At 41.0% G+C, this 72,089-nt stretch overlaps 1 protein-coding gene across 1 annotated transcript; it reads right to left on the reverse strand.

Annotated features, from left to right (window-relative positions):
- Positions 1 to 26,988: 26,988 nt before the first annotated feature.
- MSTN (myostatin) lies at positions 26,989 to 36,724 on the reverse strand. The gene is made up of 3 exons (XM_075178587.1): positions 36,361 to 36,724; positions 30,415 to 30,782; positions 26,989 to 27,399 (listed from the first exon to the last, which is right to left on the reverse strand). Exons 1-3 carry the CDS (start codon positions 36,722 to 36,724, stop codon positions 27,019 to 27,021), a joined length of 1,113 nt encoding a protein of 370 aa, XP_075034688.1. The 3' UTR covers positions 26,989 to 27,018.
- Positions 36,725 to 72,089: the final 35,365 nt, after the last annotated feature.

The following is a 72,089-nucleotide window of genomic DNA, read 5'->3' on the forward strand; positions in this document are numbered from 1 at the left end:
CTTGAATGACATTTTGGAGTATATGCAAATTGCCATCAAAAAAACTGAGGCAGCAGACTTTTGGCCATGACTATACATGTGACTTAAACCTAGGATCAAGCATGGTTGCCAAAATGTAGTGATCCAATTTCAAGATGCTGCAAATCCTTGTGTCCTGGCAAGGCAAATAAAGAACTTGATCTACATACCAACATATTTAGCTAAACAACTTACTTTCATCTCTTCTTTAAGCATCTCTAGATGCTTTTCCTGTAGCTTGATTATTAGTATGACTTGACTCGTGCTGGCAGTGTGTGAACTCACTTTATTTGTTACAATTGTAAATGGTTTGAGTAGCTTGTATAAAACAGAAAGGATTCTCCAGTGTGCTGGAGTAAGGTAAAATGTCCCCCTTCTCCCTGTCTCATGGTTTGATGTGTAGGTCTTGATTGCTTGTTGCTGTTCCTCCAGACACAAATTTAAAATATGCTACATGAAAAAACAGCCAGTATTTAATTTATGTACAACATATTAAACTAATTTGCACCCCTTGCATTGTGACATGGTTTTGTCCATGAGAAAACTTACTCCTTTTTTGCCTTACTTTCCTTAATGAATCAGGCCCATAAAGTGTGAAACTCTACCTCATTACTGCCTCTTGCTTCAGTGGCATGGCAGATGAGGTTTTTTTTTTGTTCTTGTTTGATTTTTGCAGCCACTGCAATGTTCTACATGCAGTAGCTGTATGCTGAAAATGCCCAGAAATTATATGGGCCACAAACAACATCTCCTGGACTACAGGCTCATTTTCTAAGAAATTCTGAACTACCAAGTTTATTGTGTCTGCACAGCATGGTATGTGTTGAAATTTACCCAGTCTTAATGCACACAAAATGGTTCTTCCGTTATCATCAATGAGGAATCCTGAAGAGAGTCTTAGCGGGGTGAGCCATTTTGCTATAACATTCCAACAGATTGGCACCGGTATGTTTCTTAGTAAAGCCAGCGATACAGACAGTCAGGGCCGTCTCTTCCATTGGCACGATGGGCAGGGGCATAGCTGGATTAAGGGGGGGGGGCACAGGGGGCACGTGCCCCGGGCCCCTCTCTCTCTGAGGGCCGGCCGCATCGCCTAACTATCCAGCTGTAACTATCCATAACTATCCAGCTGTCAGTTGCTGTCTGACAGCAACTGACAGCTTCCGCACACACCAGGCATCACATCCCTGTCTCCGCTGGCAGGGGAGGGGCCCCCGCCGCCCGCATCGCCTCTGCTATAACTATCCAGCTGTCAGTTTCTGTCTGACAGCAACTCACAGCCTCCGCACACACCAGGCATCACATCCCTTTATCCGCTGGCGGGGCGGAGGGGGGCGGGGGGGGCGCCTGTATTGCCTCTGCTGTAGCTATCCATCAACTGACAGCAACTGCTGCCATCTGACAGCTGACGCATGCGCCCACTCTTTTCTTAGCAGCACCGCGGCTGCTGTAATACCTAAAATGTCTGAAATGGAGCTGCTGCGAATGTGCAGATGCAGCAGCTCCTCCTCTGCATGAAGACTTGAGAGAGACAGTAGGTGAGTGACTAAAAAATTATACTAAAACTAAATATATGTAGAAAAGAATTAATAACATGGGTATTTCTTGAGTAAATATGTAAAATGTAGCCACCTATAACAGTAAGAGTAGATTTAATATATATATATATATATATATATATATATATATATATATATATATATATATTCTGGCTACATTTTACATATTTAATCAAGCAATCAAGTAATAATCATGCTATGAGGGGTCTTCTTAAATATGATTAATTATTTTATCAGTAGTGTTTCAATAAATATACATTAAACATTAATATTAGGCAAATTGAGTGGAAGATTATATTTTATTAATCAGTAGTAAAGTAATTACTGAAGCCGTATAATTATATTAAATTTTCAATAAAATTATAGTACATTATGTATAATTTATATTTATTTATTTATATATATATACACAAACTTATGTCATCTAATTAAAGCTTTAATATAAGTGGTAGGCTTCGATAATAACTTTAATAATGATTAATAAAATAGAGGGTCCTGCATGATTATTACACTTATGTATCCATAAATTTATATATATATATATATATATATATATAAATATATATATATATATACACACACACATAGATATGCACATATATACATAGCTACACACACACACACATATATATATATATATATATATATATATATATATAGACATATATAGTCAAAATTGGTGTTACGTTAACATTTTTATGTTAGTTTAAATGTGCGGTAACATTGCTAGTTTTAATGTGCATTATAAATTGTATTTTTAAAGTGCGGTATCAGTGCTAGTTTTAGCTTGCGGTATAATTGTTAGGTTTAGTATACGTTATCAATGGTAATTTTAATGTGTGGTTTAATGTTAGTTTAAATGTGTGGTGTCAATACCCGTTTTAATGTGGCCTTTTGATGATTGTTTTAATGTACGGTATTTTAGTTTGTGTAAGTAATGATTTTTCTTATGCCGACCACTTAGGCGAGCCCCTCTGGGAGAGCTGTAAGTGTCCTACTGTGGGCTGTAGGTGATGTAGGTGTGTCAATGCTTATAGCCTTATACTCAATGGCGTTATTTTACTTGCGTTTTATACAGAGGTGCTTGTACATTTTACACGTACCTGTACTAATATTAATATATGTATATATACATATATATATATATATATATATATATATATATATATTAATACAAACAACAGATACCACATACAAGGGGGCGCGTAACCCTATTCTGTATATAAAGTCACTTGGCGGGATTAATACACCCAGAGTCCAATGTACAGGAGGCAGCTAGTTCCAAAACAGATGGTAAGTCTGAAAAATCTATAAGGGAATAAAGGAAACACGGCGCCACATAGTGTATTACCACGATATTAATACGTAATACTGTGAGAGAAGATAAGGTGTGATAAATCAGATGCACACTCAAGACTTGTTACAACTCTCCATTGTGAAAGATGGAACCGAAATGGTGATTAGAAATATACACACGTGACAACACACTGTATCCAATGCCACAAAAAAAAAAATCACCAATAACCATATATCTGCGTACCAGATAGTAGAACTAGAAGGTAAATGTATATATTGAAATGGTGTCTCCAAGGCTGTACAGATGTTGCCAGTAACGTCACTCATCCAAATGAATTATCTCGTTAGGACTGGAACCTCTAGCAGGTTCTCTCAGGATTTAACCAGCCTCCTCCACACAGACATATACATTTACCTTCTAGTTCTACTATACAGTGTGTTGTCACGTGTGTATATTTCTAATCACCATTTCGGTTCCATCTTTCACAATGGAGAGTTGTAACAAGTCTTGAGTGTGCATCTGATTTATCACACCTTATCTTCTCTCACAGTATTACGTATTAATATCGTGGTAACACACTATGTGGCGCCGTGTTTCCTTTATTCCCATATATATATATATATATATATATATATATATATTACATCCAGACATCATACCTTCAAATCTTTGTGGACCTAACCAGCTTTCCAGAAGGAGATTATTGGATCGGAGTAGAGGCAGGCAGCTGTAGGTAGTTTTAACATATATATATATATATATATATATATATATATATATATATATATATATATGTATACATATGTATTTGTGTTATAGTATATATATATGTATATGTGTGTGTGTATATATGTGTATACGTAAATATATATATATATATATATATATATATATATATACACACACACATATATAATATATATTCTACAGTGGTGGTAGTGCGGGTATATATGTTGATATGCCATACTGCCACCTCCCCAACTGCCTTCATTGTAAAGCTATCATATTTTAGAGAGTGAGTGGATGCAGAGGGGGCAGAGTGACTGGATGCAGAGGGGGCAGCGTTACTGGATGCAGAGGGGGCAGAGTGACTGGATGCAGAGGGGGCAGCGTGACTGGATGCAGAAGGGGCAGCGTGACTGGATGCAGAGGACAGCGTGAGTGGATGCAGAGAGGGCAGCGTGAGTGGGTGCTGAGGGCGCAGAGTGACTGGATGCAGAGGGGGCAGCGTTACTGGATGCAGAGGGGGCAGAGTGACGATGCAGAGGGCGCAGAGTGAGTGGATGCAGAGGGGCAGAGAGTGTGTGGCGATGACGCAGAGGGGCACAGAATGTGTGGCGATGACGCAGAGGGGCACAAAGTGTGTGGCGATGACGCAGAGGGGCACAGAGTGTGTGTGTGGAGATGACGCAGAGGGGCACAGAGTGTGTGGATGCAGAGGAGCACAGAGTGTGTGGATGCAGAGGGGCACATAGTGTGTGGATGCAGAGGGGCACAGAGTGTGGATGCAGATGATGCAGAGGGGCACAGAGTGAGTTAGCTGTATATTATTCTTTTACAGAAATATAATAGAAAAAAATATATAAAAATATTATTTTCCATTGGATTTATGTGTATTATTTTTGCAAACAACTTACTAAGTATGTCCATCCTGATCTAAATACTTATTACATTATTTTGACACAACTAATTATAAAACGGGACTGCTAGGTAATTATTTTGGAGGGGTGCCTTGAAAAAATTACACACATAGTGAAATAATATTTTTACAAGTGGTAATAGAAATCCATATAATGCTCGTACCAAATATATATATCAATAAAGCTTATCTGATGCAAGTGGTGATAAGATTCCAAGAAGGAACTCCAAATGATCTTAAACGTCAGGACCGAGAAACTTCAAATAGCTGGAACTCAATAGACAACCACAATAGTGCAACACCATTTATGGAAATTTCTGATATATTAAAATATTTAATAAAATCGCTGAGCGATCAAAGCAACAAATTGCCCGTACATAGAAATAAAATAAAAACAGCTTATCTGTCCTCCTTAAGATCAAAGGTGATCCACATAGCACGAGCGTAAGCAGCATTCCCGGCCGGCAAAGGCAACAGCACTCCTGGATGACGTTAATCACAGAGGGAGATCCAGACACCTTCCAACGCGTTTCGTCTTAATGAAGACTTTATCAAGGGATAATAACATATGATGCATACCTAGCCAACATATATACTCGAGAATATCAGTCCCAAAACCAATCAGGGGTGAAAGATCCTCCGCCCTCACATAGCCTGCGTCATATAAATTGTTATGTGCATATTGTCGCTAACCAGTAACGATTGTCGAACCTCGATTTGTGTTTCCAACGCACAAAGATTTATTCGCAATAAGTAGAATAATATGCTCAAGCGAATTAATAATAAATACAGCCGTTACTTATCGCATGCGCTCTGCATCCAGTGCAGTCATTCAATCCTGAAGTCTGGGGACAAGATGTCTGAACACTGGATGTGAAGCTGCTGCTTATATACACAATGAAATACAGTAATACAATGAAGATGGTATAGCTTGCATCTATTGGTCCAGGTCTCAGGAAGGTCCAAGGGGTTGTCAATCATTGGCTAGTTCATCCTAAGGAATCCAAAGGAGGGGGTCACCTCTCCAGGGGGTATGCTCGGCTCTTCCCGCCAAGATTCCTTAGTCTTAAGTAGTTCATAATTCCCTATCATTCATAACTTGTGTATGCACTCTGTGATTCCCTCGCAGAGTGAACCAAACAGTAGGATATGTAAAGAGGTTTATTATGATACCACTCATGATATGATTCCTTCAACCTGGTCCGTGTATTTCACTAATATGCATGTAACTCTAATATAACATATAAATATTATTATTATTATTAATATTTATTTATAAGTCACCACAAGGCATCTGCAGCGCCGTACAGAGACAAACAAAATTACAATACAATGGGAGACAGCACAGTACAGTAAACACAGCAACTCAGTAAGCTCAATGCACAGCTAGAGAGGGCGGGGAAGGGGGAGGGAGGATCCGCAAATGACGGGGCCCAAGAAGGAGGGCGCGGAAGACAGGGAGACCCCCAGGGGGGAGGAGGGAGCGAGAGTGGACGTGGGGTGGAGGACCCTTGAGGAGGAGGGCTAAGTAGCTGGAGAGCAGAGTTAGAAGTGGTGGAAACAGGAGGAGAGATGGCCCTGCTCAGAGGAGCGTACAATCTAAGGGGAGGGGTGGACAGACAGAGAGACGCAGGGGAAAGAGGGAGAGTAGGGGGACAGAGGCAGAAGATAAGGTAGGAAGTTAAGTGGGAGACAGAAAGGCTTTAAGAAAAAGGTGGGTTTTTAGGGCCCGTTTGAAACTGGACAGATTAGGGGAAGTTCTGATGGAGGGAGGGAGCTTGTTCCAGTGGAGGGGGGCAGCGCGGGCGAAGTCTTGAATACGCGCATGGGAGTAGGTTATAAGGGGGGAAGAGAGGCGACGGTCAGAGGCAGAAAGGAGAGGGCGGGATGGAGCATGAATAGAGAGGAGGGTGGAGATGTAGGGCGCAGTGGAGTTGGCGAGGGCCTTGTAGGTGAGTGTGAGGAGCTTAAAGAGGATTCTGAAGGGGAATGGGAGCCAGTGAAGGGCTAGGTAGAGGGGGGGAGACAAAAGAGGAGCGGCGAGAGAGGAAAATAAGCCTAGCTGCAGCGTTAAGGACGGATCGAAGGGGATCGAGATGAGAGTGGGGGAGGCCAGTGAGGAGGAGGTTGCAGTAGTCCAGGCGGGAGATGATCAGAGAGTGGATAAGGCATTTGGTGGCATCTTGGGAGAGGAAGGGCCGGATGCGAGCGATGTTGCGCAGCTGGAAGCGGCAGGATTTAGCAAGAGAGAGGATGTGGGGGCCAAAGGAGAGAGAGGAGTCGAGGATGACACCAAGGCAGTGAAGTTGGGGGACAGGGGAGATAGAGGTGTTGTCGACAGTGATAGAGAGGTCAGAAGGGGATGGGGTATGAGTGGGAGGAAAAACTATGAGCTCAGTTTTGGCAAGGTTAACTTTGAGGAATCGAGAGGACATCCAGGAGGAGATGGCAGAGAGGTAGGCGGACACCCTAGAGAGGAGGGAGGAGGAGAGATCAGGAGAGGAGAGGTATAGTTGAGTGTCGTCAGCGTAAAGGTGGTAGCTGAAGCCGAAGGAGCTGATGAGTTCACCCAGGGAGGAGGTGTATAGAGAGAAGAGTAAGGGTCCCAGAACAGAGCCCTGAGGGACCCCGACTGGAAGGGTGGATGGGGGGGAGAGAGACCCAGAGGTGGTGACAGAGAAGGAACGGTGAGTAAGGTAAGAGGTGAACCAGGACAGGACTGGGCCGGAGAGGCCGAAAGACTGGAGGGTGTGAAGGAGGAGATGGTGGTCAACGGTGTCAAAGGCTGCAGAGAGGTCAAGGAGGATGAGAAGGGAGAAGTGGCCCCTGGCTTTTGAAGAGAGGAGGTCATTGGTGACTTTAGCAAGGGCAGTTTCAGTGGAGTGGAGGTGGCGGAAACCAGACTGGAGAGGATCAAGGAGGGAGTATTCAGAATGGTAGGAGGTGAGACAGCTGCAGACGAGCCTCTCGAGAATTTTGGAGGCAAAAGGGAGAAGAGATATGGGGCGATAGTTCGAGAGAGAAGTGGGGTCGAGATTAGGTTTCTTAAGAATGGGGGATACGAGAGCATGTTTGAAGGAGGAGGGGAAGATGCCAGTGGAGAGGGAGAGATTAAAGAGGTGAGCGAGGTGGGAGCAGGTGGTGGGGGAAAGGAAGCGAAGAAGGTGGGAGGGGATGGGATCCAGGGGACAGGTAGTGGGGGGGAGGATGAAATGAGAGAGTGGACTTCCTCGCCGGTGGTGGGACGGAAGGAGTGGAGGGGAAGGTGGTTGGGGGGGAGGACAGAAGAGTGGGAGGGGTGGAAGAGAGAGTGGATGAGGAGATTTCAAGTCGGATGGCCTCGATTTTAGAGGAGAAGAAGGAGGCGAAATCGGAGGCAGTCAGGGAGGAGGGAGGGGGGGGAGGGGAGGGGGCCAGGAGAGTGTTGAAGGTGGCAAAGAGGCGGCGGGGGGTAGAGGACTGGGAAGAGATGAGGGATTTAAAGAAAGATTGTTTAGCGAGTGAGAGGGCAGAGCTGTAGAATGAAAGGATGAATTTAAAGTGGAGGAAGTCAGCCAGGGAGCGGGATTTTCTCCAGTGACGTTCGGCGGAACGGGAGCATTTTTGGAGGAAGCGGGTAAATTTGGAGTGCCAGGGTTGGGGTTTGGAGCAGCGATGGTGGACGGAATGGGCAGGGGCGACCGCGTCCAGAGCGGAGGTGAGGGTGTGATTGTAGAGGGAGACCGCCTGATTGGGGCAGGCCTGGGAGGAAAGGGGAGAAAGGAGGGTATCGAGAGAGGAGGACAGAGAGGCAGGGTCAAGAGCGTCGAGGTTGCGTATGGACAGAGTAGGTTTGGGCAGGGGGAGGGGAACAGGAGAAGAGGAGAGAGAGAAGGAGAGGAGATGGTGATCGGATAGAGGAAAGGGAGAGATGGAGAAGTCGGAGAGATTACATAGGTAGGAGAAGACAAGATCAAGGGAGTGACCAAGGCAGTGGGTAGAGGAGGAGGTCCATTGGGTGAGACCAAGGGAGGAAGAGAGGGTGAGCAGTTTGCTGGAAGCACGGTAGGTGGGGTTGTCGATGGGGATGTTAAAGTCACCGAGAATGAATGAGGGGAGATCGGAGGAGAGGTAGTGAGGAAGCCAGCTAGCAAAGTTGTCAAGGAAGAGGGAGGTGGGGCCAGGTGGGCGGTAGATGACAGTGACGCGGAGATGGATGGGGTAGAAGAGGCGGGTGGAGTGAGCTTCAAAAGAGGAGAAGGAGAGGGAGGGTACAGGGGGAATGACACAAAAAGTACAGGTGGAGGAGAGGAGGAGGCCAACTCCACCGCCTGGGCGGGCACCAGGCCTGGCGGAGTGGGTGAAGGAGAGGCCACCATAGGAGAGGGCAGCGGGGGAAGTAGTATCAGAATCGGAGAGCCAGGTTTCAGTAACGGCAAGAAGGTTAAAGGAGTTGGATAGAAAGAGGTCGTGGATAGCAGTCAGCTTGTTGCGGACGGATATGGCATTCCAGAGGGCACAGAAGAAAGGGGGAGAGGAGAGGGGGGAAATGGGGACGAGGTTAGCAAGATGAGCAGCGCGCGGGGGATGGCGGGGAGGAACGGGAGAGGTAGGGCGGGGGGAGAGTATGGGTATGGAGTGAGAGCGGGGAGGCATAGTAGGGAGAGAGAGTAACAGAACAGTGAGATAGTGGGGACAGTGAAAAACAGGTAAGAACAATGGCAGGAAGACAATGAAAAGGTGGAAGATAATAACGAATTAGGGCATGGAGGGCATGGAACAACAGTACAGTGAGATAATAAGGACAATGAAGACAGGTAAGAATGATTGCAGAACAGTAAGATAATAAGGACAGCGGAGAACAGGTAAGAATAAGCAGGGAGACAATAGCAAGATGGAGGACAATAACCAATTAGGGCGTGGAAGGCAAGGAATAATAGAAGGAGAGGTAATAAGGACAATGGAAATAGGCAAGAATAATAACAGGTAAAACTAGTTGCTGGTAAATATAAAATCAGGAAAAACAAGATAAAGGCATATAAATAGTATAATAATAACAGGTAAAAAGTAGTTGAATACTACTATATTTCGACATAACTGACTATGTGTTGCAACTACCATTAATGTGTACTATTTTATTAGTATGCGTGTTTGTGCGAATGTATGGTAAAAGACCAATTGCTGTTGCTGCCACGTGTAGTGGATGCGTACGCCCTTTCACGCCGTAGCGTGCCCTTGTACGTCGTAGCGTACCGTACGCATCTTTTCAGACAAAGACAACCAAGTTTGCTCGACTTTAATTGAAATGACTTTATCCAATTTGCTGACTTCGACAGCTCCACCCTTTGATAGTGTACTAAACTATCACCCAATCACCGTTTCAAGTTCAGGCTTATACAATACTTCTTCACAGACCATGATCTCAGTATCTGGTACCACCCTTTCAGTCTCTTTCTCAGTGTTACTCCTAGGAGACCGTTTTCCACACTTCAACACAGTACGAACACATTTGACAACTAAACCAATTGCTAAGATGACACCCAGTATAAGGAGAAGGAGCTTACCTACACTATCAACCATTTCCTGTACCCACTCCCCCAGACCGGAGAACCATTTCACAGGGTTCAACCACGAGAACCAACCCGCCACCTTTTCCCCGACCTCATATAACGAAGAATTATGGCTCTTTCGAAATTCCCATTTCAGCTGCAAAATTTCATCCATCTTCCGGTCTATAACCTCTTTAGGGTCATCCGTATTATTAGTAATGTACGTGCAACATTTGACACCGAACTGGGTGGCCAGTGTCACATAGTACCCACCAGTAATAGAGGTGAGATAATTTAGTACCAGTCTATGTTGCAACAACTCCTTCTTGTACGCTTGTAGCTCCCTTCCAGTATACCTGAAAGTGTCATCATACATCTCGATTATATTATCTATTAATTTAGCTAGGTCTTGGATATATTTAAAGTTTAATGTTCCCCCGAGCGGTCCTGGTGAGGTCTAGAGCAACCATAACTTGGAAACCAGCAGTTTCACTAATCAATTTTGTAGCTATGGGTTCCTCACCAGGAATCATATTTCTCTTGCCACGGTGTTCATACTGTGTGTGTATGTATGGTGGTGATGTAGTCTTGTGAATACCAACCATTTCTTCATGAGTAATAGTCATGATTTCAGGAACCAGTTTAGCTAAGAAACACAAGCCCTTGCAACTCGGAGTCACCCAGGAAAAAGCTTTCCTCCCACAAACAAAATACACATCATCAGGGAGAATATAAGGAACAGTATGCCCATGAATTATATCACACAGAATTTTGATAAAACTACCCATGCCTAGTGTCTCCATTTGCTCTAGACACGTGTCGGCATTAATGACATTTTTACATTTATCTGTAGAGACTTTTCCAATGGATACCTTCTTATGTTTGGTTATACGCCCTAATTTGTGACTTTCATCAACATTCCTGCCTAGTAGTGACCTTGTGTGTCTCCCTCTAAAATGAGTGTGGCGAGCCATTGTCTGATCTGATGGGTCAGCCTCCCAATTCTCCAGGCGCTTTGCATGAGATATGTTTAGGCACAGCAAAGATCTGCCTATGGAGTATTGTCGAAGCGTCAGACTAGGGGACCTAGTGTTATTGTACCTCCCTTCTATGGGCCTCCCACCCCTCAATTTGAGTACTTCAGATATGTTTAGAGGGAATGGCACTAGTCCTATATTATGCTACCCTTGCGGCACGTGAGAGCACACCCAACACTCGGTCTGGTTTAGCACCTTACCCACCAGGGAGTGATAATCCTCCAAAGGATGCCCGCCTATATTCAGAGTACTGAGGAACTGGCATCGTTGGATGCATCTCTCTTCAACTAGGGAGTCACAGAACTTGCATATACAATACTCATCAGACAATAGCCCCTCACACTGCCTCCGAGTTCCTGAGCTAGCAGACCTTTTCATAACCCCCGGTCCAAGTTTGATAATGGGCTGCTCTGAGTATCCTAATAACTTTTCTTCTGCCTCCATTTCATCCGTATCACTCCCAGAACTCTCCTCCGTCCTCCATCCTCCTTCACAAAAATAGAATGTCCTAAAAAAAATAAAAACAAGGAAAATCCTGGAACAAAAGAAAAACAAAAACCGCCACTCCATCGCTGGAAAGATAGTTCTGGGGCAACGTCTCTGGTTCAGGTGTCTCGACTGCAGGCTTTAGGTCTCCCGGAACAGACTCACGAGTGACAGATCTATGTCGTTGGTCTTAGCTTTATCTTGCCCTTTCTCCGGATTATGGACTCTCCTGCAATGGGTGGAATGGACCCGAATGTGTCTCTCTCTGCAACCTTCAGTGATGTAGTACTGGTCAGCAGCACTTGGTACGGGCCTTCCCAAGGGTCTGTTAAACAACCTGAACGTAAGAAATTGCGAATCATAACATAGTCTCCAGGTTCAACATCATGACAGTTCGTTTCTGGCATACCAAATGACAGCATTTTTAGTTTTTGTTGTTGTTGCTTTAGCTGTCTACTCATTCTTATAAGATATTGTACAATCACTTCATTATTACACTTCAAGTCGTCTTGTGGACTCACGATCAAATGAGGCTGTCGTCCGAACAGTATCTCAAAGGGGGACAGATTAAGAGGAGGTCTAGGAGTGGTTCGAATGCTATGGAGGACCAATGGCAGAGCCTCAGGCCATGCCAACCAAGTTTTAGCCATTATCTTACCAAGCTTGTTCTTTATAGTACCGTTTACTCTCTCCACCTTACCACTGGCTTGTGGTCGGTAAGGGGTGTCAAGTCTGCTACCGATTCCCATGAGTTTACACATATTTTGGAAGATATCACCAGTAAAATGGGTACCCCTATCACTTTCAATGATTCTAGGGATACCGAACCTACACACAAAGTCTTGTACAATTTTCTTTGCAGTGAACACAGCAGTATTAGTTGCTGCCGGATATGCTTCTACCCAACCGGAAAACACATCAATACACACTAACACATACTTTAAATTCCTGCACGGTGGTAATTGGATATAGTCAATTTCTATTACCTGAAAAGGTCTGTCTGTAGGAGGGATGTGAGATGGCTCAGTTGGAATAGTTTTCCCAACATTTTTCCTCAAACAAGTAAGACATGACATTGCTTTCTTACCAGCCTGAGAGGAAAATCCGGGAGCACACCAGTATGCTCTCACCAGTTTGCACATACCTTCTTTACCCAGGTGAGTCAGACCGTGTGCTGCTTCAGCCAGGCTTGGATAGTATGTTCGGGGAGCTACAGGCTTACCTTGTCCATCCCTACAGAGTCCTGAGGACTCTTAACCACAACCCTTCGCCTTCCAGACCGCTTTTTCCTGCAGGGAACACAAATCTTGCATTTCAATCAATTTCTGCATGTCTAATGTCTGAAAAACCATCATAGTCTCGGTCGATACAGTCATAGGTTGTCCTGCTGCCCATTTAGCAGCTTCGTCTGCCCTGTTGTTGCCCAATGACACTGGGTCTTCTTCAAAGGTATGGGCTTTGCACTTTATGACGGCTACTGTTCTGGGTAACTGTATCGCTGTCAGAAGTCCTTTTATGTGTTGTGAGTGTGCCACTGGCGTACCTGCTGCTGCTGTCGTAAAGTTTCTAAGACGCCAAAGGGCCCCAAAATCGTGCACTACCCCGAAGGCGTACCTAGAGTCAGTATATATATTGGCTGATTTACCCTCTGCCAATTCACACGCTCTCCTTAGTGCTACTAGTTCCGCCACCTGGGCTGAGTGAGGTGGGCCAAGGGGTTCAGCTTCTACCACATCCTGATCGTCTACAACAACATAACCAGTACATAGCTCTCCTGTCTCTGTCTGTCTATGGCAACTTCCATCTGTATAAAACGTAAAATCTACATTTTCTAAGGGGGTGTCACGTATGTCGGGCCTTGCAGTAAAGGTCTTATTCAGGTGTTCCATACAGTCATGCGTGTCAGTATTCTTGCCTAACTCATCATCAACCAGGGTCTCCTCACCTCCCACCCTTTGTGTCTCTAGAGACACATATGGAAGGTATGTAGCTGGATTTAAGGTGCTACATCGTTTGATGGTGATGTTCCCACTTGGTGGGGCTAGTTCCCACTTGGTGAATCTAGCTGAAGAAACATGTCTGGTTTGGGCTGAATTTAACAGAGCTGATACAGCAGGGGGATTATAGACAGTTGAATTATGTCCTAATACTACGTCCTCGCTCTTACTTACCAGAAGAGCCGTTGCTGCTACACTTCTGAGACATGTTGGGAGTGATCTTGCCACATTGTCTAATTGTGCACTGTAGTATGCTACCGGTCTGCTAGCGTCACCATGTTTCTGTGCGAGGACACCTGCTGCACAACCATCAGCTTCTGTACAAAATAGCTCAAAAGGCTTTTCATAATCAGGTATTCCCAATGCAGGTGCTCTAGTCAGACTATCTTTAAGATTAAAGAACGCTTGCTCTGACTCTTCTGTGTGTACAACACGTTCTGGTTTTGAGGAAGAGACTAGCTCCTGCAATGGTAATGCCAGAATAGAAAAATCTGGGATCCAGGATCTACAGTATCCACACATCCCCAGGAAAGTACGAATCTGCTTCTGGCTCTGCGGCAGAGTCATGTGTTGTATGGCCTCAATTCTGTCGGTTGTCAGGTGTCTTAGCCCCTTAGTGAGGCAGTGTCCTAAGTATTTGACCTTAGTCTGACATGGATGTAATTTATCCTTTGCCACCTTGTGCCCTGTTAGTGAAAGATGAAGCAACAACAATTTAGTATCATGTAAACATGACATAAAAGAATCAGAGAACAACAACAAATCGTCCACATATTGAATTAGAACAGACCCATTGTGGGGTTGAAAGGATTGCAAACAGTCATGTAAGGCTTGGGAGAAAATACTGGGGCTGTCAATGAACCCCTGGGGTAGTATGGTCCATGTGTATTGCACTCCCCTGTAGGAGAATGCAAAAAGGTATTGGCAGTCAGGGTGAAGAGGGACTGAGAAGAAAGCAGAACATAGATCAATGACAGTAAAATGACTGGCAGACGGTGGAATCTGCATGAGGATAACAGCTGGATTCGGCACTACGGGGAATTGGCTCTCAACAACTTTATTAATTCCTCTTAAGTCCTGGACTAATCTATAGCCCCTCCCCCCATTCTTTTTCACAGGGAAAATGGGACTATTTGCTGTACTGGCTGTACGAATTAAAATCCCTTGTTGTAACAGCCTCTCAATAACAGGATATACCCTTAGTTCCACCTCTGGTTTTAATGGATACTGTGGGATTTTTGGAGCTATCCTACCACTTTTTAGATTGACCATGACAGGGGCTACGTTTGCCATCAGTCCAGTGTCCTGTCCATCTCTGGTCCATAGTGAACCTGGTATTTCCTGCAACATCCCCTTTACTTGAGATGGACTTTGTTCTATAACAGGAGAGTGTAACATTAACTTTTGAGGGGTGTCCAATATATCCTGTACCTCATGTGCAACCTTCTCCGGTATATCTAAGAACACACCATCAGAAGTACAGTATATGACACATCCCATTTTACATAACAAGTCTCTCCCTAGCAAGTTAGTAGGAGCCGCCGCAGCCAAGAAAAACGAATGCTTAGTATGCAGAGGCCCGATAGTAACTTCAGCGGGTTTAGTTAGAGGATAATGTAACACTTTTTCCGTTACCCCCATAGCTGGAATAGTTTTACTGGTCACCTGTAGATTGAAAGGAGAGGTTATCACAGATCGGGCCACCCCTGTATCTACAAGAAAAGTTTGTTTCCTACCAGCTATGTCAACTATCATTTTTGGTTCTTCACTCTGACTCTAAGTTAACCTTACTGGCTGTAGACTACAGGTATGACCTGACCCCTAGCGCTGACTATTGATTTCCCGGGCAGCATTTGCTGCTGTAATAAGCGCGGGTAGATGTGAGTCTTCTAGTCTATGTGAATCCCTCCTTGGAGGATATCTATGTGACCCACCCCTCTGTGTATTGAGTCTTTCCTTTTTACAATCTCTCATGTAATGTCCTTCCTCTTTACAGTTGAAACACCTGATCACTTTAGGTTTCTTGTTATATGGGTTGTATGCTGGTGGTCGTGTATGCATCCCCTCTAGAGCCTGTATACTCACAGTCATTAACCTATCACTTTTCTCTTCCTTCTTCCTAAAAAGGTTTTTGTCATGCTCCACAGCAGACTCCCTGAGAGAATCTACTGTGATGCCTCTCCAATTAGGTAATGTGGTTTGTACTCTGGTTTTTAAATTTTCTCTAAGGCCATCCATTAATACTCCTACAGCTACTTCCCTATGATGTGGGTCCTCCCCTATGTTGGATATCCCAGTAAACCGTGTTATCGCTGCTATAGCTCTAATGAAGTAATCTGCTGCTGTTTCACTATCCTTTTGTTTAATGGTGAAAATCTTACTCCAATTTACTACTACTGGAAAATAGATGGCTAAGTGTTTGACAATTTGTTCTATATTCTTTTGGTTAATCTCATCAGTCAAGGTGTCACCTTCCTCCAACAAACAATCTTCAATAAATTTTTGTATGTTAGTATTGGGAGGAAGACATGCCCTCAAGACTACACGCCAATCCTTATTGGTTGGTTCGTGGGCATTTCCTAAGTCTTTAACAAATTTCTGACATTTAGCTAACTCCTTTCTAGGATCTGGGAATTCAGTCATAATGGAACGTAATTCTGATCTAGTCCAGGGACAATGCATTGTAACATTTCTTAAAGGAACTACACCATCCTTGTCCGGTTTCCCATTGGGAACTGATATTGTGCGGACTGGGTATGCACCCTCTGGTTCACTGACTTCAGGGGACACTACAGGATTTGCTGGTTCAAGATTTAGAACGCTTTCACTCCTAGTGATCACGCTACTCTCACCTATCTCAGCCATTTTCTCATACTTGCGCTGAGCCTCTAGTACACTAACAGCATGGGCAATGGCCGAAATCACAGTGGGTTCATCTTCATCTTCAGATACACTTGATTTAAACTGGCTTAAAACAGGATACAACTTAGCAAATTTTTATTTTTTCAGTTTTAATACCGGCTGTACTTACCGCTCCCGTCACATAAGGTGGCGGGGCGCGCTTGCGCTGAGTTCGCCGCGCTTCTCAACGTCTACTTTTGTTGTGCGCGTGCTTTAAGCCACGCCTACTTCCGCTTTGCATTCGCTGCTCTGCCACGCGTTACCTTCCATTTGCCACAATCTTAAACAATCATTATGTCTCTTTCTCTTTTTCGTTGACTTGATCAACCATACTTTATCCTTTACAGTATTTAGTACCTCTGCATTAAAACTTCCTATTGTTGGGAAAGGCCTATCACAATCTTTGGTCATCTTGACCCACGTGTCACAATACACAGTTGCGTATGCACCATATTTTTTACACAAGAGAAACCTCGCTGAACCAATAGGACCTTCCTTAGGCAGTACACTGACCATCTCTAGCGTATGCTTAGCACCCATGTTGAACAACACCACTCTACACGGAACACAGACACACCGCAATGCTCTGTTCCTTCCGGCCAACAATTTCAAACCTGTTGCTACAATCACCGCTAGAGATCTCTAATGCTCGGTGAACGTATTTCCTTTAGCCGCGTTTACTCGCTTTCTCTTGTTCCGAACAAGAATCCCTAACACAGAAATATCACTGTGGGACCCAAGGGCTATCAGCTCCTCGATACCCTGGCTAAACCACAAAATCTGTTGAGTTTATTATAACTGGGAGAACAAAGTCGATACAATCAACCAGCCTTTCCAATATAATTCCTTCTAGCTGCTTCACCAATTCGCACTAACGGTGCGGTTAGATCGCACTGCCTACCAATACTAATTATTAGCAAACCTTGCGATCTATTGGTAGCGCTTTTGCGAAAACCCGGTTTTCGCATTCGGTATACCTGCCCTGTATACCGTCCTTCAGTTGGGCAATCCGCCTCGTCAGACAGCAACTGAGCACAATGAATAATAAACAGTGTATCTACGTTACAAAATCACACACTATACACCTTTTCTGCGCAGTAAATCAAAAGTTCCCAACAACAGTAATAATATCTCAGAGGTTTTCACAAGTAATTATACTATGCACATATAATAACTATCAAAACGATTGTTTAACCACGTGTAAAATCTACCGAAAGTTCACATACGCACAGCAGGAAATACACATACGCTAAGCAATGCAATACAGTTAAAACGCACAATGACAGTAAAAAGAAACAGTTTTCTCTTTTGTCCCTAGGTTCTAGTTAGCGTGCCCTAGATAATGCAAAACGGACATTCGGTTTCACAACACAGAGTAAAATTCAGGTTTTGAACACAATGCGTTCTTACCCGTATATGACGCGTCTCCACCCTTTGTTGCGGAACCAAAATCCGTTGGTCTTGCGTATCATCGGCAACGAAACCTCCAAAGCTCACGAGCCCCCAAATTGTTATGTGCGTATTGTCGCTAACCAATAACGATTGTCGAACCTCGATTTGTGTTTCCAACGCACAAAGATTTATTCGCAATAAGTAGAATAATATGCTCAAGCGAATTAATAATAAATACAGCCGTTACTTATCGCAGGCGCTCTGGATCCAGTGCAGTCATTCAATCCTGAAGTCTGGGGACAAGATGTCTGAACACTGGATGTGAAGCTGCTGCTTATATACACAATGAAATACAGTAATACAATGAAGATGGTATAGCTTGCATCTATTGGTCCAGGTCTCAGGAAGGTCCAAGGGGTTGTCAATCATTGGCTAATTCATCCTAAGGAATTCAAAGGAGTGGGTCACCTCTCCAGGGGGTATGCTCGGCTCTTCCCGCCAAGATTCCTTAGTCTTAAGTAGTTCATAATTCCGTATCATTCATAACTTGTGTATGCACTCTGCGATTCCCTCGCAGAGTGAACCAAACAGTAGGATATGTAAAGAGGTTTATTATGATACCACTCATGATATGATTCCTTCAACCTGGTCCGTGTATTTCACTAATATACATGTAACTCTAATATAACATATAAATACTACTATATTTCGACATAACTGACTATGTGTTGCAACTACCATTAATGTGTACTATTTTATTAGTATGCGTGTTTGTGCGAATGTATGGTAAAAGACCAATTGCTGTTGCTGCCACGTGCAGTGGATGCGTACACCCTTTCACGCCGTAGCGTGCCCTTGTACGTCGTAGCGTACCGTACGCATCTTTTCAGACAAAGACAACCAAGTTTGCTCGACTTTAATTGAAATGACTTTATCCAATTTGCTGACTTCGACAATATATATATATATATATATATATATATATATATATGTAAAAAAAAAGTGATTATATATATAATCACGTTTTTTTACATACATATATATTTTTTTTACACACACACACACACACACTATATATATATATATATATATATATATATATATATATTATTTTTTAGGGGCCCGGTACACTGCATTGCCCGGGGGCCCATAAAGTAGTTAAGGTGGCCCTGCAGACAGTAGCTTGCCTGTTTATGATCTGGCATTGGTACTGACAGTACTATGCTGAAAAGATGAGGAGGATGATACTGCTACAGGCACTGCTGCTGTTTAAGGTGATACACCTACCCAGTAGGCTTTCACTGTCATGTAGTGTTTTGTTTGACCAGTACTGCTTGCCACATATCTGTAGTTAATTTGAATGTCATTTTCTAGGGCGTGATTGATTTTTTTTGCTTAACTTCCCAGTACAGCTGAGAAATAGCTGTTCTGGAGAAATTGAATCGAGCTGGAATTTGATAGCATAGACACATAACCTTAACTAATCTGCTAAAATCTGATACATTGATGGTGAAAATTGGACACACATCCAATTTCAACTATTAACAAAACATAGTTGTCATGGCCTTAGTGATCCGTTGTGCAATAGGCTGCCAACTGTCACTTGGTTCCTCTTACAAATGCTTGCTTCACTGACAATTGTTTTTTGTATGATTACACTTACTCTATGCTTGGTCCCCTTCTGTATAGAAGTTTCACCCCAAGCAGCAGCCACAGCGCACAAGAATACCTCTTTGGGAATCATTGATTTGCATTAGGGGAATCAGTTTGCATTTGAAATTTGGATGCTGTACAATGTTTTCTCTTAATCCTTCAAGAGCTAATGTTTTCTTTGAGATTGCCAAACAATGTTTGGAATTGGACTGTACTTTCTTACACTTTCCTCCCACATTTTTACTAGTAGACATTGAAAAAGTACTTGTCATGTATCAATGTAGAAATACAGCAAAGGAGGCATGGATAAGGTAAAAAAACAAACAATGTTTATTGCTGGAGAAATACCAGATATTCAGCAGTTGCATGTAAAGGGGAGGTGAGGAAAGATACCAGGCAGCATATACAGGGAAATGCACAGGTAAGTCCCAGGTTCACATATGAAACAGGTCAGCAGAATGTATCTTGAAATAGATCTCACCCAGCATAGATCCAGGAGCACCACAGGAGGAAGTGAACTCAGAGTATAACATCAGGATGACAACAATAACCAGCAATGTGTGCTGGGAGTGACAGGTATATATACGGGAAATGAGAACACACCCAGGTGCATGAGATAATTGGAGAACGGGTTATTATTATTATTATTATTATTATTTTTTATTTATAGGGCGCCACAAAGTATCCGTAGCGCCGTACAAGGACAAACAATGGCACAGTACAAGGTGAAACAGCACAGTACAAGTAACAGTAAGCACTATAACTCTGGGGGCTCAGGCACAGCATGAAAGAGAGGGAGGGAGGGGAAAAGTGAGTATAGGCAGGTAACTATGGCCCAAGAGGGTGGGCACGGATGACAGGTTGAGAGTCACTGAGGGGAGCGGAGAGAAGCGAGAGGAGACAGAGGGCAGAGGGACTGAGAGGAGGTGAGCTGAGTAGCTGGAGAGCGCAGTTAAAAGTGATGGAAACAGAAGGTAGGAGAGCCCTGCTCAAAGGAGCGAACAATCTAAAGGGAGGGGAAGACAGACAGACACATGGATGAGACGGAGAGATGGGAGAAACAGAGACGGAGTCGAGGAAGGGGGAGAAGGGAAGAAGGGATGAGAAAGAGAGGTAACCGACCGGTGGGAGTTTAAGTATGAGACTGGAAGGCTTTAAGGAAAAGGTGGGTTTTTAATGTTCGTTTGAAAGAGGACAGATTAGGGGAAGTTCTGATGGAGCGGGGAGCTTGTTCCAATGGAGGGGAGCGGCGCGGGAGAAGTCTTGGATACGTGCGTGAGAGGAGGTAATCAGAGGGGAAGAGAGGCGACGATCGTTGGACGATCGCAGTGAGTGGGAGGGAGTGTGAATAGAGATAAGGTTAGAGATGTAGGGAGCAGTGGAGTTGGCGAGGGCCTTGTAAGTCAGAGTGAGGAGCTTGAAAAGGATTCTGTAGGGGAAGGGGAGCCAGTGAAGGGCTTGGTAGAGTGAGGATACAGAGGTGGAACGGCGAGAGAGGAAAATAAGTCTAGCAGCGGCGTTAAGTACAGATCTAAGGGGAGTGAGATGAGAGAGGGGGAGGCCGATAAGGAGAAGGTTGCAGTAGTCCAAGCGGGAGATAATCAGAGAGTGGACGAGAGATTTGGTGGCATCCTGGGAAAGGAAGGGCCGAATGCGGGCAATGTTGCGAAGCTGGAAACGGCAGGATTTGGCGAGAGAGTGAATGTGAGGGGCAAAGGAGAGAGAGGAGTCGAGGATGACACCTAGGCAGCGGAGTTGGGGAACAGGGGAGATAGATGAGTTGTCAACAGTGATGGAGAGGTCAGAGGGGAAGGAGGTACGAGAGGGAGGAAAGACAATGAGTTCAGTTTTAGCAAGATTGAGTTTAAGAAATCTAGAGGACATCCAGGAGGAGATGGCAGAGAGGCATGCGGATACCCTGGAGAGAAGGGAGGGAGAGAGATCAGGAGAGGAAAGGTAGAGTTGAGTGTCATCAGCATAAAGGTGGTACTTGAGGCCGAAGGAGCTAATGAGTGCACCCAAAGAAGAGGTGTATAGTGAGAATAGTAAGGGTCCAAGGACAGAGCCCTGAGGGACCCCGACTGGAAGGGAGGAAGAAGGGGAGAGAGAATCAGAGGTGGAAACAGAGAAGGAACGGTCGGCAAGGTAAGAGGTGAACCAGGAGAGGACGGTACCAGAGAGGCCAATGGACTGAAGGGTGTGAAGCAGGAGGGGGTGGTCAACGGTGTCAAAGGCCGCTGAGAGGTCGAGGAGAATCAGGAGGGAGTAGTGGCCCATGGCTTTAGCCGAGAGGAGATCGTTCGTAACTTGAGCCAGGGCAGTTTCAGTGGAATGGAGGGGCGGAAGCCTGATTGGAGAGGGTCAAGGAGGGAGTGTTCAGAGAGGTAGGTGGAGAGACGGTTGCAGACAAGTCTCTCGAGTATTTTGGAGGCAAATGGGAGAAGGGAAATGGGGCGGTAATTAGAGAGTGAGGTGGGGTAAAGATTGGGTTTCTTGAGAATGGGTGAGACGAGAGCATGTTTAAAGGCGGAGGGGAAGATGCCGGTGGAGAGGGACAGATTAAAGAGGTGAGCGAGGTGGGAGCAGGTGGAGGCGGAAAGGGAGCGAAGAAGGTGAGAAGGGATGGGGTCCTGGGGCAGGTAGAAGGGGGGGAAGAAGAAATGAGTTAGTGGACTTCCTCACCCGAGGTGGGGCGGAAGGAGAGAAGGAGTTGGTGGCTGGGGGGAGAGGGGGGGAGAGTGGAGGGGGGAGGAAGGGCGAGAGGGGGGGTGGCGGAAGAGTGGGTGGCGGAGGAGATTTCAAGTCTGATGGCCGCGATTTTAGAGGAGAAAAAGGAGGTGAAGTCAGTGGCAGATAAGGAGGAAGGGAGGGGGGAGGTGGGGGAGACAGGAGAGTGTTAAACCCCTAATGCAACCATGAAAGGCACGATAGCAGCACCTTTGGTGATCAGAGGTACTGCTGCAAATACACACTAATATAGTCAAATAGTCCAGGAGGCAGGAGCTGCCAAGCAAAGCAGTATGCACTGCAAGGGGCTTGCAGGCAGATCCTGACAGTACTAGTACTGAAATGCTCCCTATCTGTAGAATGATCCACGATTGACAAGAATAAAGTAGGCAGGGTATACACTACAGTGTTTTCAGCCGATTATCAGGAAAATCAAATGATATACGACCGTTTGGCCCGATATCACATTAGTGTGTATGCTGCAATGATGAAATATTATCATTCCAAAGCACATTGTATCATTTTATTTTTAAACTGGACAAAAAATGTCATTCAACGATGGAAAAATGACGTTGCAATTCTGCAGTGTGTATGCGCTCATGACCGGCAGTATCCATAGATCTCTATGGAGTGTGCAGAGTCACAATCTTTTTAGCCAATGGTATGTGATTTTATTGTTTTTATGGGGTGTCCTGCTCAGACATTTGTGTTCAATCTGAACACAATTGTTTGAAACACTTGGATTTTAAAGGCAAGAAACATATTTACATTTTATGGGGGGTAGTGCTGTTCAGAGTTATCAGACCCTGGTGTTTTGCCCACTAAATAGTTGAGATGTCAGTAATACTGCCTCTCACACAATTGCCTTCAGATTAAAAACACTTGGATTGTAAAAGCAAGAAATATATTTTATTTTGGTGAGTGTGTTGAGTCAAACGGCAGCCTGTCTGTTGCCCAATAAATACCTCAGATGTCAGTGATACTATCCCTAAAACTATTGCTTAACACTTTGGGTTTTAAAAGCAAGAAAGATTTTTATTTTATTTCATTTTTTTGGGGGGGAGGGGGGTTACTTCTCAGTCAAACAACACCCTTTTTTTGTCCTCTAAATAGTTCAGATGTTAGTGATACTGCCCCTTGCACAATTGCCTTCAGATTTTAAAAGCAAGATGTTTACTACTATGCTATTGCTACCAGCAGTCACTGATTGTCTACTCTTCACTCTCTCACACCAATTTATCAGCATACATTTCTAGCAGACTGATTTGTAAATAAACTTATAATTTGTGCAGTAAAAGCACAGCTATTTTAATATACATTGCCTCTTTCCCTCTGTCCAACCCTCTACAAAGCAATTGAGCACACAATTGCCTCATTTTCGGATCCAAGTTTGGCACAAGAAATTAAATGATAATTCTGTTCAACTCGGTAGCTCAAAAGTTGGTTCTGTCGGATGTCCCTGAACCTGAACCACTCATCTCTAGTGTGAATCACCGTTGAGACAATTACTGAGTCTAATAATGCTTTTTTCCTTTTTTCAAGATGGCAACATCTTTACTCATTTTCCAAGCATATGGTGTCTTCCTGTTTTGCTAGTGAAACTCCTTACATAGAAACTTGAGGCAGATTATGGACATATTTAATTAAACATAAACCTATGAGCTCTTTCATTTTCACCTTTCAGCCTATTAATTTTGCCAATATTTGACATTTAATATAAATTAGTGTCAGATGCTGGCTCTTTAAATAATGAATCTTTTTAAGTATATGCATTTATTTGCTTGCTAAATTTTTGATTATACTAAAGCTTTCAAGATTGTAATACACACTTTACAATGTATTAGAATGAAACATGCTTCTAAGTCAATTCTGTTAACATGTTGTTAAAAGGAAATGCTTACTACTTGTATGAGTCATATTAGAGAAATATAGTAAATTTTAAAAAATGTTAATTGCTATTTTTTAGTGATTTACATGGTGGTTTCCAATTCACCACATCTAGTAGAGGCAAATCACATTATGTATTTTTTTTTAAAAAATCACCAGACATCAAAAGATCACAGAAGTCATTAATTTCTGCATTGAATATGTGGAATGTATTGAACAGTAACTTAGCAAGTTTGATTTGAAAAATCACAAAAAATGAACACAATGATTTTTCTACACATGATATTGACTGAAAACCACTGACACAAGTGAGAAAAAAATAGCTTTTATGCAGGTACTAAGCTTCCTCAATAATTTCAATAACCATTAATTTCAATAGGGTTTCTAGCACGTGCACTGAATGCAGAAAGCCACATTGAAATAAATAGCTATTAAAATAAATAGGAAAGCGAAGTACGTAAGTACGTAAATAGGCCCCCACCCCGTTAAAATCACAAGCAGGCAACAGTGCGTGCCACACCTGGTACCCACTAAAGTGGGAAAAAACAGAATGGGGTCCTCCTGTTATAGTGGAAATTAGCCCTATTCTCGATAGTGGATGTGGGTTCTCTCTGCTAATATGGAAACCAGTCCCAGGCTAGATAGCCTGGGTATAACCCCAGCACTCACAGACAAGTGATGCCAGGCCTTTCAGTGCAGGGCTGACAATCTTTGGGAGTGAGAGTCATGCTGTTTTTTGCAGCTCCCATTAGGCCCCAGCCCTGTGCTGAGCACCCTGATTCAACCGGGAGAACTCCATGCTGCTGTTTTCCCTGTTAACAGAGAGCATCAACCCAGGCTATCTAGCATTGGGTTGAGTTTGACTATAGCAATGAGAACTCATGGTCGTTGGCCCCCTTCTTTAGTGGGAACCAGTCTATTTCAATAGCCATTCATTTCAATGATGTTTCTGTAGTGGAAATGCAAGTGAATTGAACGGAAAAGTTTCCAGATTTTTAAAACATCACTATTGAAATTGATTTTTTAAATCAATCAAAATCACTTTGCAATTTGTTTGATTTGGGGTTAAAATTGCTAAATTACAGAGCTTGACAACATCAACATAATTAAATCAAGAATTCACTGATCAAATTGAACTGTTGTACAACATCAGTCTTTACTAGTTTGCCATCATAATCTAATTTGTGTTCGAAATTACAACAAGTCACAAAATAGAACAAAGTTAGCTTTTATTTTATTATAATACATTGCATATACAATAGTAATATAAAACAAGTAAAATAAAAAATAAATATACGCTTTGATGCTTTAAACATACTATAGCTTATTTTAGGAATAATCTTATATTGAAACAAATAATGCTTTCTCTAACCATTATCTTCCAGTAATGGTATAATATGTATGTCTGCTGCACATTACAATGCATGTAAATGGCCATAAGGCCATGCCCACAAGGCAGGGGATATAGGACAAATGCTTTTGTACAGATCACTGAACTTTTGAATTGTTAGTTAAAATTGGTGGTAATATGTCTCTTAGTGCTTGCAGTACTGAATTGGTTATGCCTACAATCACACTAATAATGGACAATATCACCAAAATACTATGCAAATCAATATAAGAATATAATGTACCTACAATTATGTGATGTGTTAAACCCAATCAACTACACTGGTGTTTAGAAGCTGCTTGGGTACATACAATTGGATCAATCAAATATATACATTTAATATGACTTGCTTGTCCTCTCAACTTCCCAAATATTTGTAGTTCCTGAAAGTTACTCTTAAAATTGTTAATTACAATGTAAATCATAATACCATATTTACTGTGGAGGGGAACTTAAAATGGAAACATAAAGTGGTCCAAGCTGCAACTTTTCCACAACATTCAACAATGATGATAGCATGTTGAATTCCTACATGGTCATTTACATAGATATTTGCAGCCAAATATATAAAAATACATAATTTTGAAATATTTTCGATGCTTTTGAGAGGTGTTTAATGTATTTTAAAGCATTGTTTTGTTTTGATTATGGCCTTCAAAAAATATTCTAAATGCATATCTTTATTCTTTATTTGCTTTTCAGAAAAGGCTTTATATGATGGGTGTTTTAATTATTGTCCCTCCACCTCATCAGCCAGGATGTAGTTTTTTGGCTTGGACCAGGTAATTTTAGACTTTACACAAATAAGACGCTTTTGTAACTAGTTAGGGTGTGGTTTAAAAATAAAACTATGAATGTTCTCTGTTTAACAATGAGAAAGAGTAGATGGAATATTGAATAAATGGAAAAGAATGCATTTTCCATGTAATTGAATGGTTTTACATAGGAGATGTTGCATTCAGTATGTTATATATAGTGGATTTAAGTCTGCTTTATTAGAATGTTCACATGGAACTTGACAATATGTTCATGTAATCAATTCTTAATATTTTTCTTCTAACAATTAGAAATGTTGAATGGATTTCAGTTAAACATTAACAGTAGAAACCTTGCATTCAAAATATGTATCATACCAGAGTATTATTTCCGAATTTTTCTTTATTTTAATTACAAAAGTAATCAAACTATGCAAAATATGGTTTGTAGCAAAAAATCAGTTACACTGCTTTTAATGGTCATGTTTTTCAAAAAATATTTTTATCATTGTCTATTCTAATTACATAATTATATAGGGCTCATTTAATTATCCTATGAGTTTTAGAACGTTATACGCTGAAAAATACATTGACATTGTCCCAAACCCAAATTTCCTGTTGTTTATACAAGACATTAGATTGCAACAGTGACATATTGCTCCTCAGCGTAATGTACAGAGTGTCACAGTTTATGAAATTAAAAAGGATGAAGAAAGGGCTCCAACTTTTAAGATATTAAAACAATGGAATGCTCATGAACACCCACAGCGATCTACCACCATTGCTGGAATTTTGCCATAGATAATTTGTTCATTTTCATTGAAATATAACATATTGATTGGGGACATTTTAGTTGGAGTACAGCAGGGCCCTGCAGAGCCTCGTGGGTTTGCTTGTTGAACAAGATGAGTGTGAGGATATTTTTGCAGAAATACAATTCCACATTCTCCAGAGCAGTAATTGGCTTTATATCTTTTTGGCGCAATAATCCAGTCCCATCCAAACGCTTCAAAATCCACAGTCAGTGGATACCGACAACAGCGAGATTCTGTTGAATATTCATCACAATCCAGACCAAAATCTCTACGGGATCGTTTTGGAGTGTCCATAACCTTGACCTCTATAAATGGATTCTGGTAGCAAAAAGTAATAATGTATTAGAATATAGCAAACAACTGATATTATATTCAGTACAGCTTAAAAACCTATAATATACTGTATATCCTTATATATGATGCCTAATTATAATTTGATTTACATCATCACTTCATTATTCATTGGAAGCACCTTTGTCTTACAATATAAAGTATTCTCCCCTACAGAAGAGCTTAAGGTCAGAAAATATTTATCATAAGAATTAGTCTATAATATAATGGGAAATGTGTCCTTATCTTTGGTACATTATGACTTTTAGAACATGTCAAATATAATTGTTGCTTGTATTGGTATCTTTAGACTAGAAAACCACATCGTAAGTGCTGAGGATTCAGGGTTTTGGTAAGTGTACCAATTCATTATTCTGTATATGCATGTGTGTGTGTGTATGTATGTATGTATGTATGTATGTGTATATATATATATATATATATATATATATACATATATCTATAATATAAATGCCTAGTGGCGTGTGTTAGTCTGTCTGTATGTGTGTGGAAAAAAAAACTGCAGTGCCACCTGCTGAGCGGAGTTATACACTGACCTACTAAATTCTTAGTGTGTGTGGAAAAAAAACTCAGAAAGGGCTGAAATTTGGTATACTAAGATGTTTTTAATCTGTTCATTTAATTTGTTAATTGTTAAAAGTGTTTATAAAGATTTTAAAAAAATATATATATATTTCTTGAAGTAGAAGTGAATTTCTTGAAGTAGAAGTGACAGTTGGGAGTGGTTGGTGGTTGCCAGGCGTGACAGTTAGGAGTGGTTGGTGGTTGCTGGGGGTGACAGTGGGGAGTGGTTGGTGGTTGCCAGGGGTGACAGAGCGAGAGGAGTGTGATACTCAGGACCGCTGAGAGAGATCCCTGTGTCTGGATAGACATCTGGATAGATGTGGCGATGAAAATGAAGGATGAGGTGATGGAGAAGAATGATGAGGTGGTAACATGTGGACAAAACCACGTTAAAAAAGGGCGCTTGCGTCGGGAAGTAACGCTCTTCCCCTGAGGAGGCCTGGGCTAGGCCCAATTGCATGAAGAGAACCTTTTTAACCCCTTAAGTAGCTTGATTTGACTAGAATGCATGAGTATCATGCACTGGTTAACTTGTGTATATATATTGTAACAAAGGGAGGCATTTATCTGACAAGATGTAGAGAAAGCATACAAGCAGAATAAAACATTGGCGCAGTTATGCACCTAGATTGAGGTTAAACCAGGTAAAGACTTATGTATAGTTTAAAGATTGGTTAACTTACATGATTTGAAAGCTCCTTCCTCTCAGCAAGCAGACAGGGTCTGTCTGTTAGTGCAAACAGAGCCAGTGATGGGCGTTTCCTCTTAAAGAGAAGGTGGGTGTGTCACCTGCCCATCAAGCTAAGGCTGGGGGAGGAGTATCATGTATAAAAGCTTGATTGTTTCATTTGTTCACTGAGACCAACGCTGGGGAAGCTGGCTGGTCTGGAGAGAGCTGGTCTATGTCTAGCTAGTGTTTAGGGTCTCCATAATTGTTGTGAAATTTATACGGTGTAGCGGCTCTTGCCACAAGTGGTGCCACAATAAATATATATATATATATATATATATATATATATATATATATATATATATGTATGTATATAAATATATATATATATATATATATATATATAAATATACATACACACATACATATACGTATACGACTCGACTCAGAAGCCTATTTTACAGGAACAAAATGCAGGTGGTCCAGTGACCCAGCCCAAGGTAGTGGGATGGGACCGGGGGACTGATGCCCCCCTGCCCCCCAGTCCCAGCCTGCCCCTGTATGTATATGTTTATATATACATAAATATATATATATATATATATATATATATATATATATATGCATATATACAGGGAAGGGCTGGCAATATATATATATATATATATATATATATATATATATATATATATATATAAATCTCGCATGACTTTTAAATGGAAATGAGACCTATTTAAGAGGCAGCATCCTTATCATTCTTCTTTTGGTGGCTGTTAGGTATAGGTGGCACTGGACTATGCATTGAAACCAAGTGAGTTTGTATGGTTTTGAATATTCCTATATGTTTTATGTATTTGATCTCCATACAAAAACATTTATGTATATTTATTCCAAGTTAAGGTCTATCATATACACTCTTAGTAGAAATGTTATCATTTTAAAATGACAGTAGGATAAGTGGGGGTATGGCATTTACACCCTCACTGGGTGTTCCTGAATTTTGAATGTAAGCATTTTATTTTCTGAAGTGCAGTATATTTGTAAAAGATGTGACTGGAATGCTTTTAACCTATGGTAACCTTGAATACTATTCGATCCTTAGTTCTTTGTAATGTACTATATTAGCCTCTACCACATCTGATGGGAGGCTATTCCACTTACCCACTACCCTTTCTGTGAAGCTATTTTTCCTCCAATTTCCTCTGAACCTACTTCCCTCCAGTTTCAATGCATGCCCTCCTGTTCTAACACTTCTCTTCCTTTTGAAGAATGTTTCCCTCCTGTTCCTTGTTCAAACGCTTGATATATTCGCAAGTTTCTATCATGTCCACTCTTTCTCTTCACTGCTCGAAACTATACAAATTAAGATATTTTAGTCTTTCTGGGTAAGTTTTGTGATGTAGACCATGCAGCATTTTAGTTGTCCTTCTAAAAAGAGCTTGTTGCTACAAATGAAATCCTAGCAAGCAAGTTTTCACTATTATTAACTTAATGTGCACCAGGTTAATTATCCAAAGCAGGTCAAAGAATGATTTCCTTGGCAACCACTGTCCAAGCTAATAAAAGGTAGTGTATGATATTCTTTAAGAAATATGTACATGTTGTGTATACGCTAACATGCCTTGTCAGTAAGTTTTTCACTGTATAGTGCTTTTTTTACTTAGGTGTACAATACATTTAATTGTTACTATTTAACCCCTATTTTGTCAATTTTATTTAAACTGAGAAAATGTTCCTACATTACCTACCAGCCCATCCTCATTTGAACCACGGTGACCTACTGGAATATCACATCCATTTTCATCAGAAGCTTTGATTTCAATGCCAATGTTGGATTCAGGTTGTTTTAGCCAATTTTGCAGTGCAGTTTTCACATCAAGGCTTTTCCAGACACCAGGCCCAGGGTTCATCTCCAGTTTAAGTGCTCGAATTCCTGTAGACCTTGTGCCGTCATTTAAAGACTTTGGGAGTCTGAAGGTCTGAACAAAAACTGTGGTACGTTTTTGGACAGGTTTCAGATATATCCATAGTTGAGCCTTTGCTATTTTATTGTATTGCATTATTGAGTTGAATTTAAAAAAGCAGCATTTTTGTTTTTCTGTTGTTGAAAGATCAGCTGTGAAAAGAAACAGTAAACGTTGCTTACTGGCACACATTATTGACAGGATAAATAGATGTGATTAATGTCAGTAATTTACTGTGCAATTCTTTAACTAACTAAATGTAGGTTGATCTAAATTTACTATATAGTTTCAATAAACTGTATGCCCAGCCTCTTCCTTGCTCACCTATATCTGGGCTGACATCGCTATTGCACAGTTAGGGGTGGTTTCCAGCTGTCTAGAAATCCCCTAAGCTTGAATCCCACACCTCCTTATACTATCCACACCATGGGACAGGCATGGTAAGGCAGCACGCAACCACATTGAAGACTGGGCCCCCACCACTTCCTGAGAGAGAAAAACATTTCTTCTAATGCAGAGAACAGTTGGAGTACCGCAAGACTCAGTGCTAGGTCCTCTGCTGTTCTCTATCTATACCGCATCTCTTGGAAATCTAATAAGCTCATTTGGATTTTAGTATCATATCTATGCGGATGATACCCAAATTTATCTATCCTCTCCTGATCTCTCGACATCTGTGTTGTCACGTGTAACTGACTGTCTTTCTGCCATTTCATCTTGGATGTCCTCTCACCAACTCAAACTTAATCTTTCTAAAACAGAGTTAATAATATTCCCACCCACCAACAACAGCATACCTGACATTTCTATCTCTGTTGAGAACATGACCATAAATCCCACCCCACAAGCTTACTGCCTAGGTGTAATCCTTGACTCACACCTATCCTTTGTTCCCCACATTGTCTCTATATCTAAATCATGTTAGATATGTCTAAAAAACATTTCCAGAATTCACACATTTCTCACACAAGACACTGCAAAAACCTTAATTCATGCACTTATCATCTCACGCATTGACTATTGCAATTCCCTCCTTACTGGTCTTCCCCAAAACAGACTCAAATCCCTACAATCTATTTTGCACGCTGCGGAAAGACTGATTTTCCTTGCAAATCGTTATTCCTCTGTTGAATCACTCTGTATGTCTCTATACTGGTTGCCTGTTTTCTTCCGAATCCAATATAAAATACTTTTACTAACCTACAAGGCCATCAACAAAGCTGCACCAACATACATCTCCTCTCTTGTCTCAAAATATCTCCCAACTCAGCAAATCCGTTCTGCACAAGATGTGCATCTCTCATCCACCCTCATTACATCCTCCCATTCCCGTCTACAGGACTTTTTTTTGGGCTGAACCCACTCTATGGAATTCTATCCCTTGCACAATAAGACTCTCCTCTGGTCTACAAACTTTCAAGCATTCTCTGAAAAATCACCTCTTCAGACAAGCTTATAATATTCCTCAAATACCCTCTTAACCTCTACATTACCCTATTATCACCCGTTACACAATTTCCCACAAGACAACTACCCCCTGACCAACTTTGTTGTGTGACAGGATCATTTAGCTTATGAGTCACTTTTACCTTTGCAGTCTGGCAGAGCCGAAATGCAAACTGTAGACTTAACCTCATGTGTCAAACTCCCATTGTCCCATAGATTGTAAGCTTGTGAACAGGGCCTTCTCACCTCTTTGTCTGTTTTACCCAATTTGTTTATTAGTTTACTATGTTTGTCCCCAATTGTAAAGCGCTATGGAATATGTTGGCGCTATATAAATAAATGATGATGATGATGATAAACTGGTTCCTGGTCACTGCATAGTCAAGACCATGGGCTAGATTTACTAAGCTGTGGGTTTGAAAAAGTGGGGATGTTGCCTATAGCAACCAATCAGATTCTAGCTGTCATTTTGTAGAATGTACTAAATAAATGATAGCTAGAATCTGATTGGTTGCTATAGGCAACATCCCCACTTTTTCAAACCCGCAGCTTAGTAAATCTAGCCCCATCTGTCACATGTGACCATGTGTGACCATTCGTAAGGCACCTCTTGCAGCTAGACAGAGCACATAGATTGTTACAATGTATCAGTAAGCAGCTTGCTAAAATGTCAGGAGCTTAGAGTGTAATAGGAGAGTAGACTGCTCTAAAATCATTTTCCTACTGCCCAGCTTCTGTTAGAGGTAGGTTTGTTTGCCCCTGCTCTCTCTCCTGTGTGTGTGCATATGTATGTATATGCATGTATATATATGTATATATGTGCATATCTCTCTGTGAGTGTGTATGTGTGAGAACATATATTTCCTGTATGTGTGTATGTATATTTGTGCATATTCCTCTCCCCATTGTGTATGTGTGCATATTACTCTCCCTTTGTATGTTTCTGTTCCTTTTTGTTCCTCTTTGTGTGTTTGTGTGTATCTGGTTCTGACTTGTGTGTGTCTGTTTATGTGCTCCAATCACTCCTGATATCAGCATCTGTCAAGGCACAGATTAAAATATTTAAAAGAACCCAAATAACTATATTCATTTTTTACCACAATTAAAAATGGTGGCAACCAAACAGTTACTGTGCCTGAAACCATCCCCTAGAAATCCTGCTTTTGCCCCAAATAACAATGCGATATTAGCTCTGCTAAGAGTTCTCAACGCAAATGAGATTTTAGCGGTCATGTAGTCATATTTATAACCAGGTAATTTTCCATTCTCTGTGTTCAGGGGAACAGAATACGTATAGTGTATGATAACAGCTGAAGTCCAGTTTTGAGATCCAGAGTTCAGTTGGTCAAATTATTGTTTGCATCCCGTAGTGTTTCCATGTTTTCACATGTTTAACTCACATATATATTATAAAAATCATTTGACTTTATAATTGAATTGACCAAGAAAAGTGAGGCCAATGTTTTTGTGAAGCCACCATATGTGTTTTTCTCTTGTGTATTGTCTTCAAAAGTCATATAGCAAAGATGTTAACAGGTTTTAAAAGATAAACATGTTAATACTCTTAAGGTAAGCCATCATAAAAACAGTGATATTGTATTTAACTGGTACTGGGTGTTTTAAAATGACTTGTTTTTTAAAATGTTATTCTTTTTTTTTGTATTATTAAGATCTGTTCTTTTTTATTTTAAGGCTCTCACTCCACACCAGAACTTAAGTGTTTGGATGCAACCCACCATGAGTCTAATTTTATTTTTCTGTTTTCTTAACATTGTTGCCCACCTGGCTAATTTAACTAGAGATTGACAGAGAATGATAGCTGCTGCCACTGATCATATGACCATCCATCTAGCCCCATGTAGCCAGATACCCACTGACTCCTTCCTCTGAAACTTGACTTGATGATATAGTGTACCTCACAGTTCCCAAACATATAGTGGTATTCCAATGCAAATTCTAGTGTCCTTGCAAGATGCTTGCACACTTAAAGGATGCATGCTGTTCCTGAAACTCAAACATGTCAAATTTACAGATATAATGTTACAAGATATAATTGTTACAGTAAAACTTACACAAGTATTTTAATGATATCTGCTCTGTGCATATTTATGAGTTTTATTACTGTATGTATTTATTTGTAGCTGTATAGTAAGTCAAGCAATGTGCTAATTTGTATGGTTCCTCTATACACTTAATTTTTTAAAAAATGTGAGGGAATGCATATAACACCCCAAATATGCATTCGCTCCCATTTTTTTTGGGGTGGGGGGGGGGGGGGTGGGGAAATGACTACACTCTCTGGTTATCCTTCTTTGTTTTATTATTTTTTCTGACTATAGACATTAGATACAGTGTTTACTGTCTCCCCTTGGATCTCGGACGAATATGCAGATGTGCCCTATTCACATGTATATCCGGTACACATATAACTAAACATCTGGCTACATTGGGTTACCTATGCCTAACTACTACACTATCAGGCACCCTTTCCTTCTCCACTATCTATATCACTGGACCTATCACCCGGCTCTTTGATGGATGGTAGCTGCCTATATATAAGGAAGTGTTTGAATATGTACATCCCGCAAACTTTTGATTTTAGCATTGCAATAGTGGGTTGAGCACCATTGTGTTACTATTGCATTTTCTAAGTGTGCATTCATATTTAGTTATTTAAAATGTGGTTGATATGTGGAAAATGCTACATTTTACATTAGGAGTTAAAAGGATATCATACCAACGAGCCTATGTTTGCTTGAGCCTGCATATTTACTGTTGTATACAGTAACACTTGAATGCACATTTATCCCCTTTTCCCTATGACACATTTTGCCTATTTAGCATGGGTGGAGGGAAGGAGGTTAGCAACATAAGTGCAAGTGTGATATAATTGATGGCAACCAGCTACTAATTAGCTTTGATCTGTCTTATACAGTTGACTAGTGACAAAGTACGTGTTAACAAATAATTGTCTATGTTTATTTAGCATTTTTCTAAAATTACAGCCTCCAAGTACTTGTACACTGCAGTCTACACAAAATGTATCTCTTTCGGCAAAACAACAAAAGAGAGTAAATCTGACAATGACTGAACTTGAGCTTATGTCTTCTGTATCACTGTCTGATTCCCTAGTTCCCTGTTTATCACTTGATTTCATTTGAATTGAATTGTCAGTTACTATATTTATGTTAAAAATTTAGAATATTTTAACAATACACAGTAAGTTAAACTGCTAGCATATATTGTGTAGTTTCAAATCCTGAAGTAAAGCTGCTTGTTTTAACTGCAGTTTGTACATTTAACTGCAATATATCTTGAATGTTTAATGCTTTACTAAACACACTATAAAATAACAGCAGGATGCTATATACATCTCTATTTTTTGTTTTGTTGTTTTATTTCTATTAAGTGATCTCACTAGTCTAATTAGCACTTAGATAATATAAATATCTGACAATTAAAGAGGTGGTTATGATGACCTGATTCCACAAATATTTGTGCAAAAGAGAATATTAGGTATATCAGTCAGCTTGTTAGTATTGTCAGACTATGACATTGTGCTATATAGAGAGTAGATGAGATATTTCTAGAGAAAATAAATGTAATATGTGCAATTAGTTACATGTCAAGTTCATTGTATTATGGTAATGATTCCCTGGATTGTTTGACATATGTTACAACTGGTATGCAAGGCTGCTTGCAGTGATCATGCAATAGATTTACGTTATAAGTTACACTTTAGGAAATCAGCCTGAAATAACACTTGGTAATATCTGAGACTTGCAATCATCCTTTTCACATAATGTATATTTTTCAACCCATTCCTACCACCACAACATTATATTTTCTTCTTCCACGTATATATTGAATGTAAACCTTAATTAAAAAGTTTTCATTAAAACTGTATATTGGAGAAGAACATGTATGAATATATGCAAGGATAATTTATATGTTAAATATGTACCTTCATTCATTTACCAAATGAACCAACTGCTTTGGATCTCTAAAAATAGCATGCAACTTAAATATCCAACTCCCTACTGTCTATCTAAATGTTTACCCAAGTATTTTAGTGCTTGATTTTCTGTTTGCATTTAGAGCTTGATCTTCATCAGCTTCATGTAATGCAATCCACAAAAAACTATTTTCAAGACTTTACAAAACATAAAGTGTTAGAAATAGAAGTCTGATTCCATACTGTTGAAAAAAAAAACCACTAGGCTTTTCTAATGAATAAAAGAGCTGGAAGTGTTTTTGTTAGTGTTACTGCTATTCTTTACTTACACTCTGTGGGCATGGTGATAATGGTTTCAGTGGTGGCATGATAATCATCTTCTTCCAAAGATCCCTCACTGCTGTCATCACTCTGGACATCATACTGATCAATCAGTTCTTCTAACGGTGGAGCTTTAGGCAAAAGGTGTTTTATTGCATCCTTGCTGATGTTAGGTGCCTGCTCCAGTCGAAGTTTGCTAAGTATCTGGATTTTTATAGCTTCTAATCTTGAAGATTTGCTGTTTTGCCTCCAGGTACATGCACTGCACAGAATATCCTTATCAGTTGCTTGATTGTTGTTGTTCAAATCCACTGGGGAAAGTATTACCAGAATACACAGGTAAATATAACTACAAGCACGTACCTTTATCATGTTCTCATTAAATCAAACTTTGTATTTTGTTTTCTTTTTCTCTTGTATACCTTTTCAGCGGATGTAGAATGGAAAGCAAACAGTTCTAGCAAAAATAAGAACTCAGCAAAAATCTGCAATGATAAATCATCTATTACTTAGGTGTACTTTTATACTCCAACTTGGGTTACGCTTGTGTCATTAGAGCCAGCGATTGGCTGCCACACAGACAATGAATCTAACTGGCAGCAGTTAGATCCTTGCTGTCAGAAGAAGGATATTTATTACACCATAGTGATTTCATCATTGTGAACAGAGAAATGAAAGATTTTTTAAGGAAACAATTGTGTTCTCATTCTAAGACAAATGAATAATGAATAAAAGAAAACATGTATACATTTATATTTACAATCAATTTGATATGCTGCAGCTACTAGCCATCCATCATTATTGTAATCACAAATTAGAGCCCAACAAGAGCATCTAACCCTAATTTTACTCTTTTGGCATCCACAAAAGCTAATATATATATATATATATATATATATATATATATATATATATATATATATGTATATATATATATATATATATATATATATATATATATATATATATGTAATCAGTTCTAAATAGTACTATTTCAAGTTCTTTTTGCACATTACTGCCATTGAGAATTTTTTGTGTCCCACTTAATGCTAAACAATAGAATAACCATACATATAGGACCTCATTTAGAGTTGGACTCAAAGTCTGTTTTAGGCACATCTAACCAAAAAACACTAACACTTGCAACAGCTTGCAACTCGAGAGAATGGGAGGAATGCGGAATTGTGAAGACGTGACCATGTAAATACATTCTAGTCGCAGTGAGGCGCATACACAACACACGTCAAAACAGGGCTAAAGCTGTGCGGCAGGAATTAGGTGGCGCAAGCTTTAGCTAGCTGCAGGAACTGCTCGCAGCTCTATGGGGCATTAAGAGTGGGACACAAATGGGGTTGCTTGCCACTCGTAGTACCCTACTAAGCTGCGGCACACTTCCACTCCTACACTTCTTAAGCGGACTTTGCGTCCGACTCTAAATGAGGTCCATAATGTATATGTTAGCTAGTTATGTTAATTCAAATGTCTATTAAATCTATGGAGTTTGGCATGTTTTGTAACTTGTGTTGTCCCATTCTATAATAGGTGACTTGTAGATCAGTTTATCTTCCAAGAATAGAAACAATTACAAGCCATAGAGAAAGATTTAAAATATTTTTATTTGATCAGTGAGCATTAAAGCACGAATGAAAATGTCTTTTGCACAGTTAATATAAGAAATAAAGGGCAGGCAGCAAACTAAGGTCTATAAAGTATATCATATTTCATAGTTTAATTCTGCATTAATTAGAAATAATATTTTTTTTAGATCAATTAAATAAAATATGATCAAATAAAAAGCAAACACTCCCAAATACCATTTTAATGTTATGTATAATACGAGTCTTCACCAGAACAAAAGGCAAATGCAATATAAACTCTGTCCTAAAAGCAGTCCTGTATGAAGGTGCAACAAGATACCTAAGTTTAGCTTTGGGTGTAATTAAATACCTATAAAGATTTACTTTTCTAGTACATGGTAGTAAAAGCCCTTACCTCATGATCTTCCCATGTCTAGAAATGGGGCAGCAAGAGATGACATTTTACAGTTGTAGAAGGTGAATGACTGTGTAAACTTTCCAAAGCCAGCATACAAACTAGTATTCACATTACCAGTTATACAAAACCACTATATATTTTCCCCCGGTTCTTAGTGCAGTCAAGAATCCTTTCTGTCTATAAATTATTTTTGCTCCAGTTTCCCCATTCCTGCAAATGAGTTTCATATCGGCTTTGGCAACCTCAAACAAGGCCCGCCAGTGCAGGAGGAATGAGCATTTGCTTTACACACCTTGAAATGTTGCATTAATGAAGTTCCGGTGAGTACAACTATACTTTAAATTAGGTCACCTGACTCCACCCAGGCTACTCCTTAAGCTGCCTTCTAGACATGTCTTGTAATATAATGGATATTGCTTGCAGTACAAGAGTAAGTGATAAATTTGACATTATTTAGGTTGAGAACATCTAACATGGTTTGAAATTACTATTGTGAAAAGCTGTTTGTGCTAATAGTTAAGTAGAAGACACAATACCAATATCACTGAAGAGGACTCTCTTCAAATTCAGATATTGGAAGCGGTTTCTAAGCCAGTAAAATTAAGAAAGAATTTGTATTTACAAAATAGACAATATGAGTCTCTTATGCCTACTTGAATTAAATAGAAATCATAGTTATACTTTAACTAATCTCTATTCTACTGACTATTTATGGCTTATTTACACCCATGAACAGTTGATTCACTTTTTAGATGCTATCTAACACCTAAGAATTGCGTTAAGAATAAGATGAATTGTTTCCTATGGTCTCATATCCATAAATGTTAACATTATCTTTAAAATATTGCAGCATGACCTATTTCTCATGCGTTTGCGATTCTATTGTACTGGTAGCATGTTTACACTTGCAACCAGTACAATAGAATGTATTGGTAAAAGCACAAAATATGTAAAAACTATCACATAAACACATCTAAAGTGCACTTAAATTTTTAATAATTGTTCCAATTTTATGTATCATAAGCCCCTAATATCTTATAAATAGTCTATTTACTATGTATTCCTCTCCAGATTATGGTAAAATATATACTATTTTAACATTTCACATATTTATAATTAACATATGATTCAACATTGTACTTTACTCAAAATATTCAAAAAAAATTATACTGTATATTCTTCATAAATCTAAAATAGAATTGTTGGTTTAAATTTTCTTAGCTAAAGATGTATCAAGCAGGTCATTGTTGGTTATAACACAAAGACTATAGAAAAAGTGATATTTTGTTATCTAGAATTGTATGTCTTCTACTATATATCCTCCACAAGCAATGTTAGGCAAAGCTAGTCTTTAATGTAAACTATTAATGTGGACTACATGCCCTCTGCTGGCTCCCACTGCAACTACATCTGAGAATGTCTAACTTTTAGGAAGTTCGGAAACCTGCTTTTGCTAAGAAATTTGAATTCCTACTACCAGTTATGAGAAAGCATCAAACAATTAAATTACCCTATATATCTTTCTTGCTTTTTACCCTTCGTTAATCAATAAATTCTACTTCTAAAATGCACAATCATGAAAGACAAGGACATTAATTGAAAATACCTTTATGAACATACAGCCCTCTAAATCCTTTTTAACTTTTGCATTCCAGCTTGACAAATATGCAATATGATGTAGCACTTATATATGTACCATATTTCCCCAAGTATAAGATGCACCCATGTATAAGACGCACCTTCATTTTGGGGCCCAAAATGAAAAAAAAAGATGTATTACATAAAGTTATTGAATTCAAGTTTTATTTATCATAAATGCAATGTGCAGCAGGAGGAATCAAAAGGCTCTTTCTAATTTTTGTCACAGAGCACACTATGGAGGAGCCTGCAATTTGTCACAGAGCACACTATGGAGGAGCCTGCAATTTGTCACAGAGCACACTGTAGCTTGTAATTTGTGATTCACTAGAGCAGCTTACACATTCACACCAAAATGAGGCAGTGAGGTAATGAGGCAGTGAGGCAGTGAGGCAATAAGGCAATAAGGCAATGAGGCAATAAGCGCTACTGCACAGTCTTGCTGACAAGAGACAAGTCACGTAGACACGCCCCAAGCAGGGGCGGATCTAGACTTTATGTTTAGGGGGGGCGATTTTGCATAATCACGTCCCTCCTTTGCTCTGATTGGCTGGCCCACATTTAGCCCTGCCCCCGCTCGCGCTTAGCCCCGCCCCTCCCATTTTGATCGGCGGCTGGGACCTAGCTTTTTGCTGCTAGAGGGGGCGAGTGCCCCGATCGCTTACGCTATATATATGATGATGATAATTAAACAAAATTGTTAAAATGAATAAGCTAGGCTGCAGTCCAGTTATCAATCTCCAACAGTGTGCCATTATGTGCCATTATATGGGAAATTCTTTATTCCTTGTCACAAGTCTTGAGGTGCTCTACAATTTGTGCTCCTTCTACATTTTTATGCACTATTCTACTATTTTTCTTAAAATAGCAGCTGCATGGTGTATACCTGTCACGAGCCACAGCGGTGCCCCGAGCCGTCGCAACTCTCCATGTCCTCCTCACTGACATCCCGGCAGTCATTATGACATCCAGGACGTCACTTACCCTCTGTCTAGGCCGTTGCCAGAGCAATGGTCGAGATGCTCGTTTCTGGCGTGGGCAGCCAGTTGCGTGCGCCAATTAGTCAATCCACAATAGTGCAGCCTCCTGTGACTGATTAGGTGCCTGCTGCTGATTGGTCCATCTGTGTTTAAGACAGGGTGGGCTTAGTCTCCCTGCCGGTTATAGCATCAGTTCCTGGCCGCTTTCCTGGTCTTATCTTACTGTGCTTATTCCTGGATTGTTTTCTCTGTATGACCTTTGGCTTATGTTTCTGGACTTCTGATTATTTGCTCGTGACACTGACCTTTGCTTGTGACTCAGATAATCTCGTTTTCTGACGGCCCTGACTTTTTGCCTGAACTCGACTTCCCTGATTGCTCCTGCCCTTGGACCCTGGCTTGTTCCTGACCACGTTACCTGCTGTCATCACTTCTTATTTCCACGCTGCAACATTACTCATAAGTTTGCACTTTGTTGAGTTTAAGACCTGTGGGCATCTGTGTACTTGTGAGCATATTCAGCTCTACGGAAAGGCAGCTGCTATAGGTGAAGACCTCTGCTGCTAGTTCTGCAAACTTATGATAATAGCTGGTAGCCATAAAAACACCTTAAGCGTTTGTTATACACATCATTTATTATGACTCCATTACTCAGCTGCTTATTTTCGGGGCTTATTTTTAATCTTGATGTATCTGTATATTAGAGATAACCGATATTGTATCTCATTAGAACATAATGTGAAATACCTATCTGTAAGTGGGTTTGCAAAAAAAAAAATGATAAAAATTGCTATATTTATTTACGGACAAATCAATTTGCTAAACATCAAATCTATTAAAGGCAAATCAATAAATTTCCGACGTACAAATATTGCCCAAATTACTGCAATCGCAATTTCTCAGTGTCAATGTTACGACAACCAGTGTGGCATAAACTCATAGAACAGGTAGCAGCCGCCTTTCCCGTAGAGACTGCTTATGCTCACAGGTACTCAGATGCCCCCAGGTCTTAAACTCAAAGTAGTATAAGTTTATACTCACACGGCTGCACACAGGTACAGAAGATGACACACGGAACAGAGGCAGGCCAGCGATCTGCAGACCGGCCGGAGCACCTGAGGAGAAGTCAGGTATCAGCACGGTCAGGGTCACAGGCAACGGTTCATAATCCAGGGACAGGCAATAGGTCATACACAGGTAGTCAAAATCCAAGGTTCACACCAACAATAGAACAGGAGCAGGCTTGACACAGAAGGACTGAACTATAACTGGCAGGGTGGCTAAGCCCTCCCTGCCTTAAATACAACTATTAGCCAATAGGAGCACGGCATAGACATCAGCCACAGGTGACTGGATTAGCAAAACAGCTGGCCAAATTGCGCACGCACCCGGCTGGACCTAATGCCGGGACGCGGCGCTATCTATAACAGCGTCCCGACTGTTGCCTAGGCAACGGCTGGGACGACACCCGGAAGTGTCATCATAGTTACGGCCCGGAAGCACGCAAGAGAGGCGCGGCGGCTGAGCACGGTCGTTGCTTGTGACAGTTAAGTAAAGAGCAGTGGGAATCTATGAAATTCTGTTTTAGTAAACAGCTGTGGAAATTGCTAAAAGTGTTTTCACTAGTATTAAACATTAGAGATTGCTAAAAAACCAATGAGATAAGTGAGCTGCAAAAAATAAATAAACATTTTATGCATTTAAGGAGCATTCTCCATTCATTTCATGTACAGTATGTATTCATTTTAGGCTCTACTTACAAATCCCATAGTTCAAGTGGCAAAAAAAATGAAAAATCAAAGCAGCACACCTGCTCATTAATTCTGCCCGGCATCCAATCACAAGCTGTTTTCTATGCTCACTGTTTGTGATTGGATAAAATTGTGCTTCAAACTGACTCTCAGAGTTGAACAGGATGAAGTTGTTTTTGCCTTTGGAAGTAACTGTTCATTTTCCTAGTATACATGATTTAGTCACATTAAAATATTTCATTATGGTAATCATTGGGGCAGCACGCTGGCTTAGTGGTTAGCACTTCTGACTCAAAGCACTGGGGTCATGAGATCAATTTCCAACCATGTCCTTATCTGTGTAGAGTTTGTATGTTCTCCCCGTGTTTGCGTGGGTTTCCTCCGGGTGCTCCGGTTTCCTCCCACACTCCAAAAACATAAAAGTAGGTTAATTGACTGCTATCAAATTGACCCTAGTCTTTCTGTGTGTGTGTGTGTGTGTGCCTAGTTTACAATATAATTATTTTAAATTTGAATTCCCTTCTTTTACTTCAATACGGGGTATATTAAAAGGATTAGCAATTCTTTCTTTCTATGGGCAGACACAGGTGAGTAATTGCAGTTTGTTGATCATTTCAATAAAATTAATTCAGGGAAAAAAATTACAGTACAATATAGTAAAGGAGCCCTTAAAATTTGGATGTACAGGAATATGAAACCCCTATTGTTTACAAACTACAGTTTATACTTCATCATAAATGATAATATTTTATCACTCACCATTAAATCACTTCCTACCTCAGTTTTTGTGTTAAGCAAACTACCAGTGTCCTAACCATTCAAGAACAGGAATTAGCTACAGTGACTCACAATGTCCAGAAGCAAGGTTATCTGAAATGATTAATTAACAGGATAGGTAGGTAATTCAAAGTTGGAGAGCTTTCTTTATTGATCATCTTTCATTTTAAATGTCATCAGATGACATTGGCCAATTGTGACTACAGACAAAGTTATCTGCTATTGGGCAAAATCCAGGAACCTACAAATGCACAATTAATTGTGTAAAATTGCTTGTATTAATCTGAATTTAATTAACCATTTACATTAACATAGTGGTAAGCCATATAAGAGTAGACAGGATTGTGACAGCTGTATTGCCATACGTGGTACCCAAATCACTCGGACACGGTATTAGGGGCAAAATAGCAGGATGATTTATTCTGCAGAACAGTATTAAATACAGCACGGCCCCGTAACGATAGCAGGTCCAACAAATGAGGAAATCAGTTCAAATAAATCTAGTGAGATATGTTCCACAGTGCATCTCTGGCAGAGCATCACCTCTTGGCCAAAAGTTAGTCACACACGTCCAGCTCCCAGGGTAGCCTCTTTTATCACCTCCTAATCCCACTTTGGGATCTGCCTGTCCAGGGGAGTTGCAAAAGATCTCGATTGGTGGGCTGCTTACACTATCCAGCCCCCTCCCCTACCTCCCCAGGTGTCTTTCCTCAGGTGACCCCTGCTGGGTCAGGCTCCTGGCTGGCTGTAGAACTCATTAGTGGACAATAGGGAGCAAACAGAAATAACTATGATAGCTTAATTCACTTAACTCCTGAGTGTTCCCTGTGGAGGTGGAATTTAACCCCTGAAGTACTTTTCCAAGGAGTTGTTATAATTACATCACTGATACTTCCTGATAACAACATGGCTAAAAAGTGCAGTTCAGGTATGGATTAGATTAAGTGGTTGTAACACCATATACCATGCCCGTTACTTTACAATATCTATTACCCAGAGGGGGGCAATTTGCCTGTGAAATTGTTTCAACAAATGGCATTTTTTATTTATTCGTTGTACTGTTTAGCCTCTAATATCCTAAATTTGCAATTATCTTTGAAAAGCTTAAACAAATGTATGTTAAACCTACTTTTTACTTTGATGTTAGGGTTGACTCAGCACGTGTAGTAGAATGTTTGTTTGTTTTTTACCATAAAGCCAGGAAATGGATTCTTTACAATGAATCGATCACTGAATTTCAAATTGGTCACCGAAAACCAGTATTATGGGTAGTGTATTTTTGGCATGAGTGAAGCGCTGAGACTGTGTGTGGTTTTGCTCACAAAGGCAGTCTAATTATTGAGACTCTAACATTTTGCCTTTGTAACCTGATTTTTCACAATTTTATATGTTCTCAATGAATATATTGCCATCTAATGGATACTATGTGAATTTAGCAATTGCTTAATTTTTTTTTTGTATACATTTTCTTATTGATGAGTCACAATGATACCAAATTTCAAATAGGTATTAGAATATTCATGGTCATATTGTGCACTTTGTACCTAATGTCAAGGATTAATGTATCTATCTATTTATCTATTAGTTCTTCCAATATATCAATGAGATACTTATGGGTTAATCTCCATTCACCAATTGGAGAGACAAGAAATTGGACAGCCATTAACCCACCATTCCTTATCTAGCTGCTATTACTGTCAGTCACAGTTGTCACTGTAGAAGTGCGAAGCCCTGCATATGCAGTAACTGTATTAATAAATCTGCTGGTTGCTACATATGCTGAAACCGCTGAAAGTCAGCAGGGATAAGGCTTTATTTCATCCGCATGCGGCTCTTTAGCTGGGAGCATGACTGCAGCTTCGGTCACCAGCAGGGGCACATTGGAACCCAGTCAGCTGCTTGACTGACTGGGTTCCATCATGTGACCTTCTCTGGACAATGCAGGGAGGTCATAGTGTCACCAATCATCCAATCAGGGGAGAAAGAAGAGAGCATTGCATCCTTCCTTGCCCTTTGCAGGGTCCAGTGAATAAGTGTGAGAGTTGTGACAGGCAAGAGGTATTCAATTATTGAGGAGTGGCCAGTGAAGGGACTGGAGTACTTGAGGAGGTTGGAAGAGGTATATTGTGGGTGAGGAGGCAAGCTAAGAACCTTGGGCCCAATTCATTAAGGTACGGAAACGCATCCGTATTTGCGTTGCATACTTTGAGTGACGCAGACACTTACTCGAGAGAAATAAGTACCTCAAACTCCAAAAACACACCCTGCTGTGGTCTTCTACACTTAAGGGACGGAAATAAGGATTGCAAACGCAAAAAACACACCCACCTGCGGATCTTTAAACAAGGTACAAGCACATGCGACGGATCTCAAGCAATTGACGTGAACCTAAGAAATGTATACATCACGGCCAATGTGGGAGGGGTGAACAGTTTGTTTACACAAAACAAAACACAATGCATGTGGCTTATTTTCACGGGATAGCTCTTTACTGATTAATCAGTGGCAAAATAACAATGATGTGGTACACTCTGAATTATGTTTTTCGTTTGCTATTAATTAGCGTAAGACACACTTTTAACTTAAACACATTGCTGAAGACCTTTCTGTGTTTATGATTTCAAGTTGTCGTATAGTACGCAAAATGCATGGACATGGCTACAATAAAAGCACATAAATAATGAATATATTAAAATTTATGTTGTATAAATCCATCTGGCTTTTTAGGAAAATGCATAGCATACTCTTCCATAAAGGATACACACACACACACAAGTCTATACAACCTTCACACAGATAAAGGGTTTCTGTCTGGCTTAGAATGCATGAATGACTTTATGGACAGCAGGACAGCTACCCACTAGCACAACCTGAGATTTGAAAAAACTGGAAGAACACCAACAATACAGCATGCGTGCTACACAGGAAACTGACACTTAATAGTACTCTTCATTATTCACACAAATTACTGTCCAAATAGCAATCTCACAGGTAGCTCAGTGGTTAGCACTTTGGACTCACAACACAGCAGGCATGAGTTCAAATACCAAGCATACTCATAACTATTGTCTGCACAGTGTGGACTAAAATCATTATGATAAAAAGAAACGCAGGAACTTGACCCAATGGTTTTACTTTTTAAATTTGTTTGGTTCTACACGCTCAACCACATTGTAAAATATGCCCTCATATTTATCCTGTATTGTAAAAAACTAATTTTTGGGGTGGAACTTTTGAAAAGCCTCAGAGCCCACAGTTCACATGCACATTATTATGTGCATGTTGACATTTATTACTACGAATGGAATAAGAGGGGGGGGGGGGATTTGTAGGGGACAGCCTCTTTGGAGTTAAATGCAACATTGCCTGCAAACCAACTTTCATCTGGATCCACGGCGTACAGGTTATGTGATGTACTCAGCTTTATCCAAACATAACGCTCACCACACTCGAGTATCATGGAGCTTTGCAATGCTTGCACTTCCGCCTTACATCTCTCACGCCACTTTTGGGTACAGTTTTGATGTTCTCTTCAATGTGTGACTGGCTTTGCTCTGACACTTGAACGTAACCTTGGACTATCACTATAATGACACATGATTTGGGGAAATTGTTAATTAGCTAGGGCATTTGACTTTTGGAATTCATCTTGCACACAATGCCGACAGGTGCCATACCGCTTAGTAGGATGGCTTGTTGGTGGAGGGCACATGTTCCTTTTGGATGACATGCAAAGAGCAAAAGAAAATATTTTCGAATATAGAAATGATGATGGAGTTCGAAACAAACAATCTTCCTTAAAGGTTACTCTTGTTGGATTATTATATATATTCTCTTTTATCCTTACACCCACATGTTGTGTAATGAGATGAATAAAGACACACACACCAAGGTTTTATTTTAAATAACTTATATAATTTGTAAAGGATTAAAATTGCCAAAAATATTGACAAATATAAAATAACTTATTTACAATAACAAAAACATAAAAAAAACAAAAATATTCTGACAAGGAAGTCCAGTAGGCCAATGTGGCCTTTCAATTGGCCACCATTTGGCCCAGTTGGTTGCGGAGGGCTTCAAGGTTTGAAATAAAGTGGCTCATTTGAGCCAACAATTGGGCCGCAGTGGGTGGTGGGGGGCGCAAATCCCAAGTTTCTTCCATGGGTGCTGAAAGAAACCAAAATAATACAATAAATGTACATGCAAACCTAATTTGTCAAACAGACCGGACTTACTAGAGATGTGTACTGTTACATTACTTTCAAATGTTAGGCCTCTAGCTACAAAAGCATTTGGATGCACATTAGACGTTGATAAGGCTTTGGTGTAGCATTTTGATAGATATACTACATTCTGTTGTGCCCCGGGGAGAGGGTCGTGGACAGGGTTGTCTTAACAGCATTAAAGTCCCCAGGCCAAATCACTACACTGAGGCCCTACCTACACAATCAATCACAGGAATTCTTTGAAAATTGGCATGAAAATTAAGCGCATACTTATTGCTACCTCCCACAAATTCAGTGTTTGCACATTAAAAAGTCTGCTGAAGAGCAGACATTAATCTATAAACGTTTGGCAAATCTAACACGACCCTTGATTTTGCAAAGCAAAGATGTTCAAATCCAAATTCCAACTCATTTGTTTAATCATACAGACAGAGGTGGCACAGTACTAAATTACTTTTAAAAATTTTGGAATAATCAAGTGTTCAAACCAAACGTTAACTTGCTCTATTGCAAGAGAATTGATAATTGCATGGAAAATCTAGAGCATTAAATACAGACAAGTTGACAAGTCAATCTGGACCGTCTGTATGTGTTGCCCCTGTCCTGCGTGGCCATGTGTTAAGATGGCTCTGGTTGTTCTTTTCTTGTTTACACAAACTTACATTTGGATGACCATTATGATTGCAACATGTGTCATAAATGTCACCTTTTAATCAACATGTGTTCCAGCAGGGATTAGTCACAAAATTTATGGACATTGCAGTGGTATCCAAATCAAAAAACCCTTTCTTGTAAAGACGTACTATCTCCTAATGCCTCACCAGCTTGAGGCACCAGCAGCTGGCTGTCGCCCTTCTGGTCCTGCTGGACCTCTGGGTCTGGTTCCACAGGTGGAGGGGGAGGATTGGGGCGCAGGCTGGGACTCGGCCTCAGATTCCTCAACAGACTCCTCCTCCGCCTCGTCCTGGCCCTCGCCCTGCTCCTCCGCCTCCGTTTCTGGGAAGGCTTCGCCCTCGGGCCAGACTGGCACCTGCTGCTGCAGCTGGTCCTGCTCATCCTCCTCCTCTTCATTCTCCTCCTCCTCCTTCACCACCGCCCGGCGGCGTTGCCGCCGTTCCAAACGTGCCCGGTCTGTTGGAAACAAGACTAAAAAAACAGGGTATTGTTAACACAATCACCAGCTTAATAAACCGATAGTATTACGATAATCAGGTGATGATACATTTTTAATAAACTTCTCATTGCCAGCAGACACAAATATTAGCTACTACAAAAGCAAGGAGCTAAACTTGATAAACACAAAGCATTTCATATGACCTGTCACAAATGTTTGTTTTGGTATAGGGATGTTGAATATCTTAGTGGCCTAGTGGTTAGCACTTTGCTTTCACAGCACTGGGGTCAGGACTTCCAGTCCTGATTATAGCTTCATCTATGTGGCGTTTGCATGTTTGCTCCATACATGCATGTGTTGACTCCAACACTTCCAAAACATGCTACTGGCATGGTAATTTGGATATTTTAGAAATTGCCAGTAGTCTGTGTGGAAATGTTAGGGTACTTAAGTCTGCAAGCTACTATGGGGCAGGTATAGATGTGAATGAGTTCTCTCTGTACAGCGTCACTTAATTAGTTGTGGGATATCAAATACTGTGGATGATGCCAATACTTTAGAAATCGTCCTTTGTTGGGACACCCTCACAGTGCAAATAGCCAGTTGCACCTTATGGTACCTTCCACATCTTTGAAAATGAGCTAAGGTGTTTTGTTTTTCAAAGCTGCCTTTCAAATGTTTTACCAATAATAAAAACACACCTGGCACTCAATTCTGCAAATGGTTTTTAATCTTAGGTCGTCAACTTCCAGCACTGGGGTCAAGAGTTGGAGAGCTTGATTCAAAAACCTGCATTAATGTCCTGAAGCTTCTCAATAAATCATGTGGGAAAGTAAATGTTCAGTAGCCAAATTTAGGAGACAGGAGCCAAAGCAGGTTGGGTGCATTGGAAGGGGAATGACTTTTCCAGTGTGGAGAAAGATTGAAATGTAGTGTAGTGGTAGGCCATGTCAGGTGATTTGGGTAAACATACATATACCCAAAAAAATATCTTTAGACACGTTTTCAGCAATTAATAGAGAACTCACTTCTTACAATCTCCTGCCGTAGCTCCTGGAGCAGCTGGGTCTGACGCCGGTGGAGATCGCTCCAGCGCCACTGGAGTTGGACAGTGGTGCGGTGCTGGTTGAAGCGCCAACGGAGGTATCTGCCGACCCTTTGGTAGGCCCGCAGCTTAACTTCGATGCTAATATAGCGGCCAGAGGGCACGTTATCCATGCCCTCTGTCAGCACTCTCAGCTCCCTGCGACTAAAGATAGCAGCCCTCATTTTGAAATGTCTCAAAATTAAATCTCCAGATTTTCACAAAATGGAGGACTCTGCTCTGTGATTGGTTCTCTGAGCACTTATGGGCACGCTCACCACTTACGCGGATCTTTCAGACACCTGTGTGTGTAATGGTTGCTTATCCCTCCAAAAATATGGCGGCCGTCACAGGTGAGTCGAGTACTCTGTGCTCTGCAATTAGGAAGAGAGTGTACACCTGGATTATTAATAAAATCATGCTTTTAAACCCACCTGGACTTTGCTTTCATTCCTGTTCATTTGCTATTTTGCAGGGCAGGCCAAGCATATTATTGAAGTTGAGATTTTTGGTGGTGCTTATTACCAATCCAACAAACAGTAAGTAAAATTTGTTCTGATATATTTTTATATATACAAAATGTTTGACTCACATAATGGAGGCAGCTTTTTAGGATGAAATATGTGTGACTTTGCTTTCAACAAAAAAAAAAATGGCCTTGGCCTCAAAATGTACATGGAAAGTATACAATTTAATGCAACACTCTGCTAATGGGCTTCCCCCTAACCAGTGTCGGACTGGGGCATGAAGGGCCCACCGGGGGACTGCAACCCTAGGGGCCCACCAGAGGGGGTGTGGCCAGCCATCATAGAAGCGAGACCAGACACTTGAGGGGGAGTGGTCAGCCCACGAAGGACAGCTAGCAGCACATTGTAGTATATAAAGAATGCAGTGTATATAATAATGTGTACTCTAATAATGCAAAACTTCCTGTGTCCACCACTAGTGATAGAATTACAAGTACACATGTGCTTTTGCAAGCAGGGTCGCCCAGAGGAATTTTGAATTTTAGGCCCCAGTACAGCAATTACCTGGAGCCCCCTCCATAGTTGACCATAGTGGAGACTCATGTGCGCTCTGGCCCTGTCAAAGGGGGTGTAGCCAAACCATTGTGTGCGCAGCTGTAAGCTGTACCTCCTTGAGGGCATGCCTAGCCTAGATTGTGAAGAGCACTAGGCCATTTTCAAGCACGTTGCAATACAGTGAAGAGCAGAGATTATTGTTAAATTAATCTCAGCTGTCTAAGGAATCAGAGGTAAGTATGCTGTCTGTACTACTCTACCTTACTCATCCCTCTTACCACTCACCAAATACATTACTCACCAGATAAAATACATCAACAAATACTACACTATCCCGCACTCACTGCAATAGCCCTTGTTCACCACCACTCCCTGTTACCATACCTTACCCACTAATATGCTCCCAGCCACTCCGTCGCACCATACCTCACCCACTAAAATACCTCTCACTCACCACCCCTCCTTAGCACCATAATTCACGCACTGCCACTCCTTGACACCAAAAGAAAAGTTTATAACATTCTTATTTATTAAATAAATGAAATTGTCCTATCTCTCAATAGCATCCTCTGCTATTCATTGCTAATTAGTTTTTTGTGATTGCTGCCTTGTTAGGTGGAAATGGTCATGGAAATATTCATTGAGTAAAACTGAACTAAATTTTCCACTATATGTGGATCTGCAACAGTGCAAGTGGGGGCAGAGAGCGGACTGTAGACCAACCATCAGCTGTATCAGATACCACCACACCAGTACAATATGGTGGCTGGTCCGGCCGAGACCAACCATGAATAAATCTCTATAGCAAGTGCTGGCCCTATTAACCAGAACCAGTGCCTTTCAAAGAAAATGAATACCACACTGGAGATTGCATGCCACCCCAACCTTTCTCCCTAGTCGGTGGCACATATCGCATTTCCCTAGATAGGGCCCTGCACAGTACAGTAGTGTACATAATAGTACAGTGTCTTGCTTGTATTATAAATGACCTACAGTACACTATGTTTAACCGTTCATCTAGTTATATCTATGTGGGCATAGCACACATGACAATAGTCTTCTTGTTTCCTGGTTAGCATACAAACAAACAAATAATAATGGCAACAGCAATTAATAATAAGTGTATACTTAGACAAGGCTCCTGTATGAGTAGAAGGATACACATTACCCTCGGGCCTAGGTTATTGATTAGGTTGCAGGTGGACACAATATATATTATATTTCAAGTGCTGGGCTTGCGCTCCTCCAAGTTGGGGAAAAGGGTCATTGGGTGCTACCACAGACCGCTAGGGGTTGTCTACATACCCCTCAAGAGTGTAAAAGATAAATCATTTTGAGCAGAGGACTCAAAGGGGAAGGGATTAGAAGGGGGATAGGGAAATGCAGTACTAGTAGTACGTAGCCAATTACCTGTGCGATTTTTGGGGTTATTTTCTTTTTACCATATGTCCACTAGGTGAGTGTGTTGGTGAGATTATTTGAAAATCAGCACCCAATTTTGTGTCAAAGAAATAGTATCTATATGCAAAAATGTCTGTTTATGCAAACTGGGATGATGTACAGTTAATAAATATACTATATCAAGCACAAATCACAGTAGTAGCAATTCAATGCAACTGGTTGCTAGGATGGATTATAGAATATTGTAAAGTTAAAACATGGATTAAATTATCAATTTATAAACATGATAGTCATGAAAAAAATTAAAGGATTCTCTTAAAAATAAATTCCAGCAGTGTTGCATTTCTTATGATTAACTGAGTGTCTACAAATGCATGAACATTTATAATTGTTCCAATATCCAAATCCAACCAATCCTAAAATTATAGTAATGTCCAATGTAAACGTTGTCAACAGTGGCTGAATCCCAGGAAGATATACTAGGAATTTACTTACTGTGCCCACGTTTCCTGTTCCCCATAGCTCTGTTCCTCCTGGTATCTGCATGCTCTCGGTGTACACCTCCCAACCAGTAACGCGGATCCTGCAGCAGAGCTGAGTTGCAGGAAGTGATGATTCCTTTACTTCCTATATTGCGGTCCCGGAGCCAGACACTGCTTCTACGTGTGTTCAACATATGCACTGTTGTCTGTTGCATTCCCTGGGAGTTGGATCTGGCGCCCTCGTTACGACTCTGAGGACTCGCGGATTAAACACTATGGGCCCGAATGGGCTCCGCCTACATATGAAAGGGGGCGTGGTCCTAAACAAGCAGGGCCTACCGGTGATTTTACCGGTGTACCGGCGGGCCAGTCCGATGCTGCCCCTAACAAGTACACTAATAAGTTGAATATAGCATTGATGCTCACATTACCTGAACTTGGCTTTCATTCCTGTTCAAATGCTATTTTGCAGGCCATGCCAAGTGACGTTTTAAATTGTGGTCAATTGTGGGTAGAGATGAGCAAAACTGAAACCGAGGCTCTGAGTCATAATCCCGCTGTCGGATCTCGCGATACTCGGATCCTATAAATTCCCCACTAGTCGCCGCCATCTTCACTCGGGCATTGATCAGGGTAGAGGGAGGGTGTGTTAGGTGGTCCTCTGTCCTGCTATATCTCGTGCTGTTCAGTTCTGTGCTGTGCTGTGCTGTGCTGTGTGTTCTGCTCAGTCCAGTGGTGCTGTGTCCTGTGCTCTGTCCTTCTGAGTTCAGTGGTGCTGCTGGGTCCTGTGCTGTGTCCTGTTCAGTCCAGTGGTGCTGTGTCCTGTGCTCTGTCCTTCTAAGGGCATTGTTATTTCCTCATTATTCCCAAATTATAAAAAATTTCAAAAAAAGTGATAAAAAAATAACAAAAAAAGTAATTATAAAAGAAAAAAAATATCCCAAAACAATCCTGCAGTATAAGTCCATTGGTACTGCTATATTACAAAGTTCACTCATTCTGCAGTATAAGTCCAGTGGTACTGCAATATTACAAAGTTCAATCATTCTGCAGTATAAGTCCATTGGTACTGCAATATTACAAAGTTCACTCATTCTGCAGTATAAGTCCAGTGGTACTGCAATATTACAAAGTTCACTCATTCTGCAGTATAAGTCCATTGGTACTGCAACATTACAAAGTTCACTCATTCTGCAGTATAAGTCCATTGTTGTTACTGCCATATTACAAATTTCACTGATTCTGCAGTATAAGTCCAGTGGTACTGCTATATTACAAAGTTTACTTATTCTGCAGTATAAGTCCAGTGGTACTGCTATATTACAAAGTTCACTCATTCTGCAGTATAAGTCCATTGGTACTGCAATATTACAAAGTTAACTCATTCTGCAGTATAAGTCCAGTGGTACTGCAATATTACAAAGTTCAATCATTCTGCAGTATAAGTCCATTGTTGTTACTGCCATATTACAAATGTCACTGATTCTGCAGTCTAAGTCCAGTGGTACTGCTATATTACAAAGTTCACTCATTCTGCAGTATAAGTCCAGTGGTACTGCTATATTACAAAGTTCACTCATTCTGCAGTATAAGTCTATTGGTACTGCAATATTACAAAGTTCACTCATTCTGCAGTATAAGTCCAGTGGTTCTGCAATATTACAAAGTTCACTCATTCTGCAGTATAAGTCCATTGGTACTGCAATATTACAAAGTTCACTCATTCTGCAGTATAAGTCCATTGTTGTTACTGCCATATTACAAATTTCACTGATTCTGCAGTATAAGTCCAGTGGTACTGCTATATTACAAAGTTTACTTATTCTGCAGTATAAGTCCAGTGGTACTGCTATATTACAAAGTTCACTCATTCTGCAGTATAAGTCCATTGGTACTGCAATATTACAAAGTTCACTCATTCTGCAGTATAAGTCCAGTGGTACTGCAATATTACAAAGTTCACTCATTCTGCAGTATAAGTCCATTGGTACTGCAATATTACAAAGTTCACTCATTCTGCAGTATGAGTCCATTGTTGTTACTGCCATATTACAAATTTCATTGATTCTGCAGTATAAGTCCAGTGGTACTGCTATATTACAAAGTTCACTTATTCTGCAGTATAAGTCCAGTGGTACTGCTATATTACAAAGTTCACTCATTCTGCAGTATAAGTCCATTGGTACTGCAATATTACAAAGTTCACTCATTCTGCAGTATAAGTCCAGTGGTACTGCAATATTACAAAGTTCAATCATTCTGCAGTATAAGTCCATTGTTGTGTTACTGCCATATTACAAATTTCACTGATTCTGCAGTATAAGTCCAGTGGTACTGCTATATTACAAAGTTCACTCATTCTGCAGTATAAGTCCAGTGGTACTGCTGTATAACTCAAGTCCAGTGGTACTCTTCTGTGCCGCATATAATTTTTAAAGGCTTTGCCGAGTGTGTGTGGCTTCGGGGTACACTCTCTTGTGCTACATATAATGCAGAAAAAAAAATTGGAGGATAAAGTAGGGAAAGATCAAGACCCACTTCCTCCTAATGCTGAAGCTGCTGCCACTAGTCATGACATAGACAATGAAATGCCATCAACGTCGTCTGGCAAGCCCGATGCCCAATCTCCTAGTACAGGGAATGTAAAATCCAAAAAGCCCAAGTTCAGTAAAAGTAGCAAAAAGAGAAACTTAAAATCATCTGAGGAGAAACGTAAAGTTGCCAATATGCCATTTACGACACACAGTGGCAAGGAACGGATTAGGCCTGGCCCGTGTTCATGACTAGTGGTTCAGCTTCACCCAAGGAACTAAGCACTCCTCCATCCCCCTACAAAAAATTTAAGAGAGTTATGCTGTCAGCAACAACACAGCAAACAACTCTGCCTTCTAAAGAGAAATTATCACAAATCCCCAAGGCGAGTCCAAGGGTGTTGGTGGTTGCGAAGTCTGACCTTCCCATCACTGTACGGGAAGAGGTGGCTCCTTCCACCATTTGCAGCATGCCCTCTGCATATGCTGGAAGGATCACCCACAGTCCAGTTACAGATTTGGCTAATGAAGGTGTGAATGTTGTACACCGGGGGGAGGATATTGATGTAGCTGGCGCTGAGGAGAATGTTAATGATTATGGTGCAGACAGATACCAAATTGCCTTTCTCAATTTCTATTTATATTCTAGATTATATAACGGCTGATAGTTTTCTATTTTACTCCTAGTGGAGAGGGGAACTGATGCAGACAGATACCAAACTGCCTTTGTCCATTTCTTTGTATATTTGAATTTCTAGTTCTACGGTCTATGCAGGCTGCTTTATTTATATTCAACTACAAGTGTAGGGCGGGGTGGGGGGGGGGCTGGCATAGATAGCCACCAAAGTAACGTGGTCCATTTCATTTCACTTTCTAGCTACACAGTTTGTGCAGCCTGCTTTTTTTTATCTTCAAAGTATTTACAAGCCTTGCAATCTAAATTAACAAGAGGTAGTGACGTGCTAGAACTCCACCGTCTATATGCTGCAGAGGATGGAGGAGCATCAAAAGGCCATTCAAGCCTACACAGCCACCTACGACATAGGAAAAGGAGTGGGGAGTGCCTGAGTCAAGCGTACTGGAGAATGATTTCCGTGTTGTGCAAGGTTCTGCAGCCATTTGAACTTGCCACACGAGAAGTCAGTTCCGACACTGCCAGCTTGAGTCAGGTGGTTCCAGTGATCAGGCTTTTGCAGAAGCAGCTGGAGAAAGTGAGGGAGGAGCTGGTAAACCATTGCAATTACACCAAGCATGTAGCTCTTGTGGATGAAGCCCTTCGTACGCTTTGCCAGGATCCGAGGGTGGTTAGTCTTTTAAAGTCAGAGGAATACATTCTGGCCACCGTTCTTCTCGATCCTCGGTTTAAAGCGTATGTTGTGTCTCTGTTTCCGGCGGACACAAGTCTACAGCGGTGCAAAGACCTGCTGGTCAGGAGATTGTCCTCTGAAGAGGACCGTGACATGCCACTAGCTCCACCTTCATTTTCATCACTGTTTGTGCAATTCCAAAAAAGAGGAACTACCATTTCTATTGCTACCTTCTTTCTTTCTGTATTTCCTGTGTCCTGTGGTCTGTTCTGCTAAGGGCATTGTTATTTCCAAGTTATCCAAAAGTTCTAAAAAAACTAATTTAAATTTATAAAAAAAATTATAAAAAATTAATTTAAAAAAAATAATAAAAAAATTTCCAAAAATAATTTGAAAAAAATATTACAAAATTTTAAAAAATCTAGCTTGTACTGCTATTTAAAAATCTAACTACGATCATTCACTGTTGCTGTACCCAAAAATAATAGGTACTGCTATTAAAGTACAGTCCAGTGGTACTCTCCTGTGCCGCAGATAATTTGTAAAAGCTTTGCCGAGTGTGTGTAGTTATGTATCACAGGTTTTAAGAAGAGGCACAATACTGACAACCTGTTAGAGAAACTGAGGGAAATAATCTCTCTGTGGCTCACCCCACTTAGACTCTCCTGGGGATTCGAATAACTGCCATTTCTATTACTACCTTCTTTCTTTCTCTATTTAAAAAAAATAAAATAACTGCCATTTCTAGTACTACCTTCTTTCTTTCTATATTTAAATAAAAAAAAATATGTCATTTCTATTACTACGTTAATTATTTGTGCAGTCACAAAAAAGAGGAACTGCGCCCTTAACTGCTATGTTGGTTTTAGACGTCCATCCGGTGTCCGCCATCTGTTCCCTGGAATTCAGACCAGTTGAGGGTTTTATTATTATATTGTGGCCCCGGTATCAAATTGGGTACCGGGCCCACTCCACTACGCAGTCCAGATACTTGTTTGGTGGAATTCAGAACAATTGTTTTTTTTTATTATATTGTGGGGACCACTCCACTACGCAGTCCAGATACTTTTTTGGTGGAATTCAGACCAGTTGAGGGTTTTTTATTATATTGTGGGGACCACTCCCCTACGCAGTCCAGATACTTTTTTGGTGGAATTGAGACCAGTTGAGGGTGATATATTGTGGCCCCGGTACCAAATTGGGTACCGGGACCACTCCACTATGCAGTCCAGAAAGCTACCTGGGTGAAACGTTTTGGACTAAAAACAATATTGTGAGGTGTGAGGGTGTTCAGAATAGACTGGAAATTAGTGGAAATGATTGTTATTGAATGTTTTTGAGGTTAATAATAGCGTAGGAGTGAAAATAAGCCCAAAAACTTGATTTTGGAACTTTTTATGCTTTTTTCAAAATAAATCCGAATCCAAAACCTTAAATCCGAACCAAAACCTTTCGACAGGTGTTTTGCGAAACAAATCCGAACCCAAAACATCAAGCAAATCCGAACCCAAAACACAAAACACGAGACACCAAAAGTGGCCGGTGCACATCCCTAGTTGTGGGTGATTTTTGTCACATCAACAAACAGTAAGTAAAATGTGATGTGATCTAATTGTAGTGTGATAAAATGTTTGTCTCACATTATGGAGTCAGCTTTTTTGGGATGAAATATGTGTTACTTTGCTTGGCAAAAAATAAAAAAAAAGTGTCCTTGCCCTCAAAATGTACATGGAAAGTATACAATTTAACAATTTAATGCTACACTCTGCTAATGAGCTTCCCCCTAACAAACACACTAATAAGTTGAATATAGCATTGATGGTCAGATTACTGCAAATGTATCTATGCACTTATTTGGTTGAATCGAAAAATACTAAAAATTTTAGTCTACACTCTTATTCTTGGTGGTGGCTGTATTTTACAATCACCTTACATTTCCAATCACATTCTTGTGTTCGTGCTCAGGATTTTGAATGGGAGATAGGTGAGTTAACTGTGTTGGCAATGTGATAAACAATGTAATAAACTATAGAGTGGAGAGTGGTAGTATTAGCAGAATGTTGAATTAGTTATTTAAGCCAAATAATTTAAAAATACAGTTGCCAAGTAACTGTTGGTTATATATGGAAACAACAATGTTTTTTAGATTAAGAGCCATGAGCTTGATACATAGGTTGGAGTCTGGCAAATGCAATCTGTAAGGGGGTGGGTTGGCCTACAATGTTTCATTGCACCTGACTGTTTGCTTTGCCCATAAACACACTCCTTTTGTTTTCTAGAGCAATATGGCTGATGCAGGGCCCAGCCCTGAGCGGACCCCAGGGCTGCCAAGCCGCCGGAGGCCAAATTTCTCAGACGCGGAGCTGGAAGTACTGGTGGATCAAGTCATCTTGCTGTTCCACAGAGATGATCGGCCAATAGCGGGCTATGAACGTGCTCAAAAATGGGCGGAAATCACCCTCAAAATAAATGAAATATCTACTTTCGACCGTAGAACGCAAGAAGTTCAGAAACTGTACAAATCTAATGTTTGTAACCATAGTACTAGTTAGACAACTGTGAGCTTAACCCACCTTGTGTTTGTAAGTCATTTCCCTATCAGGGCCTTAGTTCTAATGCAAATTCACCATGGGACTTTGTCACATTAACATGTTCAGTTTTCTACATTATCCACGCTGGAAAAGGCCCACACATTTTACAGTGTATTTGTTTTGTTATTTTGTGTGATTAGCAAAAGTACACAATGAAGTTGCTTTTCTGTTTGTAAGCTGCTATTTCACGGCATAATCTTTGTCATTTGCACAGATGGGCAGACTATAAAGGGCGCCTTAAAGAGAAAATGGTGCGGGCGCACAAACATGCCCAAGGGACTGGTGGGGGTCCACCCCTGGATACATCTTTAACACCCCTAGAGGAGCGTGCAAGTGCAGAAATTGCTCTTGTTGAGATCGTTGGGGCGGGCGACATAGACATTGGCTCTAGCCCATCCCGAACAGGAGAGCACTCTCCCCTAGGTACGTGATGAGTTTCATTATTTAATGTCTGTTAATGTTTGTGTCTGTATCTGCACAAGTGTCAACTCTCAGGATGTGTCTTCTGTAAAACTTTAATGGCACAATGTGTTTGCCTATCACATAGGAAATGAAATGTACACACTGAAGACAAAATGTCTCAATATGTTGGCCTTTTAGAAAAAGGTAGCACCATAAGTGCCAATGTATGCTTTTGTGGACTGTCAAGGCCTGTTTGCAAATTCCATGGAAGCTTACACTTTACCAATGCTTACCAATACACTTACAATCACGCGTGGCTAAAAATTTGAACAAATACAACCTTTAGCGTTACTGTTTGGATTTAATATCTTCTTGTTTCTTTTCCTCTATCTACAGATTGTGAACACCAGGCTGCTCCACAGGTGCAGGAGCAAGTTGCCCATGATGTGGAGGAGCCTCAGATGGATCCGGCTGAATTTTGCAAGGGTGCAGACACTCTCACTTGCATCCCAAAGATTTGAAGACGCAACTGTATCACAAACCACTCACCTTGCACAAATAGCGAGCACTCTACCCCGCATGGAGCAACAACTCACCACTCTCAATAGCACACTCACCACTTTCATGAGCACACACACCACTTTCATGAGCACACACACCACCCAAATGGCTACTCTAAATACCACAATGTCTACTATAGCAACACTCCTGGGTGATCTCTTGCATGCCCACTCCCAACGCACCTCCGGCACATTACATTCACCCATTTCAGACTATTCATTCACCAGTCCCCAACCCCAGTCATTTGTTCCTTCCTCCCTCCCTGGTCCATCTGTTGCCTCCCCCTCCCTGGTCCATCTGTTGCCTCCCCCCTCCCTGATCTGTCTGTTGCCTCCTCCCTCCCTGGTCCATCTGTTGCCTCCCCCCTCCCTAGTCCATCTGTTGCCTCCTCCCTCCCTGGTCCGTCTGTTGCCTCCTCCCTCCCTGGTCTGTCTGTTGCCTGCCCCTCCTTGACCTGACCCTAGCCCATCTTTATTGTATCTCCTTTGCCTGTGCTTTTGCCACCCCCCTTGTCCTGCCCCCTGGCACCTCCCCTGGCCATGACCCTGCACCTTCACAGTATCGGACACAATCTGTTCCCCTTGTGAGTTTGGATGCTTCCTCTGACTCCTCCACATCATGGGTAACCAGAAGTCACACCCGTTGGAGTGAACCAATCCCAACAAAAAAGCGGGGGAAAAAATGATTTTTGTTTGATTCTACTTTTTTGTTTTGTTTTGTTTTGTTTTTTTAAGGTGTCAAAAAAAAACCAGTTTGTTATGTTTCTATTAAAAATTATATTCATACCAAAACTATGTGGGTGTAAATTTGTTATAGAATTTTTTAGGATGTTTTTTAAAATTCTATACCTTTTAAGAAGTCTAATGACATTATTAACTCAGAACACTGAGTCTACATTCCTTAATTTATTTTTTGCAACATGTCTGACAAGACATTTATGTGTCAAATGGTAAGTTTATATCTAGATTAAGGGCCTGATTCATTAAGGATCTTAACTAGAGAAACTTCCTATTTCAGTCTCCTGGACAAAACCATGTTACAATGCAAGTGGTGCAAATTAGTATTCTGTTTTGCACACAAGTTAAATACTGACTGTTTTTTCATGTAGCACACAAATACGTGTTAGCTTATTTGTACACTGAAATTTAAAGTTGATATTTCTTTGCTACATGTAAAAACAGTCAGTATTTAACTTGTGTGCAAAACTGAATACTAATTTGCACCACTTGCATTGTAACATGGTTTTGTCCAGTAGACCTAAATAGGAAGTTTCTTAAGTTAAGATCCTTAATGAATCAGGCCCCTTATCTCTATCTCTAAATTTCAGTCTTTGACCACTAACTATTGTAACAAAAGGAGGCATTTAGCTGGCAATATGCAGAGAAAGCAGGGAAGTAGACTAAAACATTTGTGCAGTAATGCACCTAGATTGAATGTAAAGACCTATGTAGGAAAAGCAATAGTTTAAATTTGGTTTAACTTACATGACTTGAAATCCTTCCTCTCAGCAAACAGACAGGGTGTGTCTGTTTGAATTACAGAGCCAGTGATGGACGTTTCCTTTTAAAGAGAAGGTGGGTGTGTCACCTGTCCATCAAGCTAAGGCTGGGGGAGGAGTATCAGGTAAAAAGCTTGTTTATATCATTTGTGCAGGGAGACCAACGCTGGGTGAGCTGGCTGGTCCTGAGAGAGAGCTGGACTATGTATAGCTAGTGTTTAGGGTCTCCATGATTGCTGGGCAAGTATACGGTGTCAAAACATTTACCATCCTGACAATAAAGCACCATAAAAAGGAAGAAGTTGTTCGCGTGTGCTTCTGCAGTAGCGGGCTCTTGCCACAAGTGGTGTCAGAAGTGGGATACTCCGGGAAGCAAGTTTCCGCTACCCAACCCGCGCAGACGCCAACATGGAGGAAGTACTGATAACCCTCGTGAAGGTGGCCGCTGCGCAGCAAGAACAGCAAGCTCAGATGCTACGAGTTGCCGAGGCACAGGTGGAAAACACAAGGCTCTTAAGAGAAGAGTTAAGCCAGGTGAGGCATGACAGGAATGAACCACTTGGTCCTGTTCTCCAGAAAATGTCGCCAGATGATGACATAGAAGCATATCTGGTGTCCTTTGAGAGACTTGCAAAAAGGGCAAAATGGCCTCCTAAAGATTGGGCTGAGAGGCTGGCGCCATATCTGACTGGTGAAGCTCAGCGAGCTTATATGGATCTAGATGAGGAACGGGCCTCTGATTATCTGTGCCTAAAGTCTGAGATATTGGCTTGCATTGGAGTTTCTGGGCCAGGCCGAGCCCAGCGCTATCACCAATGGCGCTATGATAAAGAAAAACAGATCAGAGCGCAAGTGGCTGAGCTTTCTAAAATTTTAAAGAAATGGCTGCAGCCTGAGGAGAATTCGCCTTCTCGGATTATTGAAGTTCTGGAGATAGATCACTGCATCCGGGGGCTGAACAGCTATTTGCAAAGGTGGGTTCTGCAATCAGACCCACAAACTTATGAAGAGCTTTCCACCGTGGTAGAAAGGTTTTGTACGCTACAGCAAATGACTAAAGAACCTGCATTTGTGCCAAAGCCACTGCCACGCCAAAAGCCAGGTTTGACAATCCTTGCTACAGGGCCCAAGGGCAAAACTGCTACGGACAGAGGGGCAGGTGCAAAGCTGTCTAATCTAAAGTGTTTTTAATGTGGTGAGCTACGCCACTTTAAGGCAGAGTGTCCTAAACTACAGGAACCCAGGGACTGTTCCGTAGCACATATTGGGCCTGCATTTCCAAGCTGTTTTACCATGAGTCCCACATCAGGAAGTCCTTGTTTGTTCCGGGTGACTGTGCTAATCAACCAAAATCTTGTTCTGGCCTTGGTTGACTCGGGGAGTGAACTCTCATTGGTTTCCAGCTCTGCCTTACCCGAAACCATAACTTCTCAGTTGCCCAAGGTGAAGGTCTTTGCGTACATGGCACGACAGAGGAGTATGAAAGAACAATACTACCAGTCACACTCAAAGACAAAACTGTTATGGTGGTAGCTGCCATAGCACCTAAACTCCCATATCCACTCATTTTGGGGCGAGACTTACCACTGTTTAATGATGTCCTCGGTGAGCGGATCCGGTCGGACATGCCGGCAACTGATGCAACGGTCGGAAGCCCGGTCTTAAAGGAACCGCCTAAGAATCCACAACATCTGGACATCAATCTTTGGGAACCGCCAAACCGGAATGCCATCATGGGAGTCACAGCAGGAGTTCCTCAAAAGCATCCACCTGCGGGGAAACATGGACAGTCCAAACTAGCATTGGTCAGTGATGTCGCAGATGAGCCCACCCCACCTGTCAGTGAGGATACGGACTGGTCCGCAATACCAATTTTGTTTCCTCTGCAGGACTTTATTCGAGACCAACTTAATGATGCCACTTTGGAACATGCCTTTAAAAGTGTGACTGAGGTAAATGGGGTAGCGAAAGCCGCCCAGCCTGCAGAAGGTATACCATATTTTATTGTTAAAATTAATTTCCTGTATAGAGTTGCTAATGTGCAGGGGGAAAAAGTAGAACAATTAATGGTTCCTCAGGTCCATGTACCCCTAGTGTTAAAAGCAGCACACACACATGTCTGTGGGGGACACCTAGGGAAGGATAAAACACGGGAACGAGTTCTGCTTAGGTTTTACTGGCCCGGTGTACACATGGCAGTGAAAAAGTATTGCCGGTCCTGTCACATTTGTCAGAGAACCTGTCCCAAACCCATGTACAGGGCACCTCTCATTCCTATACCAATAGTACAAGTTCTCTTTGAACGGATAGCCATGGACCTTGTGGGGCCACTGGAAAAATCCGCACGTGGGCACTAGTGGTGCTTGACTATGCAACCAGGTATCCAGAGGCAATTCCCCTACGAAACATAAAGTCCAGCACCATAGCTATAGAACTTGTATTGATGTTTACACGCTTGGGAATACCCAAAGAAATTCTCACAGATCAGGATACTCAATTCATGTCTAAACTGATGAAGGACATGTGCCAGTTGCTAGGGGTTACGACGCTTCACACCTCTGTATACCATCCACAAACAGATGGCTTGGTGGAACACTTTAACTGCACATTAAAGCATATGCTCAGGAAAGCAGTGGCTCAAGAGAAAAAAGATTGGTACACTCTTATTCCCTATTTGATGTTTGCCATCTGTGAGGTACCTCAAGCTTCAACAGGGTTTAGTCCCTTTGAACTATTGTTTGGGAGACAGCCCAGGGATATCTTGGATATGTTAAAAGAAGGGTGGGAGCAGCAAGGTCCCAGGGAGCCAAATCTGGCACAATTTGTGTCACAAATGTATGAGAGGCTAGGAAAGATAGGGCCCATTGTACAGCAACATGTAAAAGAGGCTCAGGAACGACAGCGGAAAAGTTATGATAAAAGTGCTGTTGTTTGATCTTTCAAGCCTGGGGACAAGGTCCTAGTCCTGGTTCCCACCCAGGAAAGCAAACTTTTCGCCCATTGGCAGGGTCCATATGAAATTCTAGAGGCTGTCGGTGCTGTCAATTACAGAGTCCGCCAGTTAGGTAGGAGAAGGGAGGAGCAAATATATCATTATAACCTCCTTAAACCTTGGCATGATGAGGAAACCTCTCCTCAGGTCGTGAGTACTGCCATTGAAAAGTCTGAAGTGCCCATAGCGCCAGCTTTGTCCATTCAGCAGAGACAACAGACTGAAGAAATGATTCGCCGGAACAGGGATGTCTTCTCTTCTATTCCTGGGCGCACTACCTTAATTGAACACGACATTGTCACTGCGCCAGGAGTCATTGTAAAGCAGAAGCCGTATCGTATTCCAGAAGCCAGACGGGTGGACGTGAGAAAGGAGGTCGAGACGATGCTCCCGTTAGATGTGATTGAAGAGTCCACTAGTGAGTGGAATAGTTCCATTGTGCTTGTCCCGAAACCCAATGGGACAATTAGGTTCTGCAATGACTTTAGGCGCCTAAACAGTATGTCGCAGTTTGATGCCTATCCAATGTAACGTGTGGATGAACTAGTGGAAAATCTTGCTGGTAGTAATTATTTGACAACCCTTGATCTAACAAAGGGTTATTGGCAAGTTCCCCTGACTTCCATGGCCATGCCAAAGACTGCATTTTCCACCCCTGATGGTCTCTATCAATATAAAGTCCTACCCTTTGGATTGCATGGGGCACCTGCCACCTTCCAAATGGCCATGAATAAATTGCTACGACCTCACACAGCTTATGCAGCCGCTTACCTGGACGATATAGTGATTTGTACCCCAGACTGGGGATCACATTTAGCCAAAGTTGAGGCGGTCTTAGCTTCATTAAGGTCAGCAGGGTTAACAGCTAACCCAGAGAAATGTGCCATAGCCATGAGAGAGAATATTTGGGGTACGTTGTTGGTCGAGGGCATGTTAAACCCCAGCTAGACAAGGTGGAGGCAGTCAAAAATTGGGCAAGACCAGAGAAAAAGTCACAGTTAAGAACCTTTTTAGGCTTAGTAGGTTACTACAGGCGGTTTGTAAGCCACTTCGCCACTAGAGCTGCTCCACTAGCGGACATGTTAAAAAAAAGTTGTCCAGATAGATTAACCTGGTCTGACTCTGCAGAAACCGCCTGGTCTGATCTTCGGTTAGCTCTTTGTTACTCCCCAGTTCTACAAGCACCGGATTTTACCCGGAGGTTCTTCCTCCAAACTGATGCTTCTAGTTTTGGCTTAGGTGCAGTCCTGTCACAGGAGAAGAATGGAGTAGAAAATCCTGTCCTGTACCTAAGCCGTAAGTTGCTTCCAAGGGAACAAAAATATGCCACTGTGGGGAAAGAATGTCTCACCATAAAATGGGCTACAGAAGCTCTACGCTATTATCTCCTAGGCAGAGAGTTCACCTTAATAACAGACCATGCACCATTGAGATGGATGCAGAACAACCGGGAGGTAAATGCCAAGGTAACCCACTGGTTCTTGGCACTGCAACCTTTCAAGTTCTCAGTAGAACATAGACCCAGGATTCTACACAAAAATGCAGATGCGTTGTCACAAAAATATGCGCTCCTCGCGAAGTCCGCATCCCCCTACTTGGAGACGCTAGGGGGAGGGATATATAACAAAAGAAGGCATTTAGCTGGCAATATGCAGAGAAAGCAGGGAAGTAGACTAAAACATTTGTGCAGTAATGCACCTAGATTGAATGCAAAGACCTATGTATGAAAAGCAATAGTTTAAATTTGGTTTAACTTACATGACTTGAAATCCTTCCTCTCAGCAAACAGACAGGGTGTGTCTGTTTGAATTACAGAGCCAGTGATGGGCGTTTCCTTTTAAAGAGAAGGTGGGTGTGTCACCTGTCCATTAAGCTAAGGCTGGGGGAGGAGTATCAGGTATAAAAGCTTGTATATATCATTTGTGCAGGGAGACCAACGTTGGGTGAGCTGGCTGGTCCTGAGAGACAGCTGGACTATGTATAGCTAATGTTTAGGGTCTCCATGATTGCTGTGCAAGTATACGGTGTCAAAACATTTACCATCCTGACAATAAAGCACCATAAAAAGGAAGAAGTTGTTCGCGTGTGCTTCTGCAGTAGCGGGCTCTTGCCACACTATTTAATGGTGTCGTACATGACAAAGCAGCCATGCCTGACAATTAATTTCTCCATAGTCAACACATTGCCAAATATTTAATGTAAACATGGCTTGGTTCTGCAGATTACAGCTCAAAATGTCAGCACACATGTACATCACTAATCAGGTTTGGGAATCTCTAACATTTAAACTAGCGTCATGTGAATGGCAGCCATAATAGTTGCATTTTTAACTAATCTCATACTGGGTAATGGCTACCAAAATCAGACATAGTTTACCCCTGTTGCAGTGTCTCTTTGTTTGTGTGAGTAAATGGTGGCGAACAAAGCATATAACTACTACAGTGTACCTTGCTAGGTAGCAAAATTCCTCCAGTCAAGGATATTTGACTATTTTAATATGTTACCTGTCAATAATGTGACACAATTCACAGGTTAAAATGCAACTAATGGACTAGTTTAATTCATTCTAAGTATGCAACAAGGTCATGAATGTTAACTAAAAATATGTACCGGTATGAATATGGGCAAATTTACTATATATACGAAGCCATTAGCCTTTTAGAATAGTGCTAATGCACAGTGGCTGGCACACCACCAGGGCTTCACCAAACCACTTAGATCAATGGTAATTCCTGTCCTTATTGCAATAGGCACATATTTGGGGAAACAACCTAAGGCTGTTGTGTGAGCTGTTTGCTGTGTGTGTGGATATTAATGTTTTGTAATATAATACACAGGGAGGTTTGGGAATTATTACCTCTGCCAAAGAACCACACCCTGTAATCCTAGTAAGCAGACAACACTTTATCTCCATCGACTAGTGATGGATGTCCAAGAGCTCATTTGTCTCTAAAACTGCTCTATCCAGTAGTGATGTAATAAATCACAATGGTCTGAGCCTGGCCAACCAGGCCAAATATATACAATACGTCAATCTGTATGGCTTTTTGTCCAATTCTGCCCATTGTGTTTGTTTGCTTCTGAACACTTGCATGCATACATTTTTCTAGAGGCCAGGTCAGTAGGTTACAGCTCCCCTACAGTAGTTGCTTTAATTAAAGCAAGGTCATGGTATTTGAAATTACGGCAAACCTCATCAAATTTTTATTTAGGTATGTTTCAATTGTTTGATAATACACAGACAGTTACCCATTTAGCAAAAGCCTCGACTATGAAACTATAAACTTTGAAAGCCTCACAATACCATTAATACATTATCTACAATATCACCCAGACATTAAACAGTCAAAGGACTAATGTGTGCTAGGGCAGACACTCTTGGATAAGATGGGGACTCTGAAGAAAATTGTACATGGACCCTTAATCTTAAAGCCACTAACATTAAAACGTTTATAAAATAAGTTTCCTTGCCCAAACCATGTCAAAATGCAAGAGGTGCAAATGAGTACTTGGTTTGGCACATAAATTACATATTGACTGTTTTAGCATGTAGCACAGAAATAGAATCTTTTCGTTTCATTGTACAAATAAAGTATCAAGTATTTGTGTGCCTCATGAAATACGAATCAGTATGTAAGTTAGATAAGAATAATGTGATGTCTAACACTTTGAAAGTACTGGTGATTTCCTTACATTTGCTATCATGATGAAACAGGCATAGTTGTTACTATGCCACAAAGTATCCCTAAAGATTCTTTACACACACACACACACACACACATACACACTGACAGATATGACTTGAAGAGAAACCCATCCTGAATGTGGCTTATTTTGGAGGCTTGCCCCTTTCAGAGGCCATTAGCAATGTAAATTGTAGTGACAAGCAATGACACATTTTTAAACCACGATCCAATCTCTAATATGTACCCAAACTATTTTGAGCATACATTGTGAGGGGCACAAAACATGTCCAGTGTGTGCTGTCTATCAATGTGTGTATTCAGACACATTTTTGAAGCGCAAAAAAGGAGTATCTGTGTGGGCGTGAATGGAACATTGCATGGCTGGACCAATATAGGTGATGTATAACATATCACAAATAGCTTACAATGTAAATACACACTGAAAAGGGTGATAAGTGGTTTATCTGCTGTTCCAAAGGTGGTTTACACATAATGTGGATACGGCCTTCCAAAAATGCTCCACTAGCGTCTGATACAAACGCGTTTACATTGATTGTGCTGGTTTTCTGGTTTCCATTTAAATGTGGGCCCACTTGTAAACAAAGTGGAAATTGGGCCAGAAGTCTATTTTGGCCCTGTTTGCAAAAGGTCCAAAGCTTGGTAGTGTTTGAGGCAACTCTTCTAACATTTAAGGGACATTTTTTTACATAGTATATTTCAAAATTAAAAGGTTTGTGTACACATATCATGTTGACATTCAAGCTCAGAAAAGACTACAAAATGGCTAGTTAACAAGCAACCACACATACAAATCTCCTAACTAACCATAATGGCTATTAGTTTAAATCCACTCCAGAGAGTGGGTTTGTAGGCTATGGTGTGTCTGTGGCACAGGACAAAAGAACCACACATTGATTTAATATATTATACAAGTAGACATGTACCACAATGGTAACAAAAGCACTGGACAATGGCCTGGACATTGATTGAGTGGAAATGCTTGCGGTTCATCAAAGCCAAAGCATTTCCACTCAACGGGACCAGAGCCACATGAGTCCCATCTACTGCCCCTAAGTCGTGCGGAAAGCCAGCTATGGTGGCAAACTGCTGCTTAATCTGCACAAGAGACACCTCATCGAGTGGCAGATTGATAAACTGACGGAGCCGAGACAGGAACGCCCTAAGGACAACCTCCAGTACGCGGCTGAAGGTCACCTGGGGCATACCTGCCACGACTCCGACTGTGGTCTGGAACGAACGAGAGGCACAAAATTCATCCTCAATCGTTTTGTGGCAAAGAACAGTCCATAATTATGGATTTTTACAAAAGGAAAAAAAAATAATAAAAAAATAAATAAAACAGCCCTATTGAATGAACAAACAGCACCACACCATATCAAAACACCACCAAAGTGTATGCAAACGTGATACTTACCATAGGCAAATCACCTTGTGCAAATCACATTAGTTACATAAAAATGGATAAGGTGTAATTGTGCAACACAAAATACAGAGTGTTAAGCAAACAGTGTATAATAGATTTATTGGGAAAATAAAAAACTCAAACACCACAAAAAATACTGCATGCCCCTTATTAGTGCCAAACCCAATACATTTTTATATGTTATTAAATGTTGCCACTCTATACATACCACACACACAGACGCAAATTTTTACATATTTCTGCTCAATCAGCAAAATCCCAGCTGAACTAAAAAATCTGTGGGTGAAGGTCAGCAGGTAACAAATCAAGCCAGGAAGAGGGATAAAAATTAGTCTATTCACTACATTATAGAGGTCTGTATGCAGTCCCTCATCAAAGTATACACAGTTCTGGAAAGATTCAAACTCCAAAGGTAAACAAACACTTTACAACTAACTTTCCAAAGTAGTCCTCTAACAGTATGTTAACCCCTTTCAGCAGCAAGTGAAGTTATATAAAACATATAGTATGACTGGCCTTTCTAGCTCTCCAACACCTAGAAATGCTTTGATAATTAATTAAACATACTGAAGGTTGACACAGGTACAGCAGTAAACGTCTGAAAACAGCATTTGTCCATCTGCAGTCTACTCACCCAACAGCACTGAATTCCGTGAAAGGCATTTTTAACTACAACTGTGATTAGAGAATTATATGCCGGTGAGTACGCCGGACATCATTGCGAGCACACAAGTGCGTTCCGAGTGACTGAGTGTGTTTGGTTAGAAAAGCTATCTGGCATGTTTGCAAAGTGTATTCAATGTATGGTAAGTGTATTTTGTAATGATTATTCAACATATTTGACAAATGAGCTTAGCTGTTTGTGTTGTTCAAATATTATGGTTTAATGAGTGTACATTTGAAAGTTATGCAAGAGAACATATTTTCCATTTGGTGTATAAGATAGTGTGGTGGTTAGGTATTCCACCCGTCAATGCTAAGGTCTGAAGTTCGAGCCCACAAGTCAATCTTTAGTACTAAGTGGTATAAGAGTCTTCAATAAGTTTCCACACAAAGAATAAAAGTCAAGTTAAATATGCAAATGCTCATCATTTGGCCTAAGAATCGCATTTGCGATCATTCATTGTTTCTATTTTAGTATTTACAGCTCTGCAGGTTTGGAAAAACAGTCGTGTGTGTGTGTGTGTGTGTGTGTGTGTGTGTGTGTGTGTGTGTGTGTGTGGTGATCTACTTGATTGTATGTTAACCCTCATGTTGATAATAATAACTGCCAAATCAAAGAGTATACAGGAACAAGACAGAGAAGCAGCTGAACCTAATAAGTGGATTGCAAACACTTTTAGGATTAATCCACTTATGAGAGTGGTGTAATTTCCAAAATGTCCCCCAAACCCCTTTGACCCAAAAAGTGTCCTAAATGGTCAATGCAATGTTTTACCCACATTTAAAATACTGGTGTGATTTTTTTTTTTACCGTTACACAGTGCATATCCCAAGGAGTGCCATCTCTAATCATTTATCGTGAAATGATTGCCATTATCCAGACTTATAAATCCCAATACTTGCCCCTAGCTAAGGTTGCTGGTCTATATTTCATTCTATGCAATTGACATTATTTTGAGATCACTTGCTAATTGGTGTAGCGGTTAGAGAATACACCTTTGTAAACTCGAAACCTGAGTTCAATTCCTCCATAACACTCTTGTGCGTGTGTAATCACTAATTTTCTACTTCGTATCTATGTATTAAGATCTAAAGTGTCTCTATAGTAAGCTATATATATAGTTAGCTAGCTCTATTTTCTACCACTTCTGCCGATAAAAGTGAAAATGTAGCAGTATAAATCTGAGTAGCGTTTTTTAGCAATTTGGTTTACATACAAAAGGAAAGATGTGTAGATACAAGACCCATTTTACCTTGAGTATAAATGACAGATTTTGTGTTTTAGCCTAAAGTTTCCAATACATATACTATGCTATAACTCCATGTAAAAGTGAGAAAGGCCTTATTCAGGATACGAGAATGATTTTGCACGTTCCTTTTTCCATTCATTCCGGCTTCCGGAATGGATGGGGAATGCATTCTGCACTCCATTCCGGGGAGTGAACTGCACTCAGCACTCCATTCCGGCAGCCGGAATGGAAAGGGAATGATAGTAGAGAAGATATCTGCGTAGCATATGAAAATGCAGTGTACAGGCCTATAAAGCCAGGCATCTTTACTGAAAACCCAACAAGCAGCATAGTGTGCTA

This window comes from Mixophyes fleayi, chromosome 7, assembly GCF_038048845.1.
Source record: "Mixophyes fleayi isolate aMixFle1 chromosome 7, aMixFle1.hap1, whole genome shotgun sequence".
NCBI lineage: Eukaryota > Metazoa > Chordata > Amphibia > Anura > Limnodynastidae > Mixophyes > Mixophyes fleayi.

Excerpts from the sequence above, each read along its gene's own strand:
- MSTN (XM_075178587.1), bottom strand. The coding sequence starts at position 36,724 with ATGATAAAGGTACGTGCTTGTAGTTATATTTACCTGTGTATTCTGGTA. Across the intron at positions 30,783-36,360 it reads TATCACCATGCCCACAGAGT|CTGATCTTTCAACAACAGAA; the intron begins GTAAGTAAAGAA and ends TTCTTTTCACAG. Across the intron at positions 27,400-30,414 it reads GTTCAAATGAGGATGGGCTG|AATCCATTTATAGAGGTCAA; the intron begins GTAGGTAATGTA and ends TTTTGCTACCAG.